A 72,089-nucleotide genomic window follows, 5' to 3' on the forward strand; every position below is an offset into this window, starting at 1 on the left:
TAACCTAACCTAACCTAACCTAACCTAACCTAACCTAACCTAACCTAACCTAACCTAACCTAACCTAACCTAACCTAACCTAACCTAACCTAACCTAACCTAACCTAACCTAACCTAACCTAACCTAACCTAACCTAACCTAACCTAACCTAACCTAACCTAACCTAACCTAACCTAACCTAACCTAACCTAACCTAACCTAACCTAACCTAACCTAACCTAACCTAACCTAACCTAACCTAACCTAACCTAACCTAACCTAACCTAACCTAACCTAACCTAACCTAACCTAACCTAACCGAGTGTTCTTTTGCGAGCCAAGCGGTGAGTGTCTTAAAATTTAAAACTTAAATGTGATTTGAATTCTATTTGTAGTATTTACATTATCTGCGTTTCTTGGCCACGTTCTCTCAGTGTGCACGTAAAATTCGTCTTAAATTCTATTTTTATTTTATAAGTCATTGTTAATTTATGAATTTAAATTTTTTAAAATCGTTTTCCCCTGTAACGTTGCCACGAGCTACTTAATCTTCGGTATCTCCCCGAAAACACGCTGTTGGCAGGCAAGAAACTGAAGATAATTCAGTGTTCTTTTGCGAGCCAAGCGGTGAGTGTCTTAAAATTTAAAACTTAAATGTGATTTGAATTCTATTTGTAGTATTTACATTATCTGCGTTTCTAGGCCACGTTCTCTCAGTGTGCACGTAAAATTCGTCTTTAATTGAATTTTTATTTTAGAAGTCAGTGTTAATTAATGAATTTAAATTTTTAAAAATTGTTTTCCCCTGTAACGTTGCCACGAGCTACTTAATCTTCGGTATCTCCCCGAAAACACGCTGTTGGCAGGCAAGAAACTGAAGATAATTCAGTGTTCTTTTGCGAGCCAAGCGGTGAGTGTCTTAAAATTTAAAACTTAAATGTGATCTGAATTCTTTTTGTAGTATTTACATTATCTGCGTTTCTAGGCCACGTTCTCTCAGTGTGCACGTAAAATTCGTCTTAAATTCTATTTTTATTTTATAAGTCAGTGTTAATTAATGAATTTAAATTTTTAAAAATCGTTTTCCCCTGTAACGTTGCCACGAGCTACTTAATCTTCGGTATCTCCCCGAAAACACGCTGTTGGCAGGCAAGAAACTGAAGATAATTCAGTGTTCTTTTGCGAGCCAAGCGGTGAGTGTCTTAAAATTTAAAACTTAAATGTGATTTGAATTCTATTTGTAGTATTTACATTATCTGCGTTTCTAGGCCACGTTCTCTCAGTGTGCACGTAAAATTCGTCTTTAATTCTACTTTTATTTTAGAAGTCAGTGTTAATTTATGAATTTAAATTTTTAAAAATTGTTTTCCCCTGTTACGTTGCCACGAGCTACTTAATCTTCGGTATCTCCCCGAAAACACGCTGTTGGCAGGCAAGAAACTGAAGATAATTCAGTGTTCTTTTGCGAGCCAAGCGGTGAGTGTCTTAAAATTTAAAACTTAAATGTGATTTGAATTCTATTTGTAGTATTTACATTATCTGCGTTTCTAGGCCACGTTCTCTCAGTGTGCACGTAAAATTCGTCTTAAATTCTATTTTTATTTTAGAAGTCAGTGTTAATTAATGAATTTAAATTTTTAAAAATCGTTTTCCCCTGTAACGTTGCCACGAGCTACTTAATCTTCGGTATCTCCCCGAAAACACGCTGTTGGCAGGCAAGAAACTGAAGATAATTCAGTGTTCTTTTGCGAGCCAAGCGGTGAGTGTCTTAAAATTTAAAACTTAAATGTGATTTGAATTCTATTTGTAGTATTTACATTATCTGCGTTTCTAGGCCACGTTCTCTCAGTGTGCACGTAAAATTCGTCTTTAATTCAATTTTTATTTTAGAAGTCAGTGTTAATTAATGAATTTAAATTTTTAAAAATCGTTTTCCCCTGTAACGTTGCCACGAGCTACTTAATCTTCGGTATCTCCCCGAAAACACGCTGTTGGCAGGCAAGAAACTGAAGATAATTCAGTGTTCTTTTGCGAGCCAAGCGGTGAGTGTCTTAAAATTTAAAACTTTAATGTGATTTGAATTCTATTTGCAGTATTTACATTATCTGCGTTTCTAGGCCACGTTCTCTCAGTGTGCACGTAAAATTCGTTTTAAATTCTCTTTTTATTTTAGAAGTCAGTGTTAATTAATGAATTTAAATTTTTAAAAATCGTTTTCCCCTGTAACGTTTCCACGAGCTACTTAATCTTCGGTATCTCCCCGAAAACACGCTGTTGGCAGGCAAGAAACTGAAGATAATTCAGTGTTCTTTTGCGAGCCAAGCGGTGAGTGTCTTAAAATTTAAAACTTAAATGTGATTTGAATTCTATTTGTAGTATTTACATTATCTGCGTTTCTAGGCCACGTTCTTTCAGTGTGCACGTAAAATTCGTCTTAAATTCTATTTTTATTTTATAAGTCGGCTGGCCTGCGAATACATTTTGGACAAGTTTTTCAACAAGGAATGCGGAAAACATCTTAAATTAAAGAAGTCGTAGGCTCATTGCCTACACAAAAGGTAATGGAGCCCTGTACAAAAGCGGATATCATTGAAAAAACCCTAGAAGAAGGGTTCATTGATACAATGGCCTCAACCTCATCTCATGGTATGGTCCAAGATCCCAAAGAACCAGAAGAAGATGAAAACATCGTAATGTCACTTCTTAACAGCACCATCAAAGAGTCAGAAAATGCCAAACGGGCTATAGCTTCCTGCGGGAATATCAAGAGCACAAATAAGGCAATTGTTATAGCATCAATTGACAAAATGCTCTCCAACGCCACCCAGATGAGCTCGATAACTCAACCAAGCGTAGATTCGACTGGTGAAAGCAGTGAAGTCAAAACCCTAAAAGAAACAATCTTACTGCTTAAAATAGAACACTCCAGGGAACTATTTGAACAGGAGAAACGACACACGGAGCAAATTGTTATGATCATCACCCAAAAAGGAAACAATAAGAGTGAAGCGACACTCCACGAATCGGATGTGGAGAATAACAAGCCCTCCACTAGTTTTGCGGATGCAACAAAGGGGAAAATCGGAACTAGGCAATCCCCCACAGCGCATACAACAATGACAGAAAGCTCTCCGGTCACTATTGCCCCTATTGAGAAAACGTACTCGATAGTTGTCTCAGGGAAATCCCCCATAGCAAGCGAGACTCTGGAAAAGACACTCAAAGAAAAAATCAATGTCACATCCTTAGGGATTGGCATAAAAAAGATCAAAAAATTGGCCAACAATAGAGTGTTCGTTCAATGCGACACAGAAGAACAGTGTCAGAAATTCTCTACTGAAGTGTCCAAAATGGAAAATCTACAGAGCCAAAAGGGGGTTTAGTTACAACCCAGACTCATAATAAAGGGAATTGATGCCGACCTATCAGAAAAAGACATTGTGACGGCTATTATAAAACAAAATAGCGGGATTACCTCTCTCCTAGGAGAACAACCCGAAGAAGCTATCAAATTTATACACAAAGTACCATTTAAAAAAGATGCGACCCGCAAATGTGCGGTGATAGCGGTAGCGCCACATATCTGGCAATATCTTGTCGATAAAAAGGTGCTGAACATTGGTTACTACAAAGCCGGGGTCAGCGAATACCTCTCGATATTAAGCTGCCAAAAGTGCTTGTGTTATGGCCACACAGTAGCCCACTGCAAGAGCAAGGAAGTATGCTGGCGCTGTGGTGGAGACCACAAAATACAAGCATGCAAAGCCCCGAATACCGGTGTAGTGTGCTGCCAAAGCTGCGTAGCATCCAACAAAAGACAAAAACTAACAAAACCTACCAACCACATGGCCCAATCAATGGAATGTCCCATCTACAAAAGGAACGTAGAGAAATATAGGACCTTGGTCGACTATGGACAGCCATAATGCAATAAAGTTTGCGCAGGCAAACCTACAGAGATGTGAAGCTGCCACCGTCAACTTCTTGCAAAACGCCATTAACAGAAAAATAGATATCGTGATCATACAGGAGCCGTATACAGGAAATACAGGAAAAATTAATAAATCATCCTTCAACGGACTCATCTTTCAAAAAACAAGTGTGGACTGCCCAGTAAAGGCTGCAATAATAGTATTAAATAAAAGTATCGCTGACACCTGTATTCTACTCCACAAATTCAGCAACAACTGTAATATATTTATTGAAGCGCAAATTCAGGGAACCCCACTAATCATAGGATCAATATACTGTCCCCCAAATGAAGATATCGACTTCAGCCTAGAAAAATCGAACAGGATAATAGACACTCACAACAAGAAAATAATCATTGGAGCGGATGTCAATGCAAAAAGTATATGGTGGGGCAGCAAAAAGACAGACAAAAGAGGCGACAAACTGAGCGACTTTATTGCCCAGAAACACCTACATATCGTCAACGAAGGAACAACACCGACATTTGAAACCGTTCGACAAAACATGCTACTGAGCAGCGTGATCGACGTAACCTTGTGTTCCGACAGCGTAATTGGACACATAAAGAACTGGAAAGTAGACAAAAGAATCGCTGCCATGTCGGACCATAATGGAATAACTTTCAACGCGCAATTCAATAAATCATCTACAGAAGAAATTCCAAAATCAACATTCCTATATAAGACCAATAAGGCAGATTGGATGGAATTCGACAAGTCTCTAAAATCCAATGTTGAAGGCAAGGGAATAACAGTTCAGGCAATTGAAGCGAACAATCAACCTGGTTCCCTCAACAGACAAGTCTCAGACCTCATGGATGCCATGTCGGATGCATGCAGAATGACAATCCCTCCACTGAAAAAATCTAGACAAAAAATCTGCCCCTGGTGGAATGATAAATTGGAAAAGCTGAAAAAAGACGTTCTCGCCGCAAAGAGGAAGCTAATGAACTCAGGACCAGCAAGAAGAGATGCGGTCACACTACCAGCCTACCTCGAGCTAAAAGAACAATACAAGGAGGAAATTGCTACAGCAAAAATACAAAACTGGAAAGAATTTTGCAGCAATCAAGGAAAAGATACAGTCTGGTCCACGGTACTAAGAGTACTTAAGGCAACACAAAAGTCACCACCGGAAACGCTTCAAGTCAATTCAGTGTCCACAACGTCAGCCCAAGAGACGGCGTCCACACTTTTAGATCATTTCTTCCCTAATGACTCTCCAGTCAGGGAAACAGCGGAACAAATACGTATTCGGAATAATGAGGAAGAAAACCGCCTTAGCGAAATTGACCCCCCATTTACAAGATCCGAAATAAGGAAAATACTTGTATCCATAGATATAAAGAAGTCCCCAGGAAGAGATCACTTTACAGCCGATATATGCCAAAAGGCGTTCGAAAGTGTTCCAGAAATTTTTACGGCATTATACAACGCGTGCCTCCGAATTGGCTGCTTCCCAATCCTTTGGAAGGTCGCTAGAATCAAGGTAATTCCAAAGCCGGGAAAAGAAGACTACGGTAACATCTCTTCATACAGACCTATAGGTCTTCTCCCGGTATTTGGCAAGGTACTAGAGAAATTACTCATCAAGAGAGTAACCTGGCACTTCAGCACGAAGGGGAAACTTAATTCAAACCAATACGGGTTCACGCAACAAAAAAGCACAGAAGACGCAATGCTTGATGCCGTCAACCACATCAAGAAAGCGAATAAAGAAGGACTTCATGCATGCCTAATATCACTGGACATAAAGGGGGCATTCGACAACGCGTGGTGGCCCCACCTTAAAATGCAATTAGCCAAAAAAGACTGTCCACTAAACATATACAAAGTTTTTAAAGACTACCTGTCGGACAGAATGGTAGAAACAATTTACGCAGGCGCGTGGGCACAAAAACACTCGAACAAGGGCTGTATACAAGGATCTGCCTGTGGACCGATTCTATGGAACATAGTTCTGGACGAACTGCTAAATCTCAAATTTGACTCTAACGTTCGCATACAGGCATTTGCTGACGACGTCTTAGTTATAATAATTCATAAAGATACGGCAGAACTACAGCAAATAATTCAAGATACTCTCTCCTTAATAACAGACTGGGGGGAAAAAGTAAAACTGCAATTCTCGGAGGAAAAAACAAAAGCACTATTCATCAGTAAGAGGAAAACACTCCCACCAAACATTGTGATGAATGGTAAAATTGTTCCACTTTCTCGGGATTGCAAAATTTTAGGGATAGTCATAGACGACAAGTTAAATTGGAGCAAGCATGTGGACATGGTATGCCAAAAAGCTGTCAATATAACCAAGAAACTTGCATTTATGGCAAAACCTACTTGGGGACTAAGTTCTGAGATATTAAGGACAATCTACATAGGAGTAGTCGAACCAATAATAACTTACGCCGCGACGGTATGGGCAACAGCTGCAAAACGAAAAAATATTCGCAAAAAACTAGATAGAGTCCAAAGGGCCATCGGCATTAGAATATGTAAAGCCTACCGCACTGTGTCCCTTACTTCTGTGCAGGCAATTGGGGGACTAACACCTTTGGACCTAAAACTCAAAGAACTCAGACTTATCGGTGAGACAAAAAGGAACAGAACTTTGCATCTACTACCTGACGATAAAAAGTACCAGGGAATCGTAAAGGTTACTCATCTACCTCACCCTAGTAAACAAATTGGAGAACATGTCATCTTTCCAGGGACATACGAGAGAAACTCCTTTGAAGAGAACGAAATAGATATATACACAGATGGAAGTAAAACTGGAGAAAAAGTGGGTGCGGCCTACACAGTGTTCAATGCTAGCGGAGAAATTACAGCAAAGAAACTGCCCCTGGCAGATTACTGCTCAGTATTTCAAGCAGAGCTTTTCGCAATAATGCAAGCACTAGAGTGGGTCAACAAACAGCAAAAGCATTGGGAAAAAGTTAACGTCTTAACAGACTCACAAAGCGCTGCACACGCACTAGAGTCAGGGACACCTACCAACCCTATGGTCTTCAATATACAATGCTCGGCTCAAGTCTTGAGAGAAAGAGGGTCTACCTGTAAATTTTTATGGATACGCGGGCACAATGGAATCCATGGAAATGAAAGAGCAGACGAGCTAGCAAAAGACGCTGCATTAAAAAGCAAAACACAAAAACTCTATTCAAAATTCCCACTGAGCTACGCAAAGTTCAAAATAAAGGAGGCAATTCTCGAAGAATGGGACCAAAGGTATAATAACTCTGATACAGGTAAAGGAACACGGCTATTTTTCAGGAGTATAACAGAAGCCAAAGAGTTTGGTAATAAGACAACTCCAACTTTTGAACTCACACAAATCCTTACCGGTCACGGAGCAAACCTATCCTACCTTCACAGATTCAAGCTGAAAGATAGTCCCGCATGCCCGTGTGACAAACTATCGGACCAAACAGTGAAACATCTGTTGCTAGACTGCCCAATGTTCACGATGGAAAGATGGCAAATAACCAAAGAATGCCAGAGAAGAGATATGAACTTTACTGACATTTCTGATGTCATAAAAATTATACCTCTCCGAAAAATCTTCATTAAGTTCGCAAAAAACATCATGACAAAAATTAAGGAACAAAATAAATAAAGCACGATCAACTTAGCTATCCGATCAATCTAAAACATGGCTAACGCAAGAAATCACGAACCAAGAGCGCTAAAGAACACTTCCTATCCTACAAATGGTTCTGTTAAGAGGGTAAGCAATTATAATCTTAACAGAACATCCACAATTTTCTTTCAGATTCACAAAACTACTCCGGCTGAGGTTTTACATGGTTCCCTCATGCTGTCAAACAAATGTTGGAGTAATGGATAGCCCATGTCAGATAGTCCCACTAACCTCTCTAAAAAAAAAAAAAAAAAAACATGAACCCTTACCTATCCCAACATACAATGACATACTTACCTATTACAACATATATGAAAAAATTAAACTCAATAGCTCATTAAAAAATCAAATAGTTTAAAGAAACCTTGATAAATAATAGACAAGGTAAAAAACAGAGAACACCCAAAGGAAAAAAAAAAAAAAAAAAAAAAAAAAAAAACCTAACCTAACCTAACCTAACCTAACCTAACCTAACCTAACCTAACCTAACCTAACCTAACCTAACCTAACCTAACCTAACCTAACCTAACCTAACCTAACCTAACCTAACCTAACCTAACCTAACCTAACCTAACCTAACCTAACCTAACCTAACCTAACCTAACCTAACCTAACCTAACCTAACCTAACCTAACCTAACCTAACCTAACCTAACTGTTGATGATTCATTTTAATGCTTAAATGCTTTTGGGCTTGCAGTGTAAATAAAATATTGTAAACTAGACAAAGCATACTCATATGTAAAGCATTTAAGCATTAAAATGAATCTTCAACATAAAAAAGTTATGGCTAAAAGCTCAGATCTCATTGGTGAGAAAAAGAAGGATTGGTTTGATCTCTCGCTCTCTACCATAATGACTCGTGTAACAGAAAGAGATGACGGAATTTTGCCGTTTGACAGTTTCAAATCATTCAAACAAAATGAGTGTGGTTTATTTATACGAGAGTCGCTATATGCACAGCGACTAGTCGACAGGGGCGTGGCCAACATATCCGAGCATACCCGAGTGTGTTCCGAGTAAATTGTTCAGGGGCGTATAACTCCCGCATGACCTTGTAACCCTGATGGGAGGAGTTATTCAATACCCAAATTCTTATAGACAAAGCTGTTGTGGCTGAAAGCTCAGATCTCATTGGCTTAGAGCAAAAATTGTAGTTTGATCTCTCGCTCTCTACCATAGTGACTTGTGTAACAGAAAGAGAAGCTAAGCATGCTTTATGCTCCGATAAAAATTAACGGCAATTTCCAAGACGCCATTTCGTAAGTTGAAAAGTCAGTTGATGTTTTTACGTAAATATTTTGAATTTTCTCGAAGGAACTGGAACCGGATGACTGCTTAGATTTTTTAGAGGACTAGTCGCTGCCTAACAAAAAAAAATTATAAAAAAAAACAATAAAAATATCCTGAAGACTTCGATATTATCAAAAATAATTGTGTTTTGAAAATTATAAAAACATACAAGTGTATTGTTGAGTGTTTGTTATGAGTTGTTCAAAAGCAGCCAACAAGAAGGACAAAAGGTAAGTTTTTTTTGTCAAAAATTCTGCAGTCCGCCCCCGAATTTTTCTTCTCTGAAATTCTCTAACAACCCCCCCCCCATGCTTTATGTCACTTTCAAAATTTTAGCTCCTTTTTGGCTCTTTTTTGGGTTTCGCCTAGCTCTACTTTAAAATTCGAGTTGGCAACACTGCTCACTGCCATGTCACTGCCGAGTGTAAACAAAGTTTGACGGACGCCATTGTTTGTCATCATAACATTGTCAAACATTTTTAAATATCTGGTTGTGTGAAACAGTTGATTTATGTGCGAAAATGCCTACCGTTAAAGTCATTAAAACGTGTTGTGTGAAAGGATGTACGGACAGAGACTATTCGACACAAGTTTCCAACCATAACATCTGAGAGTCGATTTCGAGAATGGTGTTGGAGATTGGGAAGATTTGAACACATAAATTTTCCAATCTTAACATCATATGCATCAGTGTGTGGTTGTCATTTTAATATCAGCAGCAAGCACAATCGCACTGGAGCATTCAAGAAAGACGCATTGCCTACCCTCAATCTTCCCGGCATTCAAAAATATGTTGATTTACCAAGAGTACTTCAGACACACGGTGATGACCAAAATACAGGTTCGAATCTATTTTTAATCTGGTTTTAAGCGTTTCATCCATAACTAATCGCTCTGGCAATTTTGGGACATATTAGATATAGACAAATATTTTATTTTGGTTAATCTTAACCTCTCATTTTGCAATGTATTGGCTCTTAGCAGAACTGTCAAAATACAGATTCAGTGGAAAATATTTTCGAATTACGTTTTGTTTTAGATAAAATCGCTTTTTGAGTCTGAAGAATATTTCCGAAAATTGCCCAAGGAGTTTTTAACTTCACACGAGAATTGAATTTATTTTCGTTTTTAGACAGTATCCGTGTTCCACCAGGATCATACAGCACGTATTGTGATGCCCTCCAAGGTCATGACTACACCTTAAAAGTATTCTATACTGCATCAGTCTATAATAATAATAATGTTTTGTTAATTCGGTTTGTCATAATTATATTTATTTCACAGCGTAACATCTCAACCAGCATCGTACCTGTTGCTGCACAGGGGATGCTAGTAGAGAATGAAGGTACATATCTGTTTTATAATTCTTAAAAGGGAATAGTACCTATTGTTAGTTTTGTTCCTCTAATATGTCAATCTTTACTTCAATTTCTTCAAGAACTATGGTATATTCTTTTCCAGAAATAAGTGCAGGACCCAGTCATGTCTTCTCTGCAACCAGCATCGTTGCTCTTGCTGCACAGGGGATGGCAGAACATAGATGTAAAATATCTTGCAGGTGACCCATATAATACCATAAATTAATTAATCCTAGCAATCGAGTACTGTCCCACAGAGAGGTTTTGCTTAAATTATCCCACTAAAAAATTTGCTATAAACGCTTTTGAAATTCATTATGTTGTCGAGTATGTACTAAATCATAATTGCGAAAAATTATATCTTGTGCCCGTGTAACGGGATAAATTAAGTACCCGTTGATTTATATTATTTGGTGTGGTTGTCCGACAACTGGCGACACCATGAGACAAGGTTCGGTGTTTGGCTGACAGAACAAAAGGAGCTTCGTCTTGAGTATTCGGGTGGCGGATCCAGCAATCACACGTACGGGGAAGAAAGGACTCTTCGCGGATGGCGGTCAACACGAAATTGGGAAGTTTTTAGTTTATCATTATGCATTTCAATATTCATTTCAAATATTCAATCTTTAGTTCTCTTACTGTTTGCAATATTGGTTTACTATAATTTTATAAATTTTGTTCTATCGTTATATGGAACTGGCGCCCTTAATATTTATAGTAATGATATTTAAAATTATAATTCATTTTACTACCTACAATTTAGCATAACTTTCAATCACCATGTTAATTATTTTACGTAATAATACCGACCTACTAACGCATCTTCGAGGTTAGTCGCACCCTGAGATAATTTATATTTAAATTATTCTTTGAGTCTCTTGCTATGTTTTGTTTTACAATAAATTATATTCTATAAGTATGAATCTTTTATTTAAGATTATCATCCTTATTCTTACATTAATACACACTAAAAATATTACGTTACATTGGCAGCCCAATGTGGTTAAACCGGGTTTTTTGTTTCATGGTGTTTTGATGTGAAGTTGTGGGTAGTTTGAATAGTTTCATGTTAATTTCATGTAATTTTTTAAAATTTTTGAGTAATGGAATGCATATATGAAGCTTCACGAGTTCGTGTTGATTCGCGAGAGTTTTTTTGTTCTTCCGTCGTTATCATTGCAATCGGGGATTTGATTTTAATTTGAATATTTTTTTGTAATCCGCCACCAAATACTCAGAACGCCAAGCGTTAATTTTTTTCTTTGTGACGTAAAATTCTAAATCGTCATATATTTTATTTTTATTGTTACCGTTCCGAATCCGTGACGTATTTAGTAAGGCGTCATCACGTTATTTAAAACATTCTGAATCAGAATACTTGATTCACTGGCAAATATTATTATTTAAATATGTATAATGATTGTGTGTGGGTAAACTAATTATTATTTTATTTCCTCAGTGCACCGGTAGTTTATTTTTTTCACAATATTCGTGAAAAACATGCGTCGCAATTTTGGTGACTATTTATTGCAACAAAATTAATTGATCAAACGGAGTAAGTTACATTCTTATTGTTAAAATGGATTTTTTTCTCATATATTTTGTGCTAAATCTCCTCAAGATATATTAATATTCTTTTTTCAGGTTATGTTGAATTACATTTGCAAACCAATTCAAATCCTGTATAATTTTAATAATAACATTATATTATGATACATCTTAGTCATTTTCATTTCAATTGACTTAGACTTTTAAATCTTCCTGTTATAAGGCATACATATAAATTATTTTTAAATTAATAATCTTTTTTAAAATAATATAATAAAATATATAAATGTGAATTTCAGATTTCTACATCAATGCGTTCAAGTATCACGGGATCGCTTGCTGGTAGTTTTGGAGGAGACGTCTTTCATCACTGCGGCAGACGACTCCTGTATATTGCGCTTTGCCTGTATAAGCATTGCATAAAGAGGTTATATTGTTTGTTTATTTTGTTGATTTTCTTTGGGGCTATGCGAGGTGATATAATAATATCTTCTAGGAAGGATTTAAAGTCATTTTATCGGTTCAATTGGTTTCGTTGGAGTTGACTCAAGTAAAAACATAAATTTTTCTCAATAATTAGTTTTTTAACTGTGAAACCTTTAATGTTTATTGTGGGTACTTTAAATTTATGATTGGTTTTGCATCATCTGGGATTAAATTTTCATATCAATTTTTTTTATTGATAACAGTGCCAAAACTTAAACCGAACTAAAAAAATACCTTACAAGTGATCCGTTATTCAAATGGTAGCACGAAACCAGAGTGATCTGTGATTTTATAGTGTCCTAACAGTTCATGCTGACATTCCAAAACAAACGTCACTCAGCCACAATAACAACACAGATAACGCAGCGAATCCACATAGAGTAGTAAAGCCAGTTTCCAACCTTTCCTACTACAAAGAGCACAACAACAAGAAATGTCTGCCGACAAAAACCTTCGAAGCAAAGGACAAATGCCCGCGACAACGAGCTTGGCTACAGATGTATCTTCACAAATTGACATACTTATGGAGAAAATGGAAAAAAAAATGGTAACAAAATTGGAAGCTTTTAAATCGGCAATTATAAAAAAAATTGACGATGAAAACTTAGAGAGTAAACACTCGAGAGATTTCATCAGTCGTCAATATGACGATCTAATTGCTAAAATGGAAACCATCACTAAATTGGTTTCCGAAGTAGAGTCACTAAGGAATACACTCGTCGAAAAGGACAAGCAAATAAAGTGTCTGGAAGTCAGATTGGCGGAAGTTGATCAAAGATCACTAGAAGATTCACTGGAGTTTGCCGGCCTCATTCCAAAAAATGACGAGCAGCCCTCTGATGCTATAAAACGGGTGGCTTCAATTGCAGGAGTGGATATAAAAGGAGAAGATATAGTGGAAGTGAGGAGGATACCTGATAAACGACCGGGAGTCCCCCCAAAAATACATATTAAACTAAACAATAGACAAAAGAGATACCAACTTCTTACAAACGGGAAACTTTTAAGCTCAGCCACCGCGCAAGATCCAGAAAGTCAACGAATCTACATCAGTGAAATTCTCAGTCCTCATTACAAAGACCTTCTATGGAGAACAAAATCAAAGGCGAAAGAAAGGGGATATAATTATGTGTGGTACAAAGATTCAAAAATTATGATTAGAAAAAAAGAAGGAGAAAAAATCATCTATATTAAACACGCTGATGATCTGTTAAAAATGGTTTAGATGCTTCTGGAGAGCTCCAACGTCGGTTAGTTATTGGCCCGATCACCCTTCATAATCAAACGGTAAGGAGAAACTTCACATTTATTGTTTCGAACTACAACAATAATTATCCACTTCATAATTCTCTCTGCAACTAGGGTGAAACTCCCGGTAACTGCCACGGACAGTGGAGCTCCCATAAACATATAAACTATTTTTTTTTTAATTTTCGTATAATTATTATATCAACATGCCTTTCTCAATGGAATTTTTTGATGAGGAATTACACAACCAAAACCTTTCTTACGCAACTTCAGATACTAATATGTGTAAACGCCTGATTGGAAACTCTGCCAATACAAAAATTATGCACCAAAACATAAGATCTATAAATAAAAACTTTGACGAACTCTTAATTCAACTTCACCACATAGATATTGTTTTCGACATAATCATTCTGACCGAGTGCTGGTTGTCAAACACATATACACCTAAAATCATAAAAAATTACACATCACACAATTCAACTACGTTTGATAATCAGAACGATGGGATTGTTGTTTACACAAAAAATAATCAAAACTTCACAGTAACCGAACTAAAAATTCAGGATGCAAGTTGCACACAAATAGAATACAACAATGATACAGTTATCCTCGCTATATACCGCTCGCCATCGACTCGTAACATCACGCCATTTCTAAACAGTCTTAGTTGCACACTTTCAAATCTTTCCAATACCAAAAATATCATAATAATGGGCGATCTAAATATTAACATACTACCGAGCAACCAACACCACCAAAGCCAAGACTATATCAACATGCTAGAATTTCATGGATTAGTGAGTACCGTTAACTCACCAACAAGAACGACAAATGGATCTATATCATGCATTGACCACATTATGGTAAAGTCAAAAAAACCATCTAAAAGTATCGTCTACAAATCAACTATCACGGACCATTATTCAACTATCTTTGCACTACAAACAGCTATCCAAATAAATAAATGTAGCCTGCCTTTAGCATACAATAAAATCAACTTTCAAAATATAATAACCAATTTAAAGAACAAATCATGGCAAGAACTCTTCCAAATTAAACAATCGGAGGACGCATGGATATACTTTATTAACTATTTGAAAAACGAATTACACCACAATACCCTGACGATGACCAAAAATATAAGTAACAAATTGAAACCCTTGAAACCATGGATTAACCACTCCATTATAAATTGCATTCACAAAAGAAACACGCTACACAAAAAAACCAAAGAAAATCCGTATGACCAACTAACATTCAACTATTATAAAAAATATAGAAACATGTGCTGTAACGTCATCAGAAAAGCAAAAGAAATTTACTACTCAGAAAGAATTAAAGAAAGTAACAATAATCCCAAAAAATTATGGGAAATACTTAGAGAAGCCACAAACTCGCAAACTACAAAAGAGAAACAGAGCATAAATAAACTTTCTATTGATGGACATATTGTTGAAACCACAAAAAATCCTAAGCTCGTTGCTGATCATGTAAACAATTTTTTTATTAATATCGGTCCAAATCTTGCTTCTCAAATTGCCCAGAGCGGAATCACCCAATCTACCGATACAGTGGTTCAAACAAATAACATAAATACAAAATTTCTATTCCAAACTGTGTCACAGGAAGAAATTCTCAAAACAATTAATTCTCTAAAAAACACTTCTTCTGCTGGACCAGACGAAATTTCAACCAAAATCCTTAAAACGCTGTCTTTGGAGATAACATTGCCACTAGAATACCTTATTAACCTAAGTATTACACAGGGCTACTTCCCCTCTAACCTAAAACAAAGTATCGTAATTCCCATCTACAAATCTGGAAACAAGTCAGATATCAATAACTATAGACCAATTACTTTACTGAATAGCTTGTCTAAAGTTTTTGAAAACCTTATTAATACACAACTTTTAAAATTCATCGAGAGCCATAAAATACTTTCAAAAAATCAATATGGTTTTCAAAAAAACAAAAGTACCTCAGATGCCATTGCCAGGGTGACAGACTTCATTGTAAAAAGCCTTGATAAAGGAAATAAATGTATTTCAATCTTTTTAGACCTCTCTAAGGCTTTTGATACAATATCACACTTTAAACTAATTAAAAAACTTCAAAAAATCGGCATCACGGACAAAGAGCTAAACTTCTTTAAAAGCTTCCTAAATGGACGCAAACAACAGGTTAAAATACATAATACCCTCAGTAACCAGCGCTCAACTGACTATGGAATTCCACAAGGAAGCGTATTGGGACCAACTCTGTTCTTACTGTATATAAACAACTTTTGCAACCTTGAAATTGAGGGAAGCATTGTTAGCTTTGCCGACGATACTGTCTTACTGTTTGAAGACAACAATTGGTCAGCTGTATTTAAAAAAGCTGAAAAAAATATTAACTTAGTTAAAAAATGGTTAGATATAAACACGCTTACCCTTAACACGAAAAAAACAAAATATATCACTTCAAGCATCAATACTGCAGGCCAACCTAATGATGATTACTCCATAAAAATACATAACTGTACGAATTCCAATGTATGCAATGAGTGCCCCTGTATAGAGCGAACTCCACAGATGAAGTACCTCGGCCTCACCATTGACCCATACCTCAAATGGAATATACATACTCAGATCATTGCGAATAAAATTAGGAAAACAATACATTTCTTCAGATCCGTAAGGAACTTCCTTAACTTACAAATTCTAAAAACGATTTATTTTGCATTAACCCAATCTATCATTGAGTATGGTATCATTGCATGGGGAGGGGGTACTTCATCAGCTCTAGGTCCTGTTGAAAAGGCGCAGAAAACAATTATGAAAATTATTCTCAAACTTCCTCAAACTGCAAACAGTAACTTAATTTTTAACATAATGAGAGTATTTGATGTTCGACAGATCTATGTAAAAACTATCCTCATGCATCTCTTTAAAAACAAACACGTGCTTTACGAAAAAAAAACTAACTTTAGATTTACGCGTAATTCGAACAAAGACATGTTGCAAGTTCCAGCACTTTCTTCCACCTTTGGTCAACGTAGCTTTGGCTACTTTGCCACAAAGATCTTCAACATGCTCCCGGAAAATATTAAAGAGAGTCAAACACGGAAAGAGTTTAAAAAAAATGTTAAAATTTGGATTTATTCAAATGATCGAGCCTACACCGGTGCCCTCACCCAAACGCCTTGTCATTGACAGTTATTGCAGTATGTACGGTGCTAAAACTTACTATATACGTATTGTGTAAATGCAAACAATAATGAAAAGTAACCAAATGCCTTGTCACAGTGAGTTATTATAGTATGTATTGTGTTTAAACTTATTCTATCTGTATCTTCAATATGTAAACAATAATGTAACCTAAAATAATGGATTGCTGTATGGGAACCCATACATTTACATATTAGCAAACCATAGACAAAATGGAGAAATAATTAACTAAAAATTCTGCCTCAATACAGGTTCGCCTAGTGAGGCAGGTTATGCACAACCTAAAATATAGTATATTAAGCCATTTCTATATAACACTCTTACATTGATAAATATTTTTTCTTATATTAGAAACTGCCGTATTATTGTAACATTATTATTGCAACAATTTCATTGTTTCTAACTGACATATAATTATACAACTTACTAATGATATATTATATATATTCTGTAATTTTTGATGAAATAAATAAATTTAAAAAAAAAAAAAAAAAAATTGGAGTCTGAATTTTATCACAATCATATTTGATAGTCAAAGTTACATGCTTTATTTAAATCATGACATGGAAGTCAATTAGTAATTTCAATATAATTAACTTATTGCTATATTGTGGGTGTAACACATAGTTTGCCTAGTTTGATATTTTGAATTTTCTGAAGAATTTTTTTGAAGTCAGACATTTAATTTTTTTTTTGCGTTAATTTTATTTCGAAAGGAGATTATTAAATGATTAAAATAGAATCACTTTTTTTAATAAGAATGGTTCTTTTAACATTTTACATACAGAACAATGTTACATATTTATTCGAGGAAATATTTATAATGTCAATATTATCTATAAAAAAAAAATAACCTCACACACACACACACAATTATTATTTTCATGCATATTTTTTCTTTCACAAGACACATTTGATGTTGATGATTTTTTCAAGTAAAATTTACTAAAATACACTTGAATATTTTACTACATCATGGTAAAATAATGTTGTCTATCTCACTATAAATATTTATATTATTCGTTCTTAACAAGTTCTCGTAATCGTTTGAACGCCACAAACGAGAAATGACAATTTGATCGCTTACATTTGATGCGTAAACGTAACGCGTATGTTTACACATTAAATGTATGTTTTGTTTTTGTACTGTTCGGTAGTCTTGTCGTGTTGTTTAAATTTTGTTTGGGTAGGTCTCAACGTATGATTAAAATAATAAAAATATATGTAGCCTGTATCTTACAGTGGGAATGTCACTTCATGCTTGGGTAGCCTCTGAAAGTGAATTTTTCTTTTACATTGCACATGTTTTTTTAATATAAAACCGCTGAGGCTTTGTACAGCTCGTAAGGGTTGACTGTAAGGGTGGGAATGATGTATATATTTACATCTAATGTCCATAGGGCATAGAGGGCCTGTAGCGTGTGGAAGTTTTTGCCTACATGAGACAGGGGAACTATGTGCTATGTGATATAGTGAAAGCAATTGGCTTTTGTTGCAATTTTTCTCGGGAGAAATGTACTACATGCTTTTTAACCTCTGAGAGTACATTTTCTTTAATGCCGCCATGCTTTTATAAGCCTCTGAGTGTGCACCTGATGAAATTGTAGATAGTGTTTTGGCACATTTTTGGAAGTTGATAATTTTAAAATGGAAAATCATAACGTTAATTTACTTGCGAGAGCGTGTTTTTGTTTTGTGTTTTCTTTTTTTTTAAAAAAAAAAAAAAAGAAAAGGAATAAAATTTTTCTCAAACTCTAATTTCCATCTCTCTTACAGAGGATATGTTGGATATTATTTGAAATTTTTTTTTTATCGCTGTAAATTCAATAATTCTTAGACATTTCTTGCTATTTTTCATCTCTTTATTGACGATTTGTTGAAATTGAATAAATTTCATTGGCTTGTCTTTTAGAACGGCGAGTTCTAATAATAACAAACTATTTGTTATTTTCCATCTCTGATATATAGGATTTGTTGGAAACTCATAAACAGTGTTTTTATGTTTAATTGTCCATTGATTTATTTTTTTTTCACATAAATTTGGATTTTTTTTGGTATTTTCCTTCTCTATTATAGAGGATTTATCGGAAACTTTGTTTTTGGATTTCAAAGCGTAAAATTTTTCAACAAAAAATTAATAATGTAATATGCTTTCAAGGGCGTATTAGAATATCAACTTTATGTTGAATTTAATACTTTTTCAAGGGTATTCATATCGGGTAGAAACAAATACAATTGAATTTGTAATTTTAAAATAAGTCCAATTTAATGGCAATCCAAGTACAATTTTATACAATCTATCAGTAATTTTGAGTTCTTGAGCTCGTGCAGTATATTTATAGTAAAAATAAAATTTAATATTCAACTTACATTTTAATTCATTGATAATAATTAATGATGATTTAAATAGTAATTTTAAATTCATACATAAATGATCTCCTATTCGAATTTTACAGGGAAGCTCAAATATGACAACATTTATCGCTTGACTTAACAATAAAGTTATTTTTGTCTTTATTTTAACTTATAAAAACATAATATAGGAACTTATAATGTAATCTTTACACATTTTCACACTTTAGATTTGTGATTTTCATAATTATTATTTTGAAATTTAATAATATTTACTGCTATCTTTTGGAAATTGTTCTAAACTTCGAACTCACTTTTAACTAATAGGTTAGCACCTTGGATAGGATGTTGACGTTAATCGATATTAATTTTGGCAATATTTTTTTTAGAAAATACCATTGAATTTAAACAGGTGCTTATTTCTATTTTAAAATTTTTACCTAAATTTTTTTTATTTTATTTTTTATGTTCGTACATAAGTAGAACTAATTGGGACATTTAGTTGTTTTTCTATAATAACTGGCATTGCAGTTGGATTGCTTCAGATGCTCATAAATTTCTTTTTTTTGGGAAATTTAGGAAATTCCAAATAATTGGTTATGCCAAATTTATTATATCATGATTATTGGGGCCAGTATGTTTCAATCAAAATTATAACTTTTGTTAGTGTTTATCATCACTTCTATTTTTATGATTATATTATTAATATGATTAATTATAATTTCTTCTTGCCTTTCTTTGTAAAGTAAACCAATAAATTAGTTAGGGGTTAGAAAATAGGGACTTTAAGAAGACCTGAAAAAAGAAGCGGAACCAAGGATCTCAACATAGAAGCAATTGACTACTACAGAGGCTTTGAACATCGCATGGCTTACTTCGCATCTCCTACGGGCAATCTCATCATCAAGAAGTAAACTACTTGGATTCTTCTCAAACCCCCATTCAACGACAATCAGCCTTCTACTTCATAAGGAACTATATACCCTTTGGCGTTCATCTCACAAGAAATTATGGAATAGCCTGGCTCTAAAGGCTTCATTCGGAGTTGGATATTCTCTTCAAACTTCTTATAACCGGAGTGCTGCACTGTACCCAAAATGGACTTTGAGGAAGTGCCAGGAGGCACTACAAAAAAAAAAAATTGCCAAATATATATGTTTTGATTGGCCATTGGCCATTGGTTGCACAAATCAGGTCCATTGTATGGTTGTGGTGTATCCTTACCAATTCATTTTCTATTAACATCTCTATATGAGTAGTAGAATAATAACGAAAAAATAAATATGTAAGTCAAATATTGTTATCATTTATTCTCTGATGCGGCGTTTACATTATTCAGTTTGGCCGTATTAGTCAGCAGCCCATTTTCAGTCACCGACTAGTGTTAATAAAAAAATCATATTAGTTTATTTTATATGTCTAGTTTATATATATATATAGGTTTATGTTACGGCATTTAGTGGCTCAATGCGTCATTTAATTACCGGAACTTCCTGATCATTTCGACTTAGTGGCTCATTTGGGCACTTTGTGGCTCGTCGTTTTTTTTTTTTTTAAGTCCATCATATCAAACTCGATGAGACGAGTCGAACGGTGTAAAAAAATTTTTTGAGTGAATAAGTGACATTTTTACATGGACTGTTAATGCTCCGATATGCTTTTTTATCAGTAAACACTCATCCATTCTCAGCACATCAATGTACATATATTTTTAATCGCATCTACAACCATCATCGCATGCAACGTTGCCGGACTTTCTCGTCATACAATATCATTCGAACTCCAAGTCGTTTATCAATGCTTTGCTATATTGAACTCAATAGTTAAATTCCTCAGAACCTATTATCGCGTGTCATTCCTATGTCAGATTGAATCTTTTTGCGATATGTTTGCCGGTATGTTATATGTTGTATTCCATCTACATAGGTATAGATAGCCAGACTGTCAAGCGCTCGCTGTGGGCTGTGAAGCTTGAACAGACATTATATTATAATATTTTGTGAAATCCAAGCGGTTATTCGCGCGCTTTTTTAAAATTGAAGATTGATTTACGAATTGCTTTTTTTAATATCGTTATTAATTTTGTGTTTTAAATTGTTTTTGTTTTTATTATAAGGTTTATATTATTACGTAATACACATTTATGTAGTTTTTTTTTAATAAATAAAATATTTGCTACGTACCTAATTATTTGTCTTTTGCGTTCCGAAAGCATAGTCCGTTGTAATAATGTAATGATATCTATATAGGGTTTTCTAAAAATTTCAGAAATATATTAGGTAATCATGTAATATGTTTTTTCGTGTTTACATACAGTTTTATTATTTTTTTAAAGTTATATGGATTATATCATCATATTAAATAAATCTAATAAGTTTTTCATATTTAAAAATGCTCTGTACCTAGGTAATTATTTTGACGCGTGACTATTTTTCAAAGCATAGTCTCTAGTTGTATTATAATAATAAAAAGATGTTTAATTGTTGTTTTGGTGTATTTTATAAAAAAAAGTTGTGAACAAAAATAAACACTAATTTAAAAATAAATTACAATATACGGCCTACATAGTCCAGGGGTAAGACCCTTGACTCACAATCCGCAGGTGCCAAATTTTATTTTATTAATTTGTGTTACTTCACAATTAATTCATTTAAAATAATATATAGTATATTTGCGGCACGTTCCAGAGTGGAAGATACTATCAGTATCGCCCTGGTGTAAGACCACGATTCAGAATTGAAACGTTGCTTGAAAATGGCTTTAGCCGTGTTTAGTGACCAGATCCGAATAGCCAGGTACTTCCCCACCTCCCATAGTCACACTGGCTCCAGACGGGAACAGTTGGGACTCTTGTGCGGTATTCACTGTAAAAAAATAATAGTTAGGTATTAACTTACTTGCATTATACGTTGGTTTTCTGGTGGTTTGAACCAAAAAAGTACTCGCCAGGAAATAAAACACAAAATGGATTTAGACATATCTCGAGATCTACTAATGTAACAAAAATATTTTGAGCAGTTTTGTGTCGTCAGTGGCAATGTTGTTTATGTTTATTGGATTTTAAACACACGTACGCGTCTAATGAATACTATAAACTCTTTTCGATTAATAATCTCGTTTAACTGAACAATGAAATTAAATTATATTGCAAAAAAAAAGGTGGTTTCCTCGAGTCTCGAACTTGCGTAGTGCATGACGAAATTCTATCGCTCTCAAACGGCACCACGGAACTTTCTTGGTCAGGCGACGTGAAATACCTTACCTAGGCTTATTTACTGAACTGTCTGCTTCAGCGGGAATTTCGGCCAAATTCAAACTATCATAATTGAAAAACGCAGATTATAACGTTATTACTAATAGTCCGCGTTAAATTTTACCGTTAGTCGCAGGTAGGAGGTCATACGTGACGTATTTATGAAATTTTTCCCTATAGTTTTTATTTTTTCAAAAGATCTATCATATTTTAACTGTCCAGTACCAAGATGAACATTGAATTTTCAAAAAATTTCTCAATTCGTAATAATTTGCCAAAAATAGTGTTTTAAGTTAGAATTATAGTAAATTATGACTCTACCTTGATTTCTCATCGTTATATACACATTGTATTATACACATATTTTGGATTATAGCCACATTTAGTGGTTTTCTGATGGGTAACGGTTCCACAATTTGTGAATTGGTCAAAATAAAGTTGGCAACACTGTCTCGGTGATTTTGTCGAAACTTGAGCCAACTTGAGCCGTCATTCGCGTGTGCACGTGTGAATCCTTTCTTTACGCATTTTATAAAATGTCACGCTGGCAAAGGATTAATACAATTATTGCCATGTCAATGGATTCTTCAATTAACGGTAAGATTTTATCATATAACCTAAATTATTGTGTTGCATAATAAATTATTACAATGAATGACATAATAAAAGTGTTTTTTTAGGAAAAATTACGTTATAATGCGTTATGCGTTGCTTTTTTGGGTTATGGTCTCCATAAAAACGCTTTTCACTGTTATTTTAATAATAATACATGTTGATTTTCATACAAGTATGATAATTATGCTGATTGTTTTATTATGTTTATGATTTTTAATGTGTTTTGTTATTTTGTAGATAAAAATATATCCAGTACAAGTGAAGGCTCGCCAATTACTGAACGTAAGAGGGCCGTTATTAATGAAATGGAGGAAAAACTGAATGATCTATTTGCAAACCCTTCAGATTCAGGTAGATATATATATTGTGATAAATTATTACTATCAATGACACAATAAAAGTGTTTTTATGTAAAATTACGTTATAATGTGTTGCATTTTTAGGTTATGGTCACTATGAAAACGCTTTGCACTGTTATTTTAATAATAATGCTTGTTGATTTTCACATGAGTATAATAATTATGCTTATTGTTTTATTATGTTTATGATTTTTAATGTGTTTTGTTATTTTGTAGATAAAAATATATCCAGTACAAGTGAAGGCTCGCCAATTACTGAACGTAAGAGGGCCGTTATTAATGAAATGGAGGAAAAACTGAATGATCTATTTGCAAACCCTTCAGATTCAGGTAGCTACATAATAATTACTGATAATATACAATAATCTTTTTTTTTTTCATTACACACCAACATTACGTTACTTATTATTGTGAAATGTTTTAGCAATTAACGGTAGTGATGATTAGTTTTGGAATATTACATTACCTACTATGAATTGTTTTATTTCGAATATTACATTATTATGCTTTATTTTAGCAGCAAGTGTGACGTCCGGCAGTGATGACTTATTCAAGTTACCCTCGAGAATTTCGTCTGATTCTGGTAAGAAGAGGTACCTACTTAATATTGACAGAATATACAGAGTGTATCAGCAGTTAGCCGACAAACGTTAACCAATGATTCCTGACCATATATGTGATAAGCGCATGGTAAACGCTCGTTTCAAATTTCCAACTTGGTAATGTAAACGCTATGCTGTAGCGCAGGGGTTCCCAACCTTTTTGTACTCTAGAGCACATTATACAATATCGGTAGGGTGGCGGACACCACCTATTTTTAATCGACAAACTCCTCCCACAACTTCTCATTTTCCCATAATTTATTTTCTTATATTCATAATTTATTAATATATAATAATAAAAAATGTTTCATAATAATAAAATTATTATTCAAATTGCATACGCACAGAAAAATGTATTAAATGTATTATTACGTCTAAAAGGGATCGCAATGAAAATCTCGTCTCCTTCAACGGAAGCAACCTTCCGAACAGGCCCTCCATTGATATGCTCGGTGTAACTCTAAGTGACCAGCTCAGATATGGGGGCTCCATCGAAGCCAGAGTAAAGCTAGCCTCTCAATATCTGGGCGTACTGTACAAGGCCCGCAGATACTTTAATAGTACACAACTGCTAGCCTTGTACAAATCGCAAGTCCGCCCCATAGTTGAATTTGGCAGCCACCTCTGGTCTGGAGCTCCAAAATATCTGAAAAATACCCTCGACTCTGTGCAGAAACAGGCGATCCGTTTGATAATTTCTCCCATTTCAACAGACAAATTGCAATCTTTAGAGCACAGGCGTCGGGTGGGAATGCTATCCTTGTTTTACCGGTATTTCAATGGAAGATGTTCCGAGGAACTAGCATCATTGATCCCTTCGGCACCGGTGCATAGTCGGGAAACACGCCAAACGCGTGCCCAACATATCTACACGGTTGACATTAGTCACATGAGAACTGGTCGCTTCTTCGACTCGTTCTTGTGCTCAACAGCTGGGCTATGGAACGATTTGCCGGCCTCTGTGTTTCCCCCTTCCTACAACATGGGTCTCTTGAAGACAAATGTTAACTCCCTCTTCTCCTCAAAAAGACCCTCCACACAGCATCTTAGACGACATAGGCCTTAAGGGAAATCGTTTTCCTCAGGGCCTCCTGTGTGGAGTTTTTTTTTTTTTTTTACAGTGAATACCGCACAAGAAACTCAACTGCTCCCGTCTGGAGCCAGTGAGACTATGGCACACCCAATTGGGGTATGTTGTAAGGCTGAAGGTAGTGGGGAGGGGAAGGAGGTGGGTCAGAGGAAGGTTGGGAAGTACCTGAATATTCAGATCTGGTCACCAAACACGGCTAAAGCCATTTTCAATCAACATTCAATTTTGAATGGTGGTCTTACACCAGGGCAATACTGACTGACACACCACATATGCTCAGGAATCGCTGGTTTAAGTTTGTGTGGTAACTGATGATACACTCTGTATAATTTTCCACACAAATTTAATTTATTAAATATGTTATAAAATGTTAATGCATTTTTTAATTTTAGATTCATATACCAGCGATCATCCAGGGAAGCAGAAGAAAACGGACTGCTTTGTGTCATCGACTTCAAAACAATGTACATCTGATTTAGCTAGTAAAAAACCAAGAGTTTATGACCGTAAAAACTTTTGTCCATACTGCTTCAAGCTGATAACCAACTTTGTACGCCACATTACAAGCCAACATCCCTTAGAGGCAGAAGAAAATAAGAAATAGAGGCAATTATCTATACAATCAGGACGCAATAAATAGGGTTGATGGAATATTACTACCGAATCGCCGTCCAAGAACGACTGCGACAGCTAAGGATTATGCTGTTTGCATAGAATGCTGTGGCACATTCAAAAGAACTTTACTCTATAGACACCTGAAAAAATGTTCAAATAGAAAAAATTCACCCGAAGGAAATCCACTAAAACGCTGCAGAGTGTTAAAATCATCCGCTATTTTATTATCCCCAGACAATTCTGAGATCACAGAATCTTTAAGATCTCAGATATTTCCTGTGTTCAAAAATGATCCTATTGCAAGAATTGCAAAGTCTGAGCCATTAATTTGTTCATATGGTTCCCTACTATTAAGCAATCATAAAGAACATCATTTGAAAACACACATTACATCCAAGATGAGAGATCTCGCTAGACTGTTCATGGTCATCAAAGAAAAAAATCCTGCAATTTCCTCATTTGAAATTGCATTTGACCCTATACATTTTAATGTTTTTATGGACGCTGTCAAAATAAATAGTGGTTACGATGAAAGTACAGGTTCTGTAAAAATTCCTAGCATGCCTCAACGACTTTGTACAGCTATAAAAGATTGTGCTGATATTTTGATACGTAAAACAATACAGAATCCTGTGCTGACCACTTCATCCAAAGAAGTTATAAAAAACAAGTTGTCTGAATTTAAAATAATATTTGGTCACGCTTGGAAATTCGAAATTTCTACTAACGCTGAAAAATCAAGGAAAACTCAAAAAATGCTGAAAGCTGATGTCATGCCTTTAACTACTGATATAAAAAAAATATGCACGGAAGTTATGAAACTAGAAGTGAACATAGCTCAACGATTTGAATGTGAAAAGTCTTATATCGCCTATGAGGAGCTATGTAAAATAACAATTGCTCATATTATAATTTTTAATAGGAGGAGAGCAGGAGAAGTTGCAAGGGCTCCATTAGAAAATTATATAGCCAGCCAAAGTGAAAAACAAGACATTCCTAAAGAAATATTGGAAATCATGAGTTCTGAGGAGCAAAATGCTATACATACATTATATTGCTTCCATATCCCAGGAAAAAGGGGGAGAACAGTTCCAATACTTCTTCGAAATCAGATGAAAAAAAATGTAGACACTATATTTGCATACAGAAATTTAGTTGGAATTCCAAATGAAAACAAATATTTATTCCCAAAACTGGGAGGTGAACCTTATTTTTGTGGCACGCAAATTTTAAGGGAACTAAGACACAAGTTTTCCTTTGTGAATTCAGATCATATAACTTCAACTGGACTGCGACACCATGTTGCAACTATGAGCCAAGTAGCTGGAAAGAATAATGCTTATGTAAACGCTTTGTCTCATTTCTTAGGGCATACACCAGGTACACATAAAGGGAATTACATGATACCACAACTGGCTCTTGAGAAAGGTAAAGTTGGATTGAATTTACTGCAATTAGCTGAGGGAAAAATATCTTCCCGATCACAGTCAGATAATGGAGTAAACATTACAGCAACTTTACAAAATGAAATAGATTCCGTCCTTCAACCTGAAGAATCACATAAAGAAAATGTGGATCATGTTACGTTGGATAATAGTTTAGAAAATGACCAAGAGCCTTTACTAAGTAATTTACTTGATGGGAATATTGCAAAAAAAAAGGAAAATATAGTTAGAAGGAGGTGGCTTAATCAAGAAAAAGATGAACTTTATAAAAACTTTGCAAATTATTTCATCGAAGGAAGAGATCCAGGAGCTGCAAAAATAAACGAAATAAAAAAACAAACAGGAATAATGTCAATGAGGTCATGGAAGCAAATTAATACATTTATTAATAATCACCGTGTCAAGAAATTGCCCTTACCTAAGGATTTGCAGAAAAAAAGAGAATTCTACCTACAGGATGCTTAACTTGAATTCAAATGAATTGCATTGGTTAAGAGGCCGCTATGACGGCTTCAACGATTGAACGATCCAAAGTTATCGACTCCGATTCAACTACAGCTGATATAAAGCGTCAAGCAATCGTAAAGTAGCTGTTGGCTTGTTCCATCATTTGATCATTGGCAGTCGTTATAGCAGTTCCATATATTTTATCTTTTATAATCTGGCATACAGAGTACCGGGCCAATAAGGCCCCTTTCTCTTTCATCATGATATTGGTAGTGAAGGGTTAAGGGAATACAAAGTTATTAGGTTATAATTATTTTTTTATTGTATTATGCTATAAATATATATATATATATATAAAATGATTACACACTTTTATTACTATGTATAGCAAAATTTTTTGTTCTTAAAAATTCAAAATAAAGAGTTTTTTTTTTTAAATGAGCGTTTTTATTTTATCTGAACCCTTGAAATGTTGAAAGGTACGTTTGAGACCCGTATTGTAGGAGGGAGGACACACAGAGGCAGGCAAAAATGAGTCGTAGAAATGACCCGTTCTTATGTGAACAATGTCAACCGTCTACAAATGTTGGGCACACGTTTGACGTGTTACCCGACATGCACCGGTGCCAAAGGGATCAATGACGCTAGTTCCTCGGAGCATCTTCCATTGAAATACCAGTAGAACAAGGACAGCTTTCGCACCAGACGCCTGTGCTCTAATACACACACACACCGACGGGCATATGGGTCTATCCCTTCTACTGCGGTGCAAGGTGATGAGTCGAGAGAGCCAGGCTGAAGAGGTCAAAAGGTCTCCCTCAACCACCCTCTCCCAGATGCGACACCTGGACAAACCATTTGGGGCGGCCTATTGTAGAGACGTTGGTTGTACAATGTATACTATCGAAAATAATAAAATTAGAATATGTGTATGTGACATACAACTGGAGACAATGCTTACACGCGTAAAAATAATTATAGAGTAAGATAAGATAAGTAGGTATAACATGAAAATATAATACATTATTAAAATGACATTTAACACACATTCGAATAAAACTGTATGTAAACATGAAATTAATAAACATATTAAAAATTATAATTTGCAAACCAACCTACAACTTAAAGAAACGCACGAATCAATGAACAAAGTAAATTATGTATAACACTAATATGTATTTAAATACATAATTTTATTTATGATAATAATAAAATAAACCTTAACACAAAAAAAACAACCGTAAACACCAAATAAATAACAATATTAATTAGCAAATCATACTCCAATTTTAAAAAATGCGCCAATAATCAAAAACGGCGGCTAGAAATAATAAATGGTGAATGATCATATCCGAGTAGGAAGGTATAATCGTCCTGTCAACCAACCTACATATGTGACTGTATTGGTGTGTAGTGTATAACATTAAACTTGGCAACGTAGCGTGAAGCGGTAAGTGCATTCTTAAAATAGATGAACGAATGCACGTTATTTAAAGATAATTTTTTATAATATATAAACATTACTTTTGATTACATATTATAGCTGACCATATTTTAAACAAAATTTAAAAGACAGCATGTTGGTACTTCATCTACGTAAGTATATATTACATGCGAAAGATTGAGGTACTAAAGTGGGTTCTTCTAAGATGAGCTACAAAATGTGGTATGACATAAATATATATATATATATATTTTTTTTTTTTTTTTATTTTAATTTACATAGTAAGAACACATTTCAAACAAAAGTTAACATGCTTTCCTTTACAAGAGTCAAAAACTCGTGTGCAAAGGGAAAAAAATAAAAACTTAACATACATAAGAATAAAATAATAATAAAAGAAAAAAAAATCATAAAAACATATAAAGTGAAGAGATTTTTGTTTTATATTATAATATATAAGGTAATATAGTGAGATGTCATCGTCATTCTAATTCGCTAAATTATTTAGGGTAGTGAAGTTTATTTTGTTTTTGAATTTATTATAGTCCGGTTCTAACCTTATTTCTGTTGTTAGTTGATTAAACCACACCACACAATATAATTCTACTTTTTTATTACATACTTGACATCTTAATGAATATTCTCTCAACACCTTCTTGTGTTTGGTGTTTTTATTTGTTATTATTATACCCTATTTATTTATCAGGTGCCAATATGTATTGTTAAAACAATAACCTATTGTTAAATTTGTTTTACTGTTTACACTGTTACATTCTTTATGTTGTGTACTATTCCTAAGTTAAAAATAATTATTATTTCCAACAGCTAGTTATTATATTGATACAGTAATTTCTTCTAAATTCACCTTCTAAATGTGTGTGGTGCATATGGCTGGGTTTACACTTGTAAGTAAAATTTACGACTTTCGTAAAATTTTGAAAAGTTACTCACAGGAGCGCTTACATATGCATCCAACTTGTCGTAAATAATGCTCACGGAAGTTGTTAGGAAGTTTAAAAAAAGAATGATATTCCTTTCGGAATGCTATTTCACCAGCTGAAATATTAATGAGATTCCTGAGGCGTATATGTGTAACACCATGTATGTGTGAAAAATGCGGAGATCCGCAAAGAGTACAAGGCTGATGTAAGCGTAATGAGTAAGATTAAGAAAGGGACGCTTAGATGGTTTGGGCATGTAGAGCGAATGAGCGAAGAAATGAGTTTGAAGAATATACAATGCAAATGTGAATGGTAGCAGAAGTCGGGGACGCCCGAGGAAGACATGGCACGACCAAGTGAATCAGATACTTGAGTCAGAATAATAGAAGAGTATGTATTAGACAATGTATGAATGTGAATGAGGCAAGGAGTGTGTGCCAAGACCGAGTTGTTTGGCGGTCCGTCCTCTCTGCCTACCCCTGCGGGGAAACGGTGAGATGGTTAGTTAGTTAGTTAGAAAAATTAATGATGGCTATTCGATTTTTGGCGTCAGGTAATGTTTTCTATGTATTCTTATATTGCATTTTTGTATGAATTCATTGGAGATATTAATTTGTTGTGAAGTTTGATAGCTGATCCATCAGTTCGTGAAGTCGCACTAAAATCATTATCACACATTTACACAGGCATTTTTTAAACATGACATTGTGTTAATGATAAATAATGTTATGTTAGTCTCCATAGATTATTGCAGTGTATTATTTCATAAAGCTGTTCATGGCGACAAGTAAACAAGTCCCGAGGAGCAACGGCAGAAATACCGAATCTTACTGTCAGTGTTGCAGATTTCTGTTTTACCATCCCGACAGTGACGTCAAAACTTACTGTAAGCGTCTCAAGCGTCTGCAATCCAAGATTATGATTACATTTTACAAGGTCTTTTATATAACATCGACTTACCTCATTAATTTTATTCATATTATTATTTGACCAACGTTTTTATTTCAGAGCGTAATTTCTTCCCCAAAAGCATCGGTGTGCCTGTTGCTGCCAAAAGGGTGTCAGAAGATAGTGAAGGTACATATCTGTTTTATATTAAGTGGAAGGAAATAGTGTTCCATGTTTTCTTTTGCTAATTTGATAAATATTTTGGTAAAGGTTACGAATTCCGCTTCACAGTAAATATGGAATGTTTACTTTGAATTAATACTTGAATTTAGTTATATTATTACTAAAAGTTACTATAAATGTTGGGGAAAACCAAAAATAAACACTTCAAATTTTAATTTCGTTTAAATTATTTCACATACACAATACACACCGATCGTCAACCAAAATCATAACGCCATGATACATTTTTGTTCACGAGATTTCAAAGAAACAAAATAATGTGACATTTGCTGGAAATACCAACCTCACAAAATAAATTATTATCAAAATAACATACGTACCTAATTCAAATCATTCCCGACACCACTGGTACTGGGTTGGGGTTGGAACTGTTGCTGCGTTTCATCGGTACTAATTTCAAGCTCATGTTGCGTGTCATCATATGGATTGTACACCGTGCTCACCATGTTAAAAACCTAACCTAATCTAACTGTGATTTTCTATAGCAAAAAATTGCCCCTTTAATAACGCCTGCTCGCGTCCCCTTTAGAGTTATATCCCAGTTTTCAAGTAGTTTGTGGGCTACGCTAGGTTTGTATAGACTGGTTTGTGATTTAATTCTAATACCTTTTCCCATGTTCTAACCTAACCTAACCTAAACGGAATACGTTTAATCACATTTTATTCTATTTAGTTGTTATTCGGGTTATTTTATTTAATTATATGCTGATTATTTGTTATAAATAATACATTGACTTACATATTAACATGGATTAATTATACACAATGATATTAATTATTTTATATGGCAATACTAAATTTTTTTTGGTTGGCAGCAGTGTCTATGAAATATTTTGTAGGTATGAATTACGATATTATGAATATAATCCAACTCTTGAAATGAACATAGTCGCCGTTGGCTGCGGGCGCCGCATACTAATTGACTTAATAAACGAAATTAAAATTAAAAGTGCGTATTTTTCCGTCTCCCCCGACATAATAAATAATGTTTTGAATTAATAAAGCTAAATCCATTTATTTGAAAGTGAAATATTGCGTATTAAGAGTGAAGCGGAATAAGAGAAAAATAATAATATTTTTATTTCAGAGTGTAATTTCTTCCCCGAAAGCAGCGGTGTGCCCGTTGCTGCCAAAAGGGTATAAGAAGATTATGAAGGTATACATTTTTTTCATATAAGGAATGTGAAAGGAAATAATATTCTATGTTTTGCTATGTAATATGGAGATCATATTACAAGCATAAGCTCGGTATTGACGGAAAACTTCTAGAATGGTTTGCTAGCTATCTAACTGATAGAGTTTTACTTGTAAAAATCAATTTGTTCATTTCCAATCAATTTATAGCTACCAGTGGTGTACCACAGGGATCTCATTTAGGCCCAATATTATTTTTACTGTTTATAAATGATATTGTAAATATATTTGATGAAGATTGTACGAAACAATATACTGTCCGTACAATAACTGTAGATACGAAGGTAGCTGGGTACACTTTTAGGCGTTTTCAGTCTTGGTAGATGTTGTAGAGCCTTTGTGGTGGAGTTTAATGCCACGATCAGAGAGGAATTTATTCCAGATCTGAACTGACGAAAGGAATTTAATACTGACAAAAACTGAATTTACTACTGAATAAAACACTTGAAAATATTTCTTGAGACTTTTGGAGACTTGGAGATGGTTTCTTCAGGAGAGAGGATTCTCTTTCAGAGGTAGTTGTTGAACTGACTTTGTATGGAATTCGGTTCTCTATTTATAGAACGTTTTCAAATCGAACCCTCTCGGAGGCGTTCTATCCTCTTTCGTGAGGAGTAAAGTGGTTAGGTATTTTTCCTCTCTGCAATTATCTTGTTGAGAGGAAAGTTATATTTTAATATGATACCTTTCACCAAGTCAGTTCAATCTACCAAAACCATCTCCCGCAGTCCCGTTTATTTATTTTATAAATAATTATACAAGTTTTCATATTGGGTTTGAAATTAAATATCTTTGGTTTGAACATTTCCCAAAGGGTAACAAATATAGTTAGATATAATTATTCATGTTATTATATTAGTATATAATCATTTCTTGATGTTGATAAATATTTCGTAGTCATATCTTGCATCTTTTTCCCGTAAATCCAGTCTGATGATATCACAATTAATCACATTTGAATCTGTTATCAGTGTTTGATAAGGAGGTCAAGGTGATATGCTGGGCTGTGATTGGTTGGAAAACGGCGGCCATCATGGAATTCCATCCGGGGAGTAGTGGAGGGGGTCCCACGTAAATACTGCGTAGCCTTCCTAGCTGTGGTCACTTCGTGGGTTGGTGTGTCCGAGGGAGGTAGTGGATGATTATTTTCAGATGTGTTTCAGGTTCTGCTATTATATTGCTATGTAATTATCTTGATTAATCACATAAAATACATCATTTGATTGAGTTATTTTGATGTAAAGATTTCCAAATGTGTCGGCGACACGGTATCAAGCGGTTTCGGGGTTGAAGTGTTTTTGTGTTTTTTGGCGTAAATATGAATTCTCTTGAAATATTCTGGAGGTCTGGATACGTATGATACACTCCCCCCGTACAGTCTCGCCTGTACTCAGCTTGATCAGACGTATCTTCTTTTGATGTTTTCTCAGGTTGGAGGTCGAGGGATGAGAGAAGGGGTGCTGTCCAGATTTTGCCAGTGTGGAGTCTTGTCAGCGCCATCCGGGGTCAGCAGGAGGGGGTGTTGTCCTGACTTCGCCATGTCAGTGAGGGATAGCCGCTCAGTGCCGGTGTCGTCAGGAGTCCTCCAGCGGGAGTGGGATTCGATTTTGCCAGCTCAACGCCAGCGCCATCGTGGGGGTGCGGGCCAGACTGCCGTGCCAGTGAGGGTTCGCTCAGTGCCGGCGTTGTTGTCTGACGCCCCCTGCAGGATTTTGGAGTATGAGTAGGAAGTTGGAGTCGATTTTGCCAGCTCAGCGCCAGCGCCATCGTGGGGGTGCGGGCCAGACTGCCGTGTCAGTGAGGGTTCGCTCAGTGCCGGCGTTGTTGTCTGACGCCCCCTGCAGGAGTAGGAAGTTGGAGTCGATTTTGCCAGCTTAGCGCCAGCGCCATCGTGGGGATGCGGGCCAGACTACCGTGTCAGTGAGGGTTCGCTCAGTGCCGGCGTTGTTGTCTGACGCCCCCTGCAGGAGTAGGAAGTTGGAGTCGATTTTGCCAGCTCAGCGCCAGCGCCATCGTGGGGGTGCGGGCCAGACTGCCGTGTCAGTGAGGGTTCGCTCAGTGCCGGCGTTGTTGTCTGACGCCCCCTGCAGGAGTAGGAAGTTGGAGTCGATTTTGCCAGCTCAGCGCCAGCGCCATCGTGGGGGTGCGGGCCAGACTGCCGTGTCAGTGAGGGTTCGCTCAGTGCCGGCGTTGTTGTCTGACGCCCCCTGCAGGAGTAGGAAGTTGGAGTCGATTTTGCCAGCTCAGCGCCAGCGCCATCGTGGGGGTGCGGGCCAGACTGCCGTGTCAGTGAGGGTTCGCTCAGTGCCGGCGTTGTTGTCTGACGCCCCCTGCAGGAGTAGGAAGTTGGAGTCGATTTTGCCAGCTCAGCGCCAGCGCCATCGTGGGGGTGCGGGCCAGACTGCCGTGTCAGTGAGGGTTCGCTCAGTGCCGGCGTTGTTGTCTGACGCCCCCTGCAGGAGTAGGAAGTTGGAGTCGATTTTGCCAGCTCAGCGCCAGCGCCATCGTGGGGGTGCGGGCCAGACTGCCGTGTCAGTGAGGGTTCGCTCAGTGCCGGCGTTGTTGTCTGACGCCCCCTGCAGGAGTAGGAAGTTGGAGTCGATTTTGCCAGCTCAGCGCCAGCGCCATCGTGGGGATGCGGGCCAGACTACCGTGTCAGTGAGGGTTCGCTCAGTGCCGGCGTTGTTGTCTGACGCCCCCTGCAGGAGTAGGAAGTTGGAGTCGATTTTGCCAGCTCAGCGCCAGCGCCATCGTGGGGGTGCGGGCCAGACTGCCGTGTCAGTGAGGGTTCGCTCAGTGCCGGCGTTGTTGTCTGACGCCCCCTGCAGGAGTAGGAAGTTGGAGTCGATTTTGCCAGCTCAGCGCCAGCGCCATCGTGGGGGTGCGGGCCAGACTACCGTGTCAGTGAGGGTTCGCTCAGTGCCAGCGTTGTTGTCTGACGCCCCCTGCAGGAGTAGGAAGTTGGAGTCGATTTTGCCAGCTCAGCGCCAGCGCCATCGTGGGGGTGCGGGCCAGACTACCGTGTCAGTGAGGGTTCGCTCAGTGCCGGCGTTGTTGTCTGACGCCCCCTGCAGGAGTAGGAAGTTGGAGTCGATTTTTCCAGCTCAGCGCCAGCGCCATCGTGGGGGTGCGGGCCAGACTGCCGTGTCAGTGAGGGTTCGCTCAGTGCCGGCGTTGTTGTCTGACGCCCCCTGCAGGAGTAGGAAGTTGGAGTCGATTTTGCCAGCTCAGCGCCAGCGCCATCGTGGGGGTGCGGGCCAGACTACCGTGTCAGTGAGGGTTCGCTCAGTGCCGGCGTTGTTGTCTGACGCCCCCTGCAGGAGTAGGAAGTTGGAGTCGATTTTGCCAGCTCAGCGCCAGCGCCATCGTGGGGGTGCGGGCCAGACTGCCGTGTCAGTGAGGGTTCGCTCAGTGCCGGCGTTGTTGTCTGACGCCCCCTGCAGGAGTAGGAAGTTGGAGTCGATTTTTCCAGCTCAGCGCCAGCGCCATCGTGGGGGTGCGGGCCAGACTACCGTGTCAGTGAGGGTTCGCTCAGTGCCGGCGTTGTTGTCTGACGCCCCCTGCAGGAGTAGGAAGTTGGAGTCGATTTTGCCAGCTCAGCGCCAGCGCCATCGTGGGGGTGCGGGCCAGACTACCGTGTCAGTGAGGGTTCGCTCAGTGCCGGCGTTGTTGTCTGACGCCCCCTGCAGGAGTAGGAAGTTGGAGTCGATTTTGCCAGCTCAGCGCCAGCGCCATCGTGGGGGTGCGGGCCAGACTGCCGTGTCAGTGAGGGTTCGCTCAGTGCCGGCGTTGTTGTCTGACGCCCCCTGCAGGAGTAGGAAGTTGGAGTCGATTTTGCCAGCTCAGCGCCAGCGCCATCGTGGGGGTGCGGGCCAGACTGCCGTGTCAGTGAGGGTTCGCTCAGTGCCGGCGTTGTTGTCTGACGCCCCCTGCAGGAGTAGGAAGTTGGAGTCGATTTTTCCAGCTCAGCGCCAGCGCCATCGTGGGAGTGCGGGCCAGACTACCGTGTCAGTGAGGGTTCGCTCAGTGCCGGCGTTGTTGTCTGACGCCCCCTGCAGGAGTAGGAAGTTGGAGTCGATTTTGCTAGCTCAGCGCCAGCGCCATCGTGGGGGTGCGGGCCAGACTACCGTGTCAGTGAGGGTTCGCTCAGTGCCGGCGTTGTTGTCTGACGCCCCCTGCAGGAGTAGGAAGTTGGAGTCGATTTTGCCAGCTCAGCGCCAGCGCCATCGTGGGGGTGCGGGCCAGACTACCGTGTCAGTGAGGGTTCGCTCAGTGCCGGCGTTGTTGTCTGACGCCCCCTGCAGGAGTAGGAAGTTGGAGTAGTTGGAGTCGGGATGTTGATGTAGACAAGTTCTGCCACTTGTGTAGATTCCTACTTGTTGGTATTGCAGGGAATGTCCGGTGTTGTGGGAGCAGGGAGGATGACGGCGACTTTTACTGCCGGTCTTATGTAGACTCCAGTGCTTGTTTGGATCCGAACAGTTCGGACTTGACCATCGGTTGCAGGTGTTGCTTCGATGACACGGCCTCGCGGCCAGCTGTTCCGGGGTAGTGCTGGATCCATGATGATTACTAGGTCGTCTTTTCTAATTGGTGTAGTCGGATGGTGCCATTTTTGACGGGCAGCCATAGTGGGAAGGTACTCGCGCAGCCATCTTCTCCAAAAGGCGTCCGCGAGTTGTTGTCCAATACGCCACTGACGACGGAGGCATACTTCTTCTTCTGTTTTTTTGTAGAAAGATAATTGAGGGCGTTTCCCGGCTGACCCCAGTAAGAAGTGGTTGGGGGTCAGGGGTTCTTCGTCTCGTGGGTCGACCGATATATGGGTTAGTGGGCGGTTGTTCACAATGAATTCGGCCTCCGCAAGGGCTGTGTGTAGAGTTTCTTCTTTAGGCGTCCTTTCCTTGAGCGTGGCGTTTAAGGCCTTTTTAACTGACCTCACTAATCTCTCCCACGCTCCCCCCATGTGGGGACTCATTGGTGGTATGAAGTGCCACTCTATGCCTTGGGTGGCTACTGCGTCGATCATCTTGGTATCCTGGCTCAGTGACATCAGGGCGTCTCTCATTTCAGCGTCGGCTCCATGAAAGTTTGTGCCGTTGTCAGAGTATATGGCAGTTGGTTGTCCTCTCCGTGCGGTCATTCTTTGCAGGGCCATGATTGCGGAGTCAGCTGACAGCGAAGTGGTTAATTCCAGGTGGATGGCGCGTGTTGAGAGGCAGGTGAAGATGGCTCCGTAACGTTTTTCTCTGTGTCTGCCGACTGTTATGGTCATAGGACCGAAATAATCCAGCCCGCAATGTTTTTTCAAATTTGGGGTAATTTGCATTTACCCCATTTTTTTGTGAAAAATGCCTGCCGACTCAGTTTCGTCCGTAGATTCTGATGGTCCCGCTGGCAACCCAGTAGGATCACAGGGGGACAGGGAAAACATCATTGAAAAGATTCAAGCTATTCTCAGTTCAAGATCGCCGATTGCCGGGCCTTCTAAGGTCAAGAAAAAGCTAAAAACAAAGTCCCAGAGAGAACAACAAATAATAGACTCAGACAGTGAGGCAGTCTCTGATCAACCTCCTACTCGTCGTACCCTATTCTCGGCGGACACGTGTGAAATGCCCTCCATTGCGCCCTTTACGACTCCAAATGCGGAGAACAAGAAACGGGTCCGTTACAGTGATTCTCCGGGCAACCAAGAATGGAAGGCAATTCCAGCCTTGGCCAAGTGCCAAAAAATAAGAAACATCTTAATGGATGGCACGAACAAACTGAACAAGACTGTTAAAAGTTCACTTAACTCCACCCTTGATGACCTGATGTCGGACATCACAAGGCTTATGCTGGAATTAAATACACTTTCTACTAGGAGCACTACTATAGACGAAATGCTGAGTGCACAGTCAGCGCTTTCGTCCAAGCTGGATCAGGCGATAAAAACTCGCCCTGTCATGCCTAGTATCCCTCTTGCCAAGGAAACTATGTCATACGCAAATGCTGCGGCAAATTTGCCAGCTTCAAAAAAGATTTTAATAAATGGCTTTGAGCGACCGATCCCCCAGAAGCCACTTACAGTTCTATTCTACCCAGATGCTCCAGAGGGTAAAACCTCGGAGGAAACTCTTAAAACGCTGGAAAAAATCCTTAATCCCAAGAAGGATGACTTCCAAATTGTACGATCTAGGAAGATCAAAGGCGCCGGTATGGCTTTTCAAGCCAAAGATAAAAAGGGCCTGGAGAACATTAAGAAAGCCGAAGCAAAACTCGCAGCAAGTGGTCTGAAGATGATCAACCCTCTGGGCCGACTTCCAAAAATTGTAATTTATAATGTGCCTAAAGGAGAACAATCCGCAGATCAGGAGCTCTTTTCCGAGATTTATGCGAACAATTTATCCGGCCAGACTTCACTGTCTTTGGAGGATCACCTTCGGACCATGCGACGAGTTTCGCTTTTCGGTAAACGAGATACTCCCACCATGAATATGGTGGTGACTTGTCATCCAGCCGCTCGCAAGGTCTTACTAGATAGCGGAATGTGCTTCCTTGGGTGGAATGCCTGTCGCACTCGCGATTATACAGGAGCCACAAGATGCTTCAAGTGTCAACAGTACGGCCATATCAGTAAGTTCTGCTCTCAGGATAAAGAAACCTGTCGCCACTGCGCCGTTGTGGGACACAGTCATGAGGATTGCCCCAAGAAGGCACTTCCCGCTGTCTGTGCTACCTGTACTCGTTTCAGGAAGGTAGCTGACCACCCTACTGGGGATAGGGACTGTCCGGCACAGCTGGCTGCAATCAACGCACAAGTCAGAATGACTGACTATGGCTCCTGCTAATCTCCTCTCCCTAGGTCAGATTAACTTACAGCGTTCCCGGATGGCCACACTGGAGGTGCTGCGGGTCATGTCTGACCTAAACATCGACATCATGCTTATACAGGAACAGTACACTTGGGAAGGTAAGACTCCTATTGACTTTCCGGGAGCGGTACTCGAGGTCGGCTCTCTACCGGGGGCGGGTGTTCTGGTCAACACCTCGTTGATTAGCCCCCTCCTTCTGGCCGGGCTATCCAATGAGTACCAAACCTGTGTATGTATTAAATTTGCTGATACTGAGATCTATTTGATCTCAGTTTATTTTAAATGGGGGAACCCGGTAGGACCACATATCCTGAGTCTGACACGCGCCCTAAACGCGCTTAAAGGTCGTAACATAGTTATCGGAGGTGACTTTAATGCTCGCTCTCCCCTATGGTTTGACAATAATAAAATTCATTCAGTACGATCACGGACTGATGCCGTCGAAGACCTGATTGCTGCGCAAGGCCTTTGTATCGTCAACGAACGGAGTTCGTTTTTCACTTTTTCAAACCATATGGGAGAGAGCAACATTGATTTAACTCTTTGCTCTGAATCAGTTGCGGCCAGGATATCAAAATTGATGGTCCACGAATGCGCAATAAATTCGGATCACAGACTTATCACATTTACGATTGGTGTCAAGAAAACCGAAGCTCCAAGATCCTCCTGGAATTTCAACACCACTAGGGCGAACTGGGATAACTTTGGGGAAGCTCTACGAGATACATTAAGAGATTTTCACCACGTAGCAGCTACCGATCCGGACAATTTGGGGAATTTTTTCAACTCGGCTGTAGTATCAGCGGCCAACTCATCTCTGGGCAGAACAAACCCAAAGACAATTATCCGGACGACGTGGTGGTCACCTGAGCTGACTTCGCTTAAAGGGGTTTATAAGAGAGCTTATAGGGCACTGGGTTTGTCCAGGAGGGGTGGCTGCACGGAGGAGGAGACAGCCCCTCTCTGGGCCGAACTCAGAAAGTCCAGGGCGACCTTTAAACACGCTGTACTTTCTGCGAAACGAGCTGCCTGGCATAATTGGGTTAATAATGTGGGTAACGCCAACCCGTGGGAAATCCACAGCGCAATTGAAAAATCCGGAAAAGGATCGGATCGGTATTTGTCTAGTCTCATTGGGATCACAGAAGGTAGGAACGCTGAGACGATAGACGTGGCCTCTACTCTCAACACACTTTTGGGCAAGTTAGTTCCTGTAGAATCAGTAATTGGGGAAAGTGACCACCATAAACAGGTAAGACACCTGGCACGGCTTCCACCTAGAGACCTCGCCCAAGAGGATAGAGTCATTCCAGTCACTAGAGCAGAAATTGATTCAATAATTAAGGGTTTGGGTCCTAGGAAGGCACCAGGGCATGACAGACTCAACGGTGTGATAGCGAAGCAAGTCTGGATCCACGCTAGGGAGGAACTCTTCCAAGTGATGGAAACGTGTTTGAGAAGAGGAGTTTTCCCTTCTGAATGGAAGAGAGGCGTGCTCAGGGTCATACCTAAGGGGAACGGCAAGCCACTAACTGATGTCAAGGCCTATCGGCCCATTACCTTACTTCCAGTGCTTGGCAAGATCCTGGAAAAACTTATCCGGCATAGACTACGACAATCACTCTCCCCGTCCAGCGATCTTCAATTTGGCTTCGTCCCCGGTAGATCCACCGTGCACGCCATGTCGTTTGCGCTTGATTGGGTGAAGGTTTGTACTAAGAGGTATGTAGTTGCAATCTTCCTCGATATCACTGGTGCCTTCGACTACGCGTGGTGGGACATGATACGCATCAAGGTTAAAAATAGGAACTGCCCAAAACTTTTATTTAAATCGGTGGACAATTACTTATCGGGCCGCACCATCATTATATCTCATGGCGACACCGTTATTGAACGCGAAGTCGATATGGGGTGCCCTCAAGGCTCCAACCTAGCTCCTGAATTTTGGAATATAACCTTCGATGACTCCTCTAGGTTACCCTTGCCTTAAGGATGTATCATGATCGACTATGCGGACGATAAAATGTTTCTTGTCTCTGGGGACAGTAGAAGAGAAGTTGAACGTAAGGCTGGTGAAGGTTTGGACACCCTCCTTAAATGGGGGGAGAGGAATAAAATGACCTTCGCTCCCCAGAAGACAATGGGTCTCCTGATGAAGGGTTCTTTCAGTAAGGAAAGAAACCCTACCATCCGTATGGGAGACACTAATATCAAATTTGTGGATAACGTCAAATACTTAGGTGTCACTCTAGATCGATCGTCCTCCTTTCTGGCTCATGTCAAAGATGTATCCAGCAGGGCTCAGGCGCTTTTCCTGAAGCTAAGAAGAATCTCCACGGCTGAGTGGGGACTTCGCAGACCGGCTCTGCACGCTCTCTACAGGGGGGTATATTATTTGCGCAAGTCTCATATGCTGCCTCTGTTTGGGAGCACCGCCTGGATAACTGCTTAATACTTCTAGCTCTCAATAGGGGTCAACGCACTCCCCTGCTGGCACTATCTGGGGCATATCGAACCGTCGCCTCGGACGCTTTGCCAATTTTGGCTGGTGTACTACCAATTGATCTAGAGATTAGGGAAGTGTTAGCGAAGCAGCGATTAATCCGAGGATCCCCGGCAAACCACCTTGGTGTCGTTCTGACACCGGGTGGACCAGGAACTCTCCCAGGACTGCTCCGAACGATGAGAGACCTGTCGCTCAAAGAGTGGCAGGTCCGTTGGGATAGGTCGAACAAGGGAAGATGGACCTTCTCCTTCTTCCCTTCAGTTAAACTCAGAATGGAAGGGGCCTTCCTCAAACTGGACCATCACGTTACGCAGCTCCTTTCAGGACATGGGGAATTCAGGGGAAGGCTTCACAGCCTTGCCCTGTCCACCCACCCCAATTGCGCTTGTGGCAATAATTACCAGTCGGCCGAGCACATTCTGTGGCACTGTGAGATTTTGAAGGATGCCAGAGACGAAATGATAGAAGGTCTGAATGTCCCCATTAGACCGGTGTGGAACACCGATCTTGTTTCTAACAGTGTGAATTTCGAATGTTTGAGGAAGTTTACTAGGATCTGGGTTGAGAGATGGCCTGTGCTTAGAGTCGTTGACTAGTGTAATAATTGGGAACCCCCGGTGTACTGCTCCTGCTCCATGACTTATTCTTTTACAACTCTTTCATTATTGTATATGCTATTCAGTTTTTCTTATTTTACTATTCTTATCTTATTTCTTTTTCTTACTGTACCAGCTGTTGCAGATGATTTCCATTCGTTTATATTTTGTTTTTTGTTTTTTTTTAATTAACTTAATTTTAATTCTTATTTTCTGTTTTCTTTTCATATGTTTCTTTTTCCCTGTCTAAGGATAACACACTGTTTTTCTTTTTACAGACACTGTAAGCACTCTTATATATTTGTGTTTACTAATTATCTCTCTTACTTCTTATTCTTATTCAATACTTACTGTCCTCTCTACAGACCATGCAGATCTTATTTTTACACCTTTACTTTTGTTTTTACTTATTTACCGTTGCCCTTATGTGGCACTTTTTGGATTGATTATTGTTTTTCATTTTTCCTCTTATTTTCTCTTCTTTTTGCATGTATTTTTTCCGGTTTTCTTTTCTTTTTTTTTAGTAACAGCAACGAGTTTACAGGCGAGAACTGAACTCCGTTGTCTGTTTTGTTTTGTTTATTTTCCCCATTAGGGGTTGGATAACGGGCCTCGTCCCCGCATGCACGACTGGAGCTTCTTATTATTCTTTCTTACTGGGGACTCCGCCAATCACCTGCGCCACCCCTGATGAGCGTTGGTGGTCAGAGGGGTGACTGTGCGGGCTGGGGTAACCTCCACCCTGCCTCCGACCTCCTGACGCTTCTTTCCCCTAGGTTCTTTAGGGTTTTATCCCTCTTTTTCCAATACTTATCTTCAGGGCACCACCGGGTGGTCGGCTAAGGGGTGTGGAAGTCCTGACCTGCACCAGTCGCCCCAACCACCACCAATTTCTCAACAGGACAGCCAGTCGTGGTTCGGCGAAACTCCCCCGTCACTCTATTGTTTTCTTTACTTTTATGTGTTTACAGGTACTGGAGTGTGGGTTCCCTCCACTAACTATCTGCCTGACACTTGAACTTGATTGTTTTGTTGTTTATTTTTCTGTGTTGTCCTTAGTTTAGTACTTGTAAGCGCTTGCATACCGCTTCATAACACCGTATGCGGGGACATTGAAGGCCTAGCTTCATTTATATAAATTGTAGAGCCGTTTATTCAAAAAAATTAGATTCATGCGAGAGCTCCGAAGGGGTGACCATAAGTCACCTATACCGGGGTGGGACAGGGTGGGTGTACCTTCAAAGCCCGCAATGTGTGAATGGGCGGATGTGATGTATCAGACGTGGTGGTGGTAGTACGCCCATCTGGGGTGGTTTGGGTTTACTGCGTCGTATGTAACACATGGGGCAGGCGTGTGCAATCTTTCGGCTTGTTGTACGTAGTCTGAGCACGAAAAAATGGCTGCGTATTTCTGCTACTGTTTTCTCCGTGCTGGGGTGGTCTGCCTTCTTATGGTAGTGATTGATCAGGAGACGGGTGTATGCGTTGTCGCCATCCAGGATGATAGGAGTCCGTGCTACTCTCTTAGCCTTCTCTAAGGTCTGCAGACGTGTGCCCATTCGGAGGATACCGTCAGGTCCGAAGAAAGGGTTCAGGGCGTTGAGGCGGCTGCTGGCGGGTAACTCTTTCTTTTCTTGAATGGTGTGTAGGTCTGAACTGAACGTGTCTTCCTGTGACCTCCTGATCCATCTGTGTTCTGCTGCTTTTATTTCCTCAGCTATTAGTGGTCCCTCCGGGGTTCTGTTGGGGCCCATCCGGCATCGTCTGATAAAACGGAGAACCCAGGCAGTCGAGCGGATCAGTCGGTGCCACGATGAAAACCGTTCAACTGCTGGTAGAGCTTCGCCTCGTTCGGTGATGAGTCCGACGTAGACAGGTTTGACTTCCAGAGTTAGGTCATCAGGTTTATGGGCGGGTGCGCGTTCTTTGGGCCATTTGTCTTCTGAGTGGGTGAGGAAGGTTGGACCGGTGAACCATCTTCCTTCTGGTGTCAAGTCGGGTACTTCGAGGTCCCGTGTGCCGATGTCAGCGGGATTGAGCTTCGTAGGTACCCATCTCCAGTCGGGTATTCTGGTCAGCTCGTCAATCTCTCCTAGTCGGTTGGCCACAAATGTTGAGTAGGCTCGTGGGTCAGTGCGTAACCAGCATAGTACTGTTGTGGAGTCTGTCCAAAAACATGTGCGGCGGATGTTGGCTGTGCTCTCTTTCTGGATGGTTTGGGCGAGTCTTGCTGCAATGAGGCCAGCTTGCAATTCGAGGCGGGGAATGGAGAGAGGTTTCAGTGGTGCGACTTTGCATTTACTTGCAAGGAATGTCGTCTGTATCTTCCCTTCTATGTCTTCGGTGAAGTAGGCTACGGCGCAGCAGGCTTGTTCTGATGCGTCACAGAAGAGATGTAGGGTTACGTTGTTTTGTTTGTTGTAGAGGCAACGTCTCGGGATTGATATGCTGTTTGTGTGCAGTAAGTTCAACCAGCTTGTCCATTTCTGCGCGTGTTCAGGTGTGATAGACTCGTCCCAGCCGACGTTTGATCGCCATACTTCTTGCAAAAGTACTTTTGTTCTGATGGTCAGGCAGCCGATGAAGCCCACGGGGTCGAAAATCTTCATAACTGTTGACAGCAATTGTCGTTTTGTTGGTAATGTAGTAGCTTCGGATGGAGTCATCTCGTGAAATGAGTATAGGAAGTGATCCGTGGATGGGTCCCAGATTAGTCCGAGTACTCGTTCTGTTTCTGGACTCCCGTTGCTGATGGCTATGGTGGTATTGGTGCGATCTTCGTCAGGAAAGTTGGCAATAGCTGCTGGTTTGTTGGATGCCCAGTTGGTCAAATGGAACCCTCCTTTCGCGAGGAGGGCACTCACATCTTGGGTGAGTTGGGCAGCTTCTTGGTGAGTGTCTACTGCATCCAAGTAGTCGTCCATGTAGAACTTGGTGCGAACAGCTGCTGCGGCGGATGGGTATTCGTGCTGGTATCTTTCAGCGACCTTGTTCAAGACAAACTGGGCGCTGCTTGGGGAACAGGTGGCGCCAAACATCATTGAAGTCATTTGATAAGTTTCGGGTTCGTCCTTGGTTGATGTTCGCCACAAGAATCGCTGTGACTGTTGGTCTTCTGGTTTTATTTTTATTTGTAGAAACATCTCTCTGATGTCAGCAGCAATGGCGACGTTTCCTTCCCGGAAGCGCATGATGTTTCCCAGGAGAGATGACAGCAGGTCGGGTCCTGTGAGCAACTGGTCATTGAGTGAAGTCCCGCGGCATCGGCTGGCTGCGTCGAACACCACTCTGATTTTCCCTGGTTTATTGGGGTTGGTCACTGCAAAGTGTGGCAGATACCATTGTCGGGGTGTACGCGTGGATGCTTCTCTATCTGACAGTTTTTTCGCATAGCCTTTGGATATCAGCTGATCAATCTTGTCGGTGTAGGCTGTTTTCAGGGTTTCATCTCTGGATAATTTCTTCTCCAGGGAAATTAGTCGTCTCAGCGCGCACTGTCGGTTGTCAGGTAAGGTGGCTTCTGGGTTGCGCCATATTAAACCAGTTTCCCATCTTCCAGTAGGCAGGGGTCGTGTTGTCGCAGTCATGAGCGCCATTGCTCGTTGTATGTTTGTGTTGACTCGGGTTGCTGCGGTTACGCCAAGTGAGTCGACGGTAAAATTTGTTTTCAGCAGTTCTTCCAATCGTATGTCTGAGGCCGTCTCACGTTGAAGTGCCAATGTGGTGGCTGGGTGCTCGTATCCTGGGTTTGAGCCACCATGGGCGATCCATCCTAGTGCGGTACGTGATATTATTCGTGTAGAATCATTGTCTTCTTGCACTTCTCGTGACACAATCAGGTGGGCGTTATCTTGTCCTATTAATATCTTCGGGATGACGGGCCTTCCGTTGATTTGTTGTTGAGGGAGGTTGAGGTTGCTTATCGTGTTGGCGGTGATTTGATATGTGTCGCTTTGGCCAGCCCCTCTTATCGTCAGTCGCACTCGTTGGGATAGCTTGTCAGAGGTGCACATCCCTTTAGCACCGTGGATTCGTAGACCGTGAACTGAGCCGTATGCTCTGATTTGTGCTGCTGTATCGGTGTCGACTAGTGTCACGGTCGATCCTTCGTCTAGAAGCGCAAATGTTGAACATGTGTCTTGACTTGGTGCACTGAGTATGACTGGTATGATCTTCAGAAGGACGGTCTGGTTTGTGTTCTGGCGTCACAGGTTCACGGTATTTTGAGGTGATTGTGGGCCTCCGTGTAACAGGGTGTGATGTGGGTAATAGCACCCCTCTATGCTGCACCCTTTTGTTTCCTCGCAGAATCGAGAATGATGTTTTTCCAAACATTTCCTGCACAAGTTGGCTGCACGAACTGTCTCCCACCGTAGGGGAACGGTTTTGGCTGCAAACTCTCGGCACTCTCTGATGTGGTGGTCACCGCTGCACTGGACACAACTGCTCGTGGTTACTTGGTGTTTCTGGTTCATCCCGGGATAGCTGGGTGGTGTGATCGCCTTACGTTTGAGGGTGTATGGCGTATTTCCTGCGTTGTTGTTTTGCCCTTGGTATCCTGCATGGACTTGGTCTCGGCGTGGGCGAGGTCTCGGACGGTCTACCATCCCGCTGTTTGGTATTGCGTTGGTTATTTCCTTCATAAAGGCAGCGAGTTGGGTGATGGTTGCAGGGGTGCGCTGTCCGCGAACTTCCATCAGCCAGGCTAGACGCAGAGTGTTTGGCAGCTTGTCGGTAATGTCGCTCAGCAATGTTGGGTTGGTGAGGTAACCCTCGGTCTTCAGGATCCGGAGGGAGGCCACCAAATTTTGTACGGTCCCGGAGAAGTCAGCCAGGTCTTCCAGAGATACGTCAGGTGTAAGGTAGGGCAGCTTTTTCACTTTTTCGAGCATAAATTTGGCTATTGCTCCAGAATTGCCGTACCGTTGCTCAAGTACGCTGAGGATTTCGGGTAGTTGAAAGGGATCCATCAGCAGGGGGGATACGGTCTCTCGTGCCTTGCCTTTGAGGGCGCGTTGCAGTCGGATGAGGTTCTCACTGGCGGTCATTTGGCAGGTGGTAGTAGACTGCATATATTGCGCCTTCCGGGTAGGCCACTCGAGCGGGTCCCCGGAAAATATGGGCAAATCCTTTGCCGAAGACTGTCTGGCGATGAGTGCTGCCATCCTTGAGTCATCTTCCAGTGTTCGAGGGGTGTCCTGGGATCTGGTGGAGCGGATGGCGTCTGCCATTATCGACGCTATTTGAGTCAGTGGGTCGGCGCCTTGTCGTAACCATTCTTGAGTATGTCGTGCCCTCTCATCAGTTGTAGGAGGTGGTGGGAAGAGCGGAGAGTCCAGGTTCGTCAGGAATGGCTGTAGCTGATACTCCATTGTATGGTGAGTCGGGTATCCTTGTCCTGATATGGTGATGTTAGCTGCAGGGCTCGGGGGTACATTTGAAGTTGCTTCAGGTGCGGTTAAGTTGTGCATCGGTTGGGTAGTAGTTTGACGTGTTGCTGTGTTCAGGGCCGATTGTAGTTCTGCGATTTGTTTAGTATGTTGTTCCTCCCGAATGCGCATTTCTCGGCGTAGCATTTGGAGGGAGTCTTTCGTTGATTCAGAAGGTGTATCGGGCTCTTGGGGGTTCTCAGTAGCAGGTTCTTCTTGACCAGTGTTGATAGGCTGGTTTCGGTTTCGGCTGGTCTCAGATGATGTTGAGGCTTTGCGGCCGCTGCGGAGTGACGGCATCTCTACTTTGGATGAGACTGAAGACGTGTGTAGATCCGGCTCGGAGGACCAAATGTACGAAACAATATACTGTCCGTACAATAACTGTAGATACGAAGGTAGCTGGGTACACTTTTAGGCGTTTTCAGTCTTGGTAGATGTTGTAGAGCCTTTGTGGTGGAGTTTAATGCCACGATCAGAGAGGAATTTATTCCAGATCTGAACTGACGAAAGGAATTTAATACTGGCAAAAACTGAATTTACTACTGAATAAAACACTTGAAAATATTTCTTGAGACTTTTGGAGACTTGGAGATGGTTTCTTCAGGAGAGAGGATTCTCTTTCAGAGGTAGTTGTTGAACTGACTTTGTATGGAATTCGGTTCTCTATTTATAGAACGTTTTCAAATCGAACCCTCTCGGAGGCGTTCTATCCTCTTTCGTGAGGAGTAAAGTGGTTAGGTATTTTTCCTCTCTGCAATTATCTTGTTGAGAGGAAAGTTATATTTTAATATGATACCTTTCACCAAGTCAGTTCAATCTACCAAAACCATCTCCCGCAGTCCCGTTTATTTATTTTATAAATAATTATACAAGTTTTCATATTGGGTTTGAAATTAAATATCTTTGGTTTGAACATTTCCCAAAGGGTAACAAATATAGTTAGATATAATTATTCATGTTATTATATTAGTATATAATCATTTCTTGATGTTGATAAATATTTCGTAGTCATATCTTGCATCTTTTTCCCGTAAATCCAGTCTGATGATATCACAATTAATCACATTTGAATCTGTTATCAGTGTTTGATAAGGAGGTCAAGGTGATATGCTGGGCTGTGATTGGTTGGAAAACGGCGGCCATCATGGAATTCCATCCGGGGAGTAGTAGAGGGGGTCCCACGTAAATACTGCGTAGCCTTCCTAGCTGTGGTCACTTCGTGGGTTGGTGTGTCCGAGGGAGGTAGTGGATGATTATTTTCAGATGTGTTTCAGGTTCTGCTATTATATTGCTATGTAATTATCTTGATTAATCACATATAATACATCATTTGATTGAGTTATTTTGATGTAAAGATTTCCAAATGTGTCGGCGACACGGTATCAAGCGGTTTCGGGGTTGAAGTGTTTTTGTGTTTTTTGGCGTAAATATGAATTCTCTTGAAATATTCTGGAGGTCTGGATACGTATGATACAAAGATATTAATGCGTTACTTTTCGCAGATGATTTAAAAATATTTATCAAAATCGCTGAAGATTGTATCTGTCTACAAAATAATTTGAACAGGTTAATTAATTGGTGTTCTCTTAACAAACTTCATCTGAACATAAAGTGTTATTCAATAATATTTTACAGAATAAATCAACCAATTATTCATTCATATAAACTCAATCCTTACCTCTGTCGAAGAAATTAATGACCTGGGGATAACTTTCGACTCTAAATTAAACTTTATATCGCATATAAATAATATTAATAATAAAGGAATGAAAATCCTAGGCTTCATTCTTCGAAATCAATACGAGCCTCGCCGGATTCATAGCATTCCTAAGAGAGTAGCGTTCGATCGTTGCGGGAAACTTAGTAGTGTTAGTGTGTGTATTGTTTTTGTATGGGTTGAATCTGTAGTCTTTTTATTTTTTTTTGGAGATTTTCCTTTTCTAATAGTTAGTATTTATATTGTATTGTATTATTTATATTCATATGTTTTTCTATCTATATATAAAATGAATCTTCTGTGGAAAATTTACTGGTTTATGCAACTTGGTAAAAATGATTTGTATTAAAATATATTTGTATAACTGTTTGTTTCCCAAATAAAATAAAATACAATGAAATTCCAGAGGTTTCAAGAATATTTCAACATTAAAAATTTGGTATACATCCCTGGTTCGTAGTCAAGTCGAATATAACTCCTCGATCTGGTCCCCCCACTACAAATTACATTCAGATTCAATCGAAAAAATTCAACATAAATTCCTAAGACACATTAATTTTCAACTCGGTATTCCCATTGAAAATATAAACTATAATTACTTGATGAAAAATCCAAATTTATTAAAACTCTCAGATCGAAGAATTATATCCGACTTAATATTTATGTTCAAAATTGTAAATGGTAGTATAGACAGTCCTGATTTAATTAACCTCATTGAATTTCATATACCCACGAGAGCTACTCGTTCTAAAATTCTGTTTAAATGCAACAATATCAGGACTGAGTATTCCAAACACTCGCTTGTACCTAGGTTGCATGAAGTTAGTAATAGATACGCAGATGTGGCAGATCTATTTAACTGCACGCAAGGTAGGTACAAGAGGGCTATGCTATCAAATCTTTTCAATCAATATTAATTTAATCTAATTCCACCTTATTTGCACTACAGAAACTTATGTACTTGTATCTCTTGTTTACTTACTTTCTTACTCTCTAATGTCATTTCACAATCAAATGCCACATATATTTGTAATTCTTTTTTTAAAATATTTCTACGATTTTAACTGTGACATGTTATCATTGTTTATGGTATATTTATACCGTTGATATTAAATAAATAAATCATTTCTTCAATAAGAATTTTTTTTTTTTCAGATATGTTCAGAATTGTTCCTGGACCCAGCAGAATTGTACCTACAGAATTGTTCCTGGACCCAGCAGCATTGTACCCACAGAATTGTTCCTGGACCCAGCAGCATTGTACCTACAGAATTGTTCCTGGACCCAGCAGCATTGTACCTACACGGAAAAACGATGGTTTTCTGCGTAAGCATATTTATAACTTTTTTTATCATCATTTTTTGGTAGCTTTTGTTTTGAATAATGTAATCGTATTTTTATAGGTAAACGAAGGTGCAATTTAAGATACATTGTGTCAACTGCAACCCTTTCTCCAAAGAAAAGATGTTGCATTTGGAGCTTTTGAGGACCAGGCGTCAATTAAGGAAATCGCAACAAAAAACTTTTCTTGATTTGGCAGCTCGTTATAGAAATAATTCCTGCTTGGAAGATTCTCTTTCAAATTTGGACCCCGTTCTCTCTAAATTCATTTTGCAACAAGCAAAGCTTCACCCGCATCAAAAAAAAGTCAAAGATATGGTCGGGCAGATAAATCTCGGGCACTTGCTGTATATAAGGGAATGCTAAATGCTATCGATTCTGGTCCAACATTTTTGCATTACCTTCGCCTTTGACCCTGAATAAAGAGTTAGCTTCAGTATCTCTCAAACCGGGAATTAATCAAATTTTATTTGACCATTTGAAAAATAAAAACTGATTCTATGCAAGATATTCATAAATACTGCATAGTAATGTTTGATGAGATGAGTATTTTTCCTCGTGTTAACTTCAATGCGCGTAACGGTGATGTGAGAAGAAAACATTTTGCTGATCATGCTCTATTAATAGTCTTTATGATCAAATATAGGGGTGGATACTTCATGGTAAATGAAAATATGATTTTTCCCTTATTTGACGCACCTCATCTTTTGAAGTGCATTCGTAGTAATCTTTTAGATAAAGACATGAATTTTTATGAGGATGGAATAAAAAAATTGGCTACGTGGGACAATTTGATTATGGCTTACAAATTGGTAACAACTGAATCGTTTAAAAGGATGCATGGAATAACGGAAAGCCATATCATACCTGAAAAAATTAAGAAAATGAAAGTGAAACTTGCCTCACAAGTTTTTAGTGACAAAGTGTCTGCTACACTGGAAACACTAAACCATTTACGCCCAGAGGCGTTAACTAAAAATCCATTGGAGACAGCACGAATTTTGCAATTTTTTTATGTATTATTCGAAAGTGTCAATGGGACATCAGTACACCCCAAACAAATATTGTGTGGCTTTATCGAAAAACTCCCCACATATTCAATTGTGGAATAAGTCATTGACAATAATAAGCACGATGCAATACGTCCATCAGACAACAGGCGCGAACATTAGGACTTTATCTCCTGTAGTAACTAATTAGACTTTTTCCATAAATGGCATTACTAAATTGTGGAATTTTCTGGAAACTGAGGGTTTTAAGTTTTTGAAATGTCGCTACCTGAACCTATTCGAAGTCTTGGTGTATGAAAGCGTCCGCTACCTTGTTTACGGCTGCATATAAATCACTTATGATTTGTAATTTAGTGTCTCCGCGTTCACCTGGTAACAATTCTACCATTCTTTTGTCTAATGTTGCTGATTTTATTTATACTCATTCCACTTCTTCCACTTTGAATTCAAATGTAACTTCCTTTTTAACTATACCTGATGTAGAAGCCCAATTTGGGAAAATTTGCAATTCATTTTCCATACAAAAATTTAGTATCGACTCCTATGTTGCAGGATTTTTATTAAAAAAGGTGTTGAAAGTGATCCAATGCTGTAAGGAATGCAAGTCATCTTGCATTGGTGATCCTTATGATCCCATGAATTATTTTATTTGAACTAGGGAATACCGCATCGCAGAGAGATTCTGTCTGAACTATCCTACGAAAAGCTTTGCCCTTATCGCTTTGGAAATTCATTATGTTGTCGAGTATGTAAATCATAACTGTGAAAATATTCATCTTGTGCATATTATTAAAGAAACCATTGCTAAATATGTATGTTTCGATTGGATCAATTGTGAGGGACATAAAAAATTGTAATAAATGCAATTATTAAATTCACTGTGCCCTTTATTCTTTCATGGTGTGCAGACATCAATAAGAAATTATCTGGCAAAGATACAAGACCATATGATGGACCAGATTCCATGAGGAAAATGGCCGTGCAATGTTTTTTAAAGTATACTAAATATAGGAAGAAAAAGGATTGTCTTAATTAGTTTATTTTATTAGTCTAGGTTTCTTTTACTAACTCGACATCAAAATGAATGTCTTTCAACACCTTTTTAAAAATGTGTTTTGTACTTCTACATTCTTGTATTTCCCGTTTATATATTTTTATACTGTCTTGGTACACCTTCTAAATGTGTTTCGTACTTGTATATTATTGTATTTCCTGTTTCTGTAATATCTTTATTAATATACAATGTATATTAATAATTTCTCAAAAAAAAAAACAAAAGTAAGAATTGTGTCAGAAATTCTCTTCTGAAAAACGGGAGACGTAGGTAAATATTTAATATACAAACCAAAGGTTGTTTCCGTGCGGGGAGTAGGAAGGGGGTGTGGGGGCTGTCGATGTCGCCTGAATCCTTTTGACCGTGAACGAACAGAGTGGCTAGTGACCACCCATCTCGCCATCGCTCTGAACATTTGGGTTACTTGACTTTAAGTTCCTTGAGTTTTTTAACGTTAAAAAGCTAGTTTACACCACTCCTGATTATAGTAAAACCCTATTTACCGATGAAAGGTTATACCATTACTGTCTGTTATAAAATAAACTGCTTTTTATTGAAGAACCGGCATCTCGTCACTATTGTTATGCGTTATTAATAATAACAAAAATATATGGCTTAAAATCACCTAAATGAAGCTTCATTTCGTCAGAGGTAAAGTAAATATAAATAATGAAAACCAAACTCGCAAACAATTTTTTTAATAATAATATTTTTTACTTGTGATCCTTATTATTTGTTTTTTAGACTGATCACCGACAAGGAAACACCGCAGTGGAGACGCATGGAACCAGCATGATCCTGGGCATACTTTCATTGGATGCTAAACTACTTGTTTGTTGACAAGGAAACACCGCAATGGAGACGCATGGAACCAGCATGATCCTGGGCATACTTTCATTGGATGCTAAACTACTTGTTTGTTGACAAGGAAACACCGCAATGGAGACGACGCATGGAACCAGCATGATCCTGGGCATACTTTCATTGGATGCTAAACTACTTGTTTGTTGACAAGGAAACACCGCAATGGAGACGACGCATGGAACCAGCATGATCCTGGGCATACTTTCATTGGATGCTAAACTACTTGTTTGTTGACAAGGAAACACCGCAATGGAGACGACGCATGGAACCAGCATGATCCTGGGCATACTTTCATTGGATGCTAAACTACTTGTTTGTTGACAAGGAAACACCGCAATGGAGACGACGCATGGAACCAGCATGATCCTGGGCATACTTTCATTGGATGCTAAACTACTTGTTTGTTGACAAGGAAACACCGCAATGGAGACGACGCATGGAACCAGCATGATCCTGGGCATACTTTCATTGGATGCTAAACTACTTGTTTGTTGACAAGGAAACACCGCAATGGAGACGACGCATGGAACCAGCATGATCCTGGGCATACTTTCATTGGATGCTAAACTACTTGTTTGTTGACAAGGAAACACCGCAATGGAGACGACGCATGGAACCAGCATGATCCTGGGCATACTTTCATTGGATGCTAAACTACTTGTTTGTTGACAAGGAAACACCGCAATGGAGACGACGCATGGAACCAGCATGATCCTGGGCATACTTTCATTGGATGCTAAACTACTTGTTTGTTGACAAGGAAACACCGCAATGGAGACGACGCATGGAACCAGCATGATCCTGGGCATACTTTCATTGGATGCTAAACTACTTGTTTGTTGACAAGGAAACACCGCAATGGAGACGACGCATGGAACCAGCATGATCCTGGGCATACTTTCATTGGATGCTAAACTACTTGTTTGTTGACAAGGAAATACCGCAATGGAGACGACGCATGGAACCAGCATGATCCTGGGCATACTTTCATTGGATGCTAAACTACTTGTTTGTTGACAGAAACACCGCAATGGAGGCACATGGAATCAGCATGAACCTGGGCATACTACTCATATCTGTTTCCCTTTACTAGACTGCAAAACTACAACAGAGAATAATACACTCAAAGGTCTGTATGTGATTAACTATAACTGTGTCTTATGCACCACTAACCTAACCTAACCTCTGTATAACTAATCGTCTGTTGAAAATCCTTGGCACATAGAAACAGCTGTTATTACACAACTAGCTGCATTGGGATATGATGATGGAAAGCTATTTCCATCATCATATCCACCTCACAAATGATACAAATCCTGATGTTATTTTTAGAAAACCTGCTGCTCCCATTGTTCGCTTCAACGTATCTTTGCAAATCGTCCAACTCCAAATCGAAATATGCGATATATACCTTGATGACTTATTGAGGGTACCATTATATACCTAGTTTGTGATAAAAATAGTCGAAAGTTGTCTCTACCCACTTTATCTGTTACCAGATAATTTTTTACGTTATTACATTATTCGTTATAGTTAATGCGCGACCATACATTGAACGAGACCATTCCATTTTTCGTTACTCTTTGCAAGTTTTAACACTCAAAGCCATATATGGATTGTTGCGATTCATATTAATATAAAAATGTACCAAAAATTTTACAAATTTTTTCCTTATAAAAATATAAAACATGATGTATTATTATTTTTGACATGTTATGGGCCTTGTACACGTTACTTGTGCATTGGGCCATAATTGGCGCCGATGTGTGGACGCCGTGGCCAACATTGGCCGATTAAAAACGGTTGTATCGTTTAGGCGGCAAATCTAAAATGCCACATTTTAAATCGTTATAGAAATTTAATTCCTTAACATGAAAAATAAACTAAATATCCTTTAATTATCGTAATTTTTTTGGGAGTAAAAAAAATAATCTGTTCTGCATTGGCCATTTGGTCTTCTTTTATCAATGTAAATATCGCACAAGCGTCCCAATCGTGTGGACCCAGTGAGACTACGGCATCCCTTAACGATGTCGACTGTGTTGTGAGGCTGAACGCTGTTAGCGGGTTGGCACCAAGATCCTCTGATGTGTGCACAAAAACTGACAATAATCAGGTTGACCGAACAACGCATGCAACGGCCAAGTCGCTGTGTACACCTTGGGCCAGCGCTCTCTAATATCCATATTCTTAGATCTGGAGCCAGTGAGACTATGGCATCTTGTTATGAGGCTAAAGGTAATGAGGAGAGAAAGGAGATGGGGAAGTAGAAGGTGGGAAAGTACCTGGCTATTCAGATCTGGTCACTAAACTCGGCTCAAGTCACTTCAAGCAACGCTTCAATTCTGAATGGTGGTCTTACACTAGGGTTATATTTTGAGTATCTTCTACTCTGGAACAAAATTATTTTAAATGAATAAATTGTGAAATAACACAACTTATTCAAATAAAGTTTTCTCGTGCACAACTGGATTTGAACCTGCTTATCCATTCATAAATAATAATTACACAGCAGAACTTGTCTAAATACTTTTTTTATTTTATAGATTGAATAATGATATTATTACATGTTAGAATGATATAACAAAATTGATATGTATGTAACTACTAGCTCCATCTATGATGTATCTATAAACTAATAAACGTCAGTCCACCTCCATCAGCCTTGCCGTTTTATTAGGTTATGGTCTCACTCCAATACTAAATACGTAATTAGTATATTTTGAAGTTTGTTTTTTATAGTGCACAGTGTATAAAAATGTTGGCAAATTACTCAGTTAACGTTCCGAAGCTGAAGCGATTTTGACGATTGGGTTTTTGCCGTTGAAAATTTCCTGATCCTGGAAGGCTTTGATTTAAGCAGCACGCAAACGCTAGCTGAACCAGATAACAGAAAAGCAAGAGCGATGTTGATAACGACCATTGATCCAACTTTTTATGTCCCGAAACTACAGTGCAAAGTGTATGGAACAAATTGAAATCTTTGTTTGACGACTCCGGTTTCACACGCAAGATTAGTTGAGTCATGTAATTTCTATACCCGCTAAATCAACTTTCATTGATTTGGAGAAAACCGCAAAAAACTGTCACATCTCTAGCTTACATAAGTAATTGCATTATAATTTTTTATTTAATGAATTGGAGGAATAAAATTTCGAAAAGCATTTATTTTTCTATATATGTCTAGCAATAATTAAGTAATTTCGATAAATAAAATGGATAAAGCGGATTTTGATACTCACTTCGTGATATAGAGGCTTTTGAAAGTCAACTGAGCCGATATGGCGGGTTTAGAAACACACGCGTAGATCATTTTGACACACGAGCGTGGCGTCAGAGCGGCGGCCATATTGTATTTTGGCAAAATAACTGCTTGTGATTGGTTGAATCTGATATAGCGCATTTTGATAGTAACTTTCTGTATGATATATTTATTTATTTATTTATATTTTACATGTATATTTACAGAATAAAAATATCCATTAACAAAGATACATTATACAATCATAATTGCCTAATTAGCAATTTAAATTTAGTGATGCGCAGGTGGAAAATGTCGATGTCAGAGGCTAGTGAGTTAAGAAGGCCTATCATTCTTCCGAGAGGCATTGCTGATGGTAAGTTAGTCCTACATCTCGGAAGAATGAATGGTTTGTGTCTACGCGCTCTTGCGAAGTTATCAGGGACGTAAAATAAAATTTTATTCAAAATTTCTGGATTGTTGATGTGACCGTTCAACAAGTTATAGGCCATCATCAGCAACGCAGCTTTCCGCCTGTTGACAAGACTATCGATACCTAGCATTCCGGAAAGGAAGGCTGATGGGTATAAATAGGGATAGTACCCGAAGTCTCTAAGATAAAGATAACGTAGAAACTTCTTTTGTACTTTCTCTACCATAGAAGTGTACGTTGCATCCCCTGGTCCCCATATTATTGAGCCACTTTCCAAAATACTACGTACTAGGCTAAAATATAGCAAGCGAACCACGGCAGAGCTGCAGAAATGCCTGGAGTTACATAGCACAAATCCAAGCATTCTCAAAGCCCTGCTGCATATCGTTTCAATATGAACGTGAAATGTTAAGTGTGGGTCAAAGGTTATTCCCAAATCTTTCGGTTCAGAAATATGTTTAAGAGAACATTGGGACATCCTATAGTTGTAATAAATCACAGTGTTTGCTCTAGTATAGCACATTATGGCGCATTTCTTAAAATTAAAACCTAATTTGTTAATTTCACTCCATACCACGATAGCATTTATGTCTCTCTGGAGCTGTGCGCAGTTTTCTAAGGTCCGGATTCTTAAAAATAGCTTCAAGTCATCTGCAAATAACAAAAATTTCGCAAACTTTATAGCATGATGAATGTCATTAATAAAAAGGGAAAAAAGTAAAGGACCAAGATTAGACCCTTGAGGAACCCCAGAGTTTGTGGGAAAGTACGACGAGTTAGAAATACCATACGTTACGTATTGCTGTCTACTTGATAAATAGCTTACAAATAAATTTAAAATTTTTACCGAGAATCCAAAACGGTCTAATTTATTTAAGAGTATCAGCGGGTCTACGGTATCAAAAGCCTTTGCGAAGTCGTTGTATGAGACGTCAACTTGGTTGTTACCGTCAAGAGCTTGAGATACATATTCCGTAAAGACCATCAGATTTGACACAGTCGATCTGCCAGATCTAAAACCATGTTGTTCGTCTATTAAATAAGGTTCTACTTGGGCGTAGATATATTTATGAATTATTAGTTCGAACAATTTTGCCGGAGAGGAGAGGATCGCTACTGGTCTGTAGTTAGAGACCAAATATTTATCCCCATCTTTATACAGTGGTGTAACTTTAGAGATCTTCCATAAATTAGGAAATGTTCCCGTGCTAAGTGAAAAATTAAAAATGTAAAGTAGGGGTATTAATAAAGGCTCTATACAACCCTTTAATAAAAATGACGGAATAAAATCAGGTCCAAATGACGTTTTCGCTTTGAGTTTTTTAACTGCAGCTAACATATCAGATTTTGTGATGTTAGGAATATCAACATTCTGCGCTGCTGATGATGTATAAGTCCCCGGTTTAAATGAACTTAAATCCGTAACTTGCTGACTGTAAACCGATTTAAAATAGTCCGCAAATGCTTCGGGAATATCAATTCCCGAGTGTGATTGTCCATTCCAAGTGACATGGTCGACAAACCCACCATCACTTCTTTTGGATGAGACATATTTCCAGAACGACTTGGGATCAGATTTGATGTTTTTTTCAATGATATTTATGTAATTTGTATGGGCCAATTGCATACTGCGTTTAACTTTAGCTCTAAGACAACAAAACATTTCACGTTCTCTTACTAGTCCAGTTTTCTTCCATTTTCTAAAATGTCTGAACTTTCGCTTTATATCACTAATAATTTCATTGGAAAACCATTGAGGATACTTTCTTTCATTCTTCGGAATGCGTTTCCTTTTGAAGCACATATCGAAGTAATTATAATAGTAGAATAGAAATAGTCTACGGCTAAATTAACGTTATCAAAATTCAACAAAAGTTGCCAATCGTGCGATTGTAAGTGATTATAAATCTGTTTAAAATTGCCATTTTCGAATTTCCACCCGCGCATTTTACTCATAAATTTATTATTATCATTAACTGGTTCATTTTTACATTTTTTTTTCATATAAAGAAACTCTACGTCCAGTGATGGATGGTAAGGATCTTCGCTAACTAGCGAAGAAATAGACTTGCACACATTCAAATCAAAGTTACTCACAATTAAGTCTAATGAACGTCCTTTTGAATTTAATACAAAGTTTTTGTTTGACATTTGAAACAAATCCAATACATACGAAAATTCAGAAGTAGTGTTTTTGAAATTTAAACACGAGTAGAAATTAAAATCACCTATTAGCAGTATTTTTTTGTTATTTAGTAATTTGTGATTTGAGATAATATTTTCAAATAGGCTAGTATACCTTTCAACAGGTGATGCCGGTGGAATGTAAACAATACATGTGTATATTTTCAATCCATTTAAATTAATTTTCAGCCACATATTTTCTCCGTCAGTCTCGAGATGTTGAAGTCTCTCGGCACGAGGTCCATCGTTATTCCGCCGCAAGGCGACCAGTACTCCTCCTCCTCTTGTCTGTCCTGTGTGACGGTCTCTTCTGTGTACTTCATAGCGCTCATCAAACAGCTGTGCATTATATACACTACTGTTCAGCCAGGTTTCTGTAATTACAATGATGTCGGTCTCTTGCCCTAGCACGCTCATTAGGAAGTCCTGCGATTTCGACCTGAGTCCACGGGCATTCTGGTAGTAGAGAGACGAATGAGTGACATCATCATCGCCATCTAGTCACTTCCGGGCGCTCGGTTCCTTATCTTGGTGAGATGCAGTTTGCGGCGTCGCAGTAGTTTCTCGCGGTTTAAAGTACCTGTAGTGTCGTACCGGCACTCCTCGTGGCCACAGGTCTTCCTGCAGGAGCTTTTCATACAATTCCTCCTTTATTCCGATTCGGAATGCAGCGTATTCCTGAGAGTGTGCGACGAATTTTTGAATTTCACAACCCGTAATTTTATTCACCTCTAAATGCTCACGTATGTGATCCACTGTAGTATCCTTTTCAATCCTAGATATAATTATATTCTTGATCCTTGGAACTACTTTCACATTGGAGGTGATCTGAGAGTTACCGACGATCAGGTTCCTCGCTGTCTGTTGACGTTTTTTGCGTTTGATAACCACCCATTCTTTTTTATTAGAAAGAGCTGATTCCGATTCGAGCTCTGTAGCTGGATTCAACTCTAATTCCGATAATTCCGTTTCCTTTGCGAGGGCGCCACTTGCAGAGGTAGCCGCGAGTTGGCTTTGAATTATTTTGGTAGCCGCTCTAGTCCGTATACGTTCTTTGGTCACTGCGTCGGTCGGCGGGTCAGCGGGAGCATTGCGGGGGGCTGCGTGCGGCGGGGGGGCCGTGGCGTTGGCTGTAGCGCCCGCTCTGTGGCGGACGGTAGACTCAGGCGTTGTAGGTAGTTTTGTATCTTCGCCGTTGTTCACAGAATTCACGTTTGACACTTGCCGATTCAAAATTGCCTCCACGCATTTCACACGAGTCAATAGTTCATTAATCATTTTGCTTTGCTGAAGCACAATGCTCCTTAATTCATGGAGCAAGGAATCACTCATATTTAAGCTCTAAAACGCGTAGTAATTTTAAAAAAATTGGCGCGATGTAGAGACGTGTACGTTCCGTGCGATGTGCGACTGCGTTCTTATAGCGGATTTGGTTTCTCACTCGCAGTTTTAACATGGTTTTTGATTGTGATAAGGAGGGTTTTGAAACTCAATTTTAGGCTCCTCTTGTTGCTCGCAAAAATGTGAACAAGATGTCATACTCAGATCATTTTGTCAAAAAATCGGATATAGCGGGTATAGAAATTATAGGATTCAGTTTACTAAGGAATTTAATTTCAATTCGCTTGAAGACTTGTGATTGTATGACTAGTTATGTCACACAGCCCAGAAGTTATAAGGTACTGGTTTCGAGATAAATGGATTGGTTCATTGCTGTTAGCTGGACTTCCAGAAAAGTTTAGTCCAATGATTATGGCTATAGAACATTCGGGCATGCAAATAAGTGCAGATGCTATTACAACTTAGTTGTTGGACATGAGTATAGATTTTTAAAATAAATCGCATTCATCGCTGGAAATTCTCAGAAACGAGTCGGCGGTAGTAAATTTCCAAAACATCGCGGCATTAACAACGAAAAGTATTGTCAAACATCTGTCAACTCAAACATCAAAAATAATTCGTTGCTACAAATGTAAACAGATTGGACATTATAAAAACCAAAGTTCTGCGGAGAAAAATAAGAATGCATTCAGTGCAGTGTTTATAACAATTGAATTCAGTCAAAATGACTGGTATGGAAGTTAATTTAAAGTTAGAGAAAGATGTGATATCCATACCAACAGTTAATATTTTCAATTCAATTCAGTTAGTTTATTCCATTAAAAACATTACAAAATTACATTTTAAGTACATTTGTAAAATGGTATTGCATAAGAAATAAGCGGTGTATAAACTATACCAGCATCAATAGAGCTTGCCTTTTAAAGGCAGCTTCACCTTCAGCTAAATACGTCGAAATCCGAATTGATTCTGTTCAACAGCAAGACGGCTCTCCCCACCGGCATCACCATTAAGGGAGTCTTTTGTACCTATTTGTGTTGACAAGAACAGACATTGCTTACAGTGTAAGTTACCTAAGTCAGTATAATAGCTGTTATAATGAAACTCATTGGAAACATTTAAAGGCAGCTTCACCTTCAGCTAAATATGTCGATATCCGAATAGATTCTGTTCAACAGCAAGACGGCTCTCCCCACCGGCATCACCATTAAGGGAGTCTTTTGTACCTATCTGTGTTGACAAGAACAGACATTGCTTACAGTGTAAGTTACCTAAGTCAGTATAATAGCTGTTATAATGAAACTCATTGGAAACATTTCAAAATATTGTTCAAATATCTACAAAAATCTAAAAGTTATGCTTTAGTTTATAAGAAAAATGATTATTCTTTACATGGTTTTGTAGATGCTGATTGGGCATCATGTACCTTAGATAGAAAGTCATATACTGGGTTCTGCTTCATAATGTCAGGATGTGTTATATCTTATGAATCTAGAAAGCAAAGAACAGTTGCCTTGACTAGTACAGAAGCAGAATATATGGCTCTATCTGAATCTAAATAACTTATTATCGATAGAAATACATAAAATGCACCGGTATATTTATATGGTGACAGTCAAAGTTCTATTAATTTGTCTGTTAATCCACTGTTCCATAAACGCACAAAGCACATTGATGCACGACATCATTTTGTCAGATAATGTGTATTTGATAATAAAGCTAAGCTTGAACATGTGTCAACTTCCAATACGCCAGCTGACTTGTCAAGAAGTCTTTGTTCGAATAAACATCACAAATTTTTAAGTTCAATGGGCATATCGGAAATTTAAATCCATTTTCATAGAATTCTTTTGTTAGAGAGAGAGGGTGTTAGAATGATATAACAAAACTGATATGTATGTAACTACTAGCTCCATCTATGATGTATCTATAAACTAATAAACGTCAGTCCACCTCCATCAGCCTTGTCTTTTTATTATTACATAAGCATTGATACTTCTGTACCGCAGTGATAAGAAGTCATTCGCAAATTGATCAGCCTAGATATCCTGACAAGCAGGGAACAAAATATCCACAATAGGTGCTCAATACCCCCAAATTGGGGAGAACAAAAAAAAACAGTTCCCCACAAGTTTCATATACAGTGAATACCTCACAAGAGTCCCAACTGCTCCCGTCTGGAGCCAGTGAGACTATGGCATCCCCAAATGGGGGATGTTGTGAGGCTGAAGGTAAGTGGGGAAGGGAAAGAGGAAGGTGGGGAAGTACCTGGCTATTCAGATCTAGTCACTAAACACGGCTAAAGCCATTTGGAGCAACGTTTCAATTCTGAATGGTGGTCTTACACCAGGGCGATACTGGTAGTATCTTCCACTCTGGAACGTGCCGCAAATATACTATATATTATTTTAATTAATTAATTGTGAAATAACACATATTAATCAAATAAAATTTATTTGCGCACGCCGGGTTCGAACCCGCGACCTTCGGAATGGCAGTCCAATGCGTTACCACTGGACTATGCCGGCCGTCAATATGTTCAAAATGGTATAAAATTCTATTGAAATTAGCATTTATTCTTTATTATCTATTCATTTTCGGATTTTCTTTTTCGTTCAGGCTTTAAAAATAATATATTGTTTTAAAAATTGCTGCTAAAGAAAACGAAATTGTATTAAATTTTTCTGAATCTCGCATTTTCGCAGGTTCTCCCTGCAAAATACACAATTCTTGAAAAATCTTTAAAATTCCTTGCAATTTATTTATTTATTTTCACATATACGGCACAACATGTGCCATTCACATACTAAATTACAGAGAATAGTACAGCAACATAAGGAATGCAACAATATAAATCTAAGTATAATGGTATAATCAGTAAATAGTAGTAAGGTTAAAAGTATGAAAAAAGAGATATAAATAAAATATAAGTAGCAATCTGTAGTATAGTATTAAGGTCAAAGTAAGAAATTATATGTAATAATATACAATAAAGTAGTATAAGCAAGAATGAAGTGCTTATAAAATGTCTGAAAGGCAATAAGAGTTTGTAAAAAATAAAAATAAAAATAAATTAGAAAGGTATATACTATTAGAAAATGAAAAGAATAAAATAAATACTATTTTATAATATGAAAAGGAAACAAAAGTAATAAATGGGAGAATCACGTGTATAATAATAATGTGCGACACTGCTTGACAGTCCGATAAAGTTTTACATAGTACCTACCTATGATGACTATGATATATAATGCACTGATATCAGCTTCTACCTATTTGGTGATAAGGTAGGCAGTGCGCGCCTTCAGACAATTGGATCGGTCACTCCCTTTCGATTCGGCCATCCGATCCTATAGTCGGATCGGATGTATATGGACTGTTTCAACATATGTATGGGGCGAAAGCCTTCCCATAGTCTGGTCATCACATCAGTCGCAGTCGCAGTCGCAGTTTTTTACGCAGCCAGCAATTTGCTCGTCATTGTAAAATGGACTAGTAATTTGTAAGAAGATTTTATTTGTGAGGACTGAATATTACAATGTGAGTCGCCTGTATACAGTCAGATTCATTTATTGAATAATGACAGAGAGACAGTCACAAGACAAGGTTAAATATAGATTATTGCTTTTTCACAGATAAATATGTGTAAAATATTATAAAATACTTTAAAATATGCAGCAGGTATTTACACCGGAGCGGTCTCCTTTATACAAGGTGATGTAAAAGTAATGTCATGTTACCAGCCATATTTTATATTAAATGCCATCCCGAACTTTGCAGATTTTCTGCGCGCCAATACTCGGTCCTCGAGTAATGTTCGGGATGGGCAGAGCATGAAACTGTCGCCAAGGCATGGGCACACAAAGGATTACAGGTTCTACTGATTGTAGTGAAATGAAAGCAGTAGTTTTGTTTTTGCACATTATAAAACATGGAGAATATATTTAAGTAAACATGTTACATATTATGACTCGGCACTTACCCCCAGGGATCAAAAATTGGTTCTTAATTCTATCTAAAACTGATTAACCACTTAATTACGGAAAGTGAGCGGGGAGCTTCCATACGGCCGGCGGTGGTCTGTCCCAGACAGATCGAGCTGGCACCATCAGGGCTTTGGTCCAGGAGACGGGTCCAGCGTCTCCGACAAGGTGGCTGATAAGCGGTTCTGGAGCGTATCGGGTCTATCGTTTATGTAACATTAATGGAGCGAATCCATCCATTGAGCTGATCGGCAGATTACTTGAGCGGGTGCCGTCCGGGCTTGTGATTTTATTATCCGTATCTTATTAAGAAAAATACGGCTTGTATCGCGCCACTTGAGGTGAATGCTTCATTTCCCGGAGTCCGCGGAATAACGATTTGCAAGGGATCGCGTATATAAACTTCAGTAGAACATTATTTGTGATCTTCACGAACACACACACGGTCATCCATTATACGGACGTTTAATTAATAGAGCCTGCACCGACTTGGTTTTTGTAAAAAGGAACCGAATAACCCGCATCAGGAATACTGATGTACACTTTTTTAATACGATCGCCCATCCAGGGTAAAAATGAATTATAATCTAATTGACTGTGCGATCATTACACGGCCGTCCCGCTCGTGTAACAATTCCAGAGTACCCAGCGAAAGGAAACGGAAACAAACAATAGACTGCCCGGCGGTCTATTTGTTGCCAGACCGTGCTCTCTATAATTTTAATCAAAATTAATGCTATGAATGGTACTTGTTCTGAAGAGGTGTTTTAAATAATTACTTTTAAATAAGACTTAACACCGCTTCATAACATTACCCCCCGCGCCACACAAATGTTTGTCCCCAAACATTAATACAACTCTAAAAAAAACTACAACTGCAATAACTAAGCTTGAAAAGATCCTCTGGGTTTCTAAAAAAACAATCAACAATTATACATGAGCATCATAATTTGTAAGATAAGTAAGGAATAAGACAAAATCTACGATTTGGATAGCAAAACTTATGATGAATGGGTGTGCCGCAGCTTCAATCGCACCCATCGAGCGTGCAGCCGGATGGTTGAGCCTGCGATTCATCCATTCTAGAACTTAAAGATAACTTAAGATTAATGTAACTTAATTACAAATTTTAGAAGATATTACGTGAACGGAGTCTGCAAGCACCCACAGTATCGGAATACCGGGTGATGATAAATTGACGATTGTCGAAGACTGCCGTTAGCGTTACATCTGTGACGGAAAATATTCTTAAACAAAATTGTAGGTAAACCTGTAGGTATATAAAAAAATATTATTGTTCTTCTCAACACATCTAAACAACTTAAGCGTTAAAGCTTCACTGGCCCTTTAATAGGGCGATAAGCCACTCAGGCAACACTTTTTTTTTAGGGAGGTAAACCAACCCTCACTTTTCACTGAGTCTACTTCTCCGTTGGAGATAAAACACACTTCGAAGAAATTCTATCTACTCTACCTGACCTGGTTATTGGGTAAGTCTTTCGAAGAGAATTTATACAATAAGACAAAATAATCATCCTTGGAAAGCATTATTTCGTAATAGTAGAAAAAACTTTTAACCTTTACACACACGCAGGTGTGTAAGGTGGTTTAATCGAGTGGAACTGTCAACAACCAATCTTATAGATGTGGTGCAATTAGTAGTAGTATACATCCATTGTTGTAAATGGAGTCATTGGTCGAAGATTGTATACATCCATTGTTGTAAATGGTGCAATTGGTAGAAAATTGTATTATTGTACTAATTTATAGATAAAACTTACTTTTACTAAATATAACTAAAGTTATAGAAGGAATTTAAGGAAAAGACATATGCTGAACCAGCTCTTATAATTGTATCATTAATTACTATGAAATTATTAAACAAAATATCAAGAGTACTAACATAAGTATACCATTTCCAAACATGACAAGATAATTATAATAAAGTAAACAAAAATATATTTGGTAAAATTCAATTCTTAATAATAAAATTTTTAAAACTGCTTAGAAAACAAAGATGTACTGGACCGGTACATCTTCACTTTCTAAGTAACGGGCGAACGTATACAATATGAACATAAGTATATATTAAGAAACCTAGAATATACGGGGATAGTGGAAAAGTATCACCGTGCATTCCAAGATTTGGGCAGTTTATATATCCCATGCTACCTAACTTTCACTTGTTTAGTCAAAGCCATATTTCAAGTCGTTTTTTTTTTTTTTTTTTTTTTTTTTTAAATTATTTTCCTATAAGCTTATCTGAACAACATCATTGTCGTGTAACAAACTCGAGTAGGATACTAGAGTATTATACTAAATTTATTATGTTTCTTTCTATTATTTACCGATTATACTAACCATTTTACGAAATTTCTATATTTTCTAAAAGAAAATTAACTAGGACAGGACTAAGGACTGTCATAATGCTGGGTCGCTCCAACTCGGGTGATCAAGCCGCTTTGTGCTCCCGTGCATTGAAAAATATTTGAAATATTAATTAATTGAGAGTACTTGGTAGGGTGGCCAGACCCACCAAAGCACTATCAGAAACATATTAATCCGGTATATTTTCTGACTTGACGATGTCTTTCACGTGAAAGTTACCAGTTTCCTTACCTTTGAGGTCTGCTAATGTATAGATTAAGTCTGATTTTTTCTTCACGACTATATTTTGCACAAAGCGTGGAGCTAGTTTCTGTGCAAAGTAATTTAAAGCGTTTGATTGGACGAAATTTCTACGCCAAACCCTGTCTCCGACTTGAAAACTAACATGTTTTCTCCGCAGGTTATAATGGTTTGCTCCTTTTTGATAAGCTTTTAGTAAAGCATCTGAGACTTGCTCATAAACTGATGACAGTTCTTCTAATTTTTGTGCGTAGATTCTCTGACTAGTACAATTTTGTGAATTAGATTCCGTATCAGCTATAGGGTTACGATGCAAATCACCGTCTAATATTTGCTCCCGACCATGCATTAGAAAATAAGGTGTAAAACCCGTAGCGCAATTTACGGAATTGTTCATAGCTGATTGTATTTGTGGTAAAAATTTTGACCAATTACGGTGGTCTGATTCAACTAATATCGATAATGCGGTGCCCAAAGTTTGGTTATATCTCTCTACCACATTATTTTGAGGGGTATAATAAGAGTTATAAAACGGAGGAGGTATATTATAATTATTTAATAAGTCCTTAAATTCTTTGGATACAAACTGACGGCCGTTATCACAAACAATGGTGCGCGGTACGCCATGTACAAGAAAGATACTTTCTTCTAAACTCTTCACAATGCTTCGCGCGGTACCTTTGCGCAACGGGAACAGCCAGGTAAACTTTGAAAAAACATCGACACAGGATAAAATAACGGTAAAACCAGAGTAACTTCTCGGTAATGGACCTACCAAATCCAACGATAACATTTGCATTGGACGTGTAACTTTTTTTGGATGTGATGAAATACCGTTAGGTGAGGCCGTACTGATTTTGTGGGCCTTACAGACCGTACAGCGATTTACAAATTGTTTAATGTCTCTGTACATATTTGGCCAAAAATACCGTAATTGTGCTTTTTTATAAGTTTTAAAAACGCCGGGGTGACAAGATCGAATAGACTCGTGAACACTACTTAAAATGTCTAATCTTTTTTCTTGAGGAATTACTTTTTTCCACGCAGTGTCTTCACACAGTGCTAAACGAGTTTTCGTGTGACGAAATAGTTCGTTTTCCCGAATTTGGAAGTTCTGAAAACGTTGGGGAAATTCTTGACAACCCTTCCAAATATTTTGATACCACTCATCTTGAATATTTCCTGAATCTATAATGGAGATTTCGGCAAGATCCATCCGCGAAAGGACATCTGGGACTATGTGTTGAGTACCTTTACGATGGATTACGTCAAACGAGAATTGGGATAGGCGTGAACTCCAACGCGCGAGACGACCGCTGGGGTTGGACAGAGAACCTAACCATTTTAGGCTTGAGTGGTCGGTTACAACTGTAAAATGAGTTCCTTCAATGTATGGTCTAAAGTGTGTAACGGAGTCTAGTACGGCTAAAAGTTCGCGCTCAGTTATTCCATAATTACGTTCGTGAACGTTTAAGCATCTCGAAAAATAAGCAATAGGGTGCTCCTGTCCATCTATAGTTTGAATTAATACCCCCCCAATGCCTACGGAGCTTGCGTCACAGTGTATAGCGAAGGGTTTCGAAAAATCTGGACAACTTAAGACTGGGGCAGAAGTAAGTGCTTGCTTTAGTGCAATAAATGCGGATTCAGCTTCCGGTGACCATTTAAAATTACTAATTCCCTTATTTGAACCAGTAATACTTGTTAAAGGAGCTGCAATGCTTGAAAATCCCTTGATAAACCGTCTAAAGTAACCGCACAGGCCAACAAATGCCCGAATTTGTTTAGCATTTTTCGGTATAGGAAAATCTTTAATACTATCTATCTTACTTGGATCAGTGCGAAGTCCCTGGGAATCCACCATATAGCCCAAGTATTTAAGCTCGGCTTTACAAAATTCTGACTTTTTTAAGTTAATGGTGAGACCCGCGTCTCGTAGACGTTCGTACACCCGATTTAACAAGTTTAAATGTGATTTCAAGTCTTCCGATACTAATATAAGGTCATCTAAATAGCAAAAAACATTATCATCGAAATCAGGTCCAAACAATGCATCCGCTAGTCTTTGTAATTCGCTAGGAGCATTTTTCAAACCAAACGGCATGCGAGTGAACTCAAAGAGGCCCCGCCCAGGAACAACAAATGCTGTCTTTTCACATGATTTTTTGTCCAAGGCTATTTGCCAAAATGCCTTGGAGAGGTCAATCGAGGAAACATATCTGGCACCGCCCAGTTTATCTAGGATACGCGCAATATAGGGAAGAGGGTAACTATCACGTACCGTGACGTTATTAATTTTTCGAGAATCAAGGCAGAATCTAGCTGTTCCGTCTTTTTTTGTTACAATTATTACTGGACTGGACCATGGTGAACGAGAAGGTTGAATAACCCCTAATTTTAGCATTTCATCAACTTCTGTTTCTAATTGTTTCTGCCGTGCGGGTGAAAGAGGGTAATACCGCTGTTTGATGGGTGGTCCTGTTGTAATTATTTTGTGTTTAACTAAGTGTGTTAGACCTAACCCCTTTTTTTCAAAAGAAATTGACTCGAATTTTTTAACTATTTTAGAGAGTTCCCTGTTCTCTTCAATAGTTAGGGATGAGGCTGGCCGAATAGCCCGCAACCCACTAATATTTCCTTCCGAAACAGGAAGAGTAGCTTTCGAAAACAGTTCCGGTGCGATGTGGAACTCCTTCCAAAAGTTAACTCCTAGAATAATTGAAGGCGACAATGTCGGGATGACGTAGAAAAGAATTTCCTTTGTGGATGATTTATACGTGACCGGCAATGACATTGTCCCTAAGACTGGTTGGTTTGAACCGTCCGCTGTATAAACACTAAACTTAACTTTAACTAACTTAATACCTAATTCCTTAAAAATTTTATAACTATTGCCTCCTAGACATGACAATGAAGCGCCGCTGTCTAGCATTCCACTGTAGAAATTATTTATAATATGTACATAAGTATAAGGACGGTTATCATTTTCAATAGCCATCTCCCGTGGCAGCGGGCCCACTGTTCCGGTTGATGGGGATGAAAGAAATTTATCAACTATTCGGAGCCAACTCTCCCACTCGCTTTTCCTCTGCGCCAAGGACGGCTTGTAGCAAGAGAGACTCCGACCTAGTTTTTTGACTTTTTATGAGCTTTGTCATTGATAGCTCCCACTTTAGGATTGTTAGACCTTGAATTTTTCTTCCTGCAATCTTCTATAACGTGTCCCGATAGTTTACAATATGAACAGAATGGTTTATTGTAAAACGTTCTAGAATTTTCGTGTGCAGTTTTTGTATATGTGTTAGAAGTAGAAGAAGACGGTTTATTGTATTTATAATTATTATCTCTGTTTCCAAGACTAACTTTAGTATAGTTGTTGGAATAATTGTTGTTATTTGGTTTTCTGTACTGATTTTGGTTATAACCTTGGTGTCTATGCATATTATTATTATTAAAATTAGGTGTTTGTCTAGCAGTACTATCAAATTTCTCCGGTTTATTAGTGACAGGTAAGTCTACTTTTGGTTGAGAAACGTTGAAAGATACGAAATCATCCGACAGTGATGCATAAGATTCCAAGTTGCCTGCATGAGTAGTCAATTGCTCGAATGTCGATATATCTCTTGAGACTAGTAAATTTGTATACATAGGCAATAAAGCTTTTTTTGCCAACCGCAAAAGTTCTAATTCCGGTAGTTTAGCTTCAAGCATATTGTTTAATGATTTCATTCTGAGAGTGAATTCTAGCACTGACATACCTTTAGGTTGTGTCATGTTAAATAGTTTTACCTTAAGATCTGTTTGAAGGTCGTTTGCTTCAAATTGTCTTATCAAAAGTTTTGAAAGATCGTCCCATTTCAAATCCTGAGTGTAAATAGACCTGAACCACAGGAGTGCTAAACCTTCTAAAAGATCAGGAAAAACGCGTACAAGATGATCCTGGTTAAAATTTTTTGTCCTACATTTCTCCTCAATTAATAGTAAGAATTCCCTTACACTACTTTTTCCGTCATATTTCAGTTTCCAACCGTCTACGTTATTTGAGTGTGAGTCCCTATAAATAATCTTCGTTTGTTTAATTATGTGGGCTTTCTTAATGGTTGTGTCGTCTAATTCAGAATCCGATGATTCAGAATTCACTTCACTTATAGCAGGTATTTTAATCTCTTTATTATAAGCGCGCGCCTGTAAACGTAACTCATGAGAAGTCGACGATGGATCAATATTCCTGTCTTTAAGTTCTTTAATGAGAACCTCCTTCGAAGCCCCATTGATATTTGGTATTGGTATTGGTGAAGACATGATTACGTTCTTTGATGTTCAGATAGAAAGAAAGAAGTAAAAGAAGAGAAAAATAAATATTTAATTTTTTTTGTTTATAAAACAAAAGAAACTCTTCATTGACGGCTGTAGTATCATTAGACGTAATATTAGCTCAACTTCTATTGTACAATTGTGAAAAAAACAAAAAAAAAATTGTTAAAAAAAATATGCTCCACCCTAATGAGAATTGCGAAAAATGGACCACCCTATTATATTGTGAAACGTTATTAAACGTCGGCCTAATGTAATTGTCAATCAAAGATATCATTTAATTTGGGCGAAAAAAAATGACGTAGGTATGTATATAAATAATATTGAGTGTTTGTTGACTTACGAGTAATTAAAACGCATATCGA

The 72,089-nt window shown here is 38.7% G+C and overlaps 3 protein-coding genes across 4 annotated transcripts; 1 reads left to right on the plus strand and 2 right to left on the minus strand.

Annotated features, from left to right (window-relative positions):
- The first annotated feature begins 23,196 nt into the window (after nucleotides 1-23,196).
- On the plus strand, nucleotides 23,197-25,753 carry LOC149425607 (uncharacterized). Of its 2 annotated transcripts, none has more exons than XM_089644192.1 (4): nucleotides 23,197-23,309; nucleotides 23,534-23,647; nucleotides 23,835-23,900; nucleotides 25,402-25,753. In XM_089644192.1, exons 1-4 carry the CDS (start codon nucleotides 23,264-23,266, stop codon nucleotides 25,611-25,613), a joined length of 438 nt encoding a protein of 145 aa, XP_089500318.1. In that variant the 5' UTR covers nucleotides 23,197-23,263; the 3' UTR covers nucleotides 25,614-25,753. The 2 variants fall into 2 exon arrangements, with proteins under 2 accessions (XP_089500318.1, XP_089500325.1); XM_089644199.1 differs by having other exon boundaries at nucleotides 23,838-23,900.
- A 10,845-nt stretch (nucleotides 25,754-36,598) lies between these two features.
- On the minus strand, nucleotides 36,599-37,501 carry LOC149425608 (uncharacterized). Its single transcript, XM_089645733.1, has one exon. It carries the CDS (start codon nucleotides 37,499-37,501, stop codon nucleotides 36,599-36,601), a length of 903 nt encoding a protein of 300 aa, XP_089501859.1.
- Nucleotides 37,502-43,420: 5,919 nt separating this feature from the next.
- On the minus strand, nucleotides 43,421-47,911 carry LOC149425609 (uncharacterized). The gene is made up of 2 exons (XM_089645765.1): nucleotides 46,544-47,911; nucleotides 43,421-46,381 (listed from the first exon to the last, which is right to left on the minus strand). The coding sequence occupies exons 1-2, from the start codon at nucleotides 47,909-47,911 to the stop codon at nucleotides 43,421-43,423; spliced, it is 4,329 nt and encodes a 1,442-aa protein (XP_089501891.1).
- Nucleotides 47,912-72,089: the final 24,178 nt, after the last annotated feature.

Source organism: Hesperophylax consimilis, chromosome 2, assembly GCF_061612785.1.
Source record: "Hesperophylax consimilis isolate HC1 chromosome 2, BYU_Hcon_1.0, whole genome shotgun sequence".
Lineage (NCBI taxonomy): Eukaryota > Metazoa > Arthropoda > Insecta > Trichoptera > Limnephilidae > Hesperophylax > Hesperophylax consimilis.

Coding starts and splice junctions, on each gene's coding strand:
- LOC149425607 (XM_089644192.1), top strand. CDS start 23,264: ATGGAGGAAAAACTGAATGATCTATTTGCAAACCCTTCAGATTCAG. Junction 23,310..23,533: donor TGCAAACCCTTCAGATTCAG/GTAGATATATAT, acceptor GTTATTTTGTAG/ATAAAAATATATCCAGTACA. Junction 23,648..23,834: donor TGCAAACCCTTCAGATTCAG/GTAGCTACATAA, acceptor GCTTTATTTTAG/CAGCAAGTGTGACGTCCGGC.
- LOC149425608 (XM_089645733.1), bottom strand. CDS start 37,501: ATGACCATAACAGTCGGCAGACACAGAGAAAAACGTTACGGAGCCATC.
- LOC149425609 (XM_089645765.1), bottom strand. CDS start 47,911: ATGCCGTCACTCCGCAGCGGCCGCAAAGCCTCAACATCATCTGAGACC. Junction 46,382..46,543: donor TTCCCCTACGGTGGGAGACA/GTTCGTGCAGCC, acceptor CTGTGACGCCAG/AACACAAACCAGACCGTCCT.